This window comes from Pongo abelii, chromosome 13, assembly GCF_028885655.2.
Source record: "Pongo abelii isolate AG06213 chromosome 13, NHGRI_mPonAbe1-v2.0_pri, whole genome shotgun sequence".
In the NCBI taxonomy this organism is placed as follows: Eukaryota; Metazoa; Chordata; class Mammalia; order Primates; family Hominidae; genus Pongo; species Pongo abelii.
Window position 1 is genome coordinate 126,876,990 of NC_071998.2, and position 69,698 is coordinate 126,946,687.

Here is a 69,698-nt window from a genome sequence, read left to right on the forward strand (position 1 = left end):
TGTGTTGTGTTTTCACTGCTGCTGCACTCTGGTTGGTTTCCTCCACTCATTTTATTACTAGCTCCAGGCTGGAAACTGAATCTATCTGTAACACCTCAATTTCTCTTTCTAATTTTTCTGTCTTCATTGATTTTGTTAGTACTGTCTTCCATGACACTAAGTCTCTTTTCTACTATGTCAAGTCTGGAATTTAACCTGTCTATTGAGTTTTTTATTCACTTTATTATTCATCTTCAAGATTTGTAATTATTTCTATTTCATCTCTCCTTGTTTCTTATATTCTGGCCAGTTCTAATTTTATACTTTATATATTTTTAAATCACTAGGCATATTGATCATACTCCTGCAGTTTTAAAGTGTATATCAGACTTTCCTTAGCTGGTGTAAATTCCTGTACCAATTGCTCATTTTTAGCCCGCCTTTCTTGGTGTGGTGTTTCCTTGGGTAATTTGGAACCTGGCCTTGCTCATTTCAAGGTGAGGATATTGTGTCTCTGCATTTCTGCCTTTCTCCTCCATCTTGTTGTCACTGTTCTCTGTCTAGCAGTGTTTCGTAGCCTCTGCCCCGGGTCCCAGGCTTCTGCTCTGCAGTGATGCGGAGGATGTCACAGATAAAGTCATCTTTTCCGAGGACGGCTTGTCTCAGCTTCTGCTCTCGAGGCTGTGTCGATGTCCTCCTGCCTTCCTATGCCCACAGTGCTCCACTAAGTTATACGAAGTTACAGCCCTGGGATGTGTCAGGGAGGGTTTCTCAGCCTCCTTTCTGGAGTCAGGGAAGCCCCTCCCATCACTCCCAGGAGCTGGACACAGGCCCTCTCTGCCTGCCTTGGGACCTGGAGCTGACAGGCCCCTGCCTCTGCCCCATCACCAGCCTGCGGTTCTCGTCCATTCCTGGTTTGATGTGAGTGTGTGTGTGTTTGTGTGTGTGTGTGTTTGTGTGTGTGTGTGTGTGAGTGTGTGTGTGTGTTTGTGTGTGTGTTTGTGTGTGTGTGTTTGTGTGTGTGAGTGTGTGTGTTTGTGCGTGTGTGTGTGCATGTATATACGTACACACATGCATACGCACACACACACCTGTCTTGGTCTTCTGTCTGACCTATTGCTGCTCTGTGTGTGGAGCAGAGAGGGTCCTCATTGCACGCCTTGCTCAGGAGTGTGGACACCCTCTTTAAATGCACATGGTATCGTGTTCACACAGGAGGGTCCCTTTTTTTCCGTGATGAATCTTAGGCCAAGTAACCTGCCCAGAGATGCAGGAAGCTCAGCCAAGCCCCAAGCCCATGGCCCTCGGACTCCAACCCCAAACCCCTTCAGCGGTGTGCACATCAGCCTGTGTGGGATGGCTGGGGGCACCTGTTACTGCTGCACACGTCCCCAGGTGGCCTGCACGCCCTTCACTCCCTTCAGTTTCCTCCCAGGTGAAATCTGCAAATCTGCTACTCTGGACCTGGTCCTGTCCAGGTGATCCTCTGGGATTAACAAGCTGTTATTCACCAGCCTCCAACAACAATGGCACGTTATCTGCTCCGTTGCAGAACTGGCAGTGGTTTACATCCAGGAAGGGATTGGTCAGTCTCCTGTGCCAGGTCCCTGGGGGACCCTGAGCCCAGCAGTATAAAGGGCGGCTGTGGGAGGACTGGTACAGCCTCTCCTAGCCCCAGCAAGCGACCTGTCAAGCAGCCGTGGACTCAGACCCTGGAGATGAAGCCCCTGCTCCTGGCTGTCAGCCTCGGCCTCATTGCTGCCCTGCAGGCCCACCACCTCCTGGCATCAGATGAGGAGATTCAGGATGTGAGGCCCGGATGGGGAGGGTGGGCTGGAGGGAGCAAGGGGCGAGGCTGAGACTGGATGGAGACCCCCATACCTCCCCCATCCAAGGAGACCCTCATTTTTGGGTTGGGCATTAAAATGCTGCCCTGAGGGAATGGTGAGATGGGGCAGCAGGGGTCTGGGCTGGCAGGCTAGGGGGTGCAGAGGCACAGAGTGGGCAGGCCTGGGAGGGTGGGGGTCTGGCTGACTTCGCTTCTCCCCTGGGGGTGAGGGCTCCTGTGGTCCTGGCCGACTTGTGGGGGCTGGAGCTCCCTTCAAGTGGGCCTGGCGAGAGTGCTGGGTGTTTTCTGGGTGGATTAGATTGGGGAATATTCCGTGTTTCCAGCCCTTGGGGTGGCGTAGAGACTAGGGGCTGCAGGCCAGGGAAGGGGGAGGCTCTGGAGCTGTCGGCCTGAGCCTGATAGAGAGGGGCCTTCTCCAGGTGTCAGGGACGTGGTATCTGAAGGCCATGACGGTGGACAGGGAGTTCCCTGAGATGAATCTGGAATCGGTGACACCCATGACCCTCACAACCCTGGAAGGGGGCAAACTGGAAGCCAAAGTCACCATGCTGTGAGTGTCTGCCAGCCGCCGGGCAGCCTGCAACCTGGTCTAGGGCCTTCCCTTTCCCCACCCAGGAAGCCGGCCGGGCAGCCTGCAACCTGGTCTAGGGCCTTCCCTTTCCCCACCCAGGAAGCTGGCCGGGCAGCCTGCAACCTGGTCTAGGGCCTTTCCTTTCCCCACCCAGGAGAGCTCTGGTGCTGGGGAGGTGGGCAGACCTGCTGGGAGGCCCCTCTCAGCCCCTCCTGCAATGCTTGAGGGCAAACTGTGCCAGTGAGGTGCCTCGGCTGGAGGGGGCCTGAGGGGGCAGAGGCCCTGGATCAGACCCTGTGGGCTACCAGTGGCAGCGCTGGGTACCACCCACCTCCTCCTCCGACTAGGGAATGTCTGGTGACGTGCAGGCCCCTTTGGGAAAAGGTATTTACCCCCGACCAGAGTCAGAGCCAGTCCTGGCAGTAAATTTCTGTTTTGGAGAAGTGCAGGGATGGGGCTTGCAGAATGACCAAGAAGGGGCATAGGACACCATGGAGAAGACCCCCTTGAAGTCCCTGTGTAGCGCTCACCTGTGCGGCTCCCACCTGTGTGATTTCACCCGCGTGGCTCACGTCTGTGCCTTCCCACCTGTGTGAGTTCACCCGCGTGGCTCACGTCTGTGACTTCCCACCTGTGTGAGTTCACCCGCGTGGCTCACGTCTGTGCCTTCCCACCTGTGTGAGTTCACCCGCGTGGCTCACGTCTGTGACTTCCCACCTGTGTGAGTTCACCCGCGTGGCTCACGTCTGTGACTTCCCACCTGTGTGAGTTCACCCGCGTGGCTCACGTCTGTGACTTCCCACCTGTGTGAGTTCACCCGCGTGGCTCACGTCTGTGACTTCCCACCTGTGTGAGTTCACCCGCGTGGCTCACGTCTGTGACTTCCCACCTGTGTGATTTCACTCGCGTGGCTCACATCTTTGCCTTCCCACCTGTGTGATTTCACCCGCGTGGCTCCCTCCTGAGTGGCATGCAGTGCCTGTGCTCCGGTCCTGGGGGCTGAATCTTAGGAAGTCACTGACCCTGGCAATGACCCTGATTTTTTTTTTTCCCCCAAAAGCCCCTCACTGAATCTTTCCGTCTCTGGGCCAGATGATGATGGATATGGGGCTTGTGCCTGAATGTCTCTAAAAGGAAGAATGCAGCTGGCGGGATGAGTCTCAGGCCCACGCCACAGACGCTGCCTGCAAACCAGGCAGCCCGGGTGCTTCTGGCAGGAAATGTGTTGGGGGCGGGGTGGGGGTTGGGAAGGCAGCCACCAGGAGGAGTGGTGCAGAGCTCCTGGCCACCTCAGGAGACCCTGGGAACTGCCATGTGTGACCCGGAGGGGCCGCTGGTGCCTGGGTCTGAGATGCAGAGAAGCACCCTCCTCCATGGGCCTGTGGCAGACTCGGGGCCACCTTTGCAGGGCATTGCAGCGTGGTTGCTCCAGGGCCGGGGGAGGCACAGGCCAGGGCCGCTTTGCCAGGGGCTTCTGTTTTCCAGGATAAGTGGCCGGTGCCAGGAGGTGAAGGCCGTCCTGGAGAAAACTGACGAGCCGGGAAAATACACAGCCGGTGAGTCCCGGAGCCTGAGCCAGAGCCTGAGCTTGAACACATGCTGTATGTGGGGGGGCAGTCAGTGCCTTTTTGGAGTGGCCTTTTGGCCTGGGAAGCCTTTTGCTGCCTTCTGACTCCACTAAAAGTGGAGTCTCCTCTCCCACTGGTCAATTTGCATTAGAAATGTGAACACCTGACCCCAAACACCAGGTGTGACGGGTTTGTCCCTGGGCGGACCCTCTGGGCTTTCCCCGTAGCCCTGGCTGTGGCTCTGGCAGGGCCAGGAGCAGAGTCGTATTTGGCTGCGGGGGGCTGCACCCCAACTCCCACCTCCGCAGACCTCATACCCAGAGGAACCCCCCATGACTCACTGGTTTGGGATGTGGCCGCCTCTCGGGTGCATCAGGTTCCTGGGAAGTGGGGGTCCCATGGCCTGGGGCTCAGGCCCGGTGGGGAACCTGGGTCGGGGAGCTCTGGGAGGCTGGGAGGGTGCAGGAGCTGCAGGGCTTGCCGGGCCTGGCAACGCACGCTGTCCTGGGATCCTCTCTGAAGGCCCCGGTGGCTAATTCAGGACTGTGCTGCTGTCTTTCTGCAGACGGGGGCAAGCACGTGGCATACATCATCAGGTCACACGTGAAGGACCACTACATCTTTTACTGTGAGGGCGAGCTGCACGGGAAGCCGGTCCGAGGGGTGAAGCTTGTGGGTGGGTCCCGCACCCCCACTCTGCAACCCATGCCTCCACCCGCCCTCCCTCCTCCCTCGGCCTCTGCACTCTCTTCCCCATGGGAGAAGCCACTGGGACCCAGGAACCCACTGCAGTTTCCTTAGCATGAGTTTTCCTGATAAAGGCCCCAGTTCCCACCCTGGAGTTCAGGATTTGGGATGCCCCGGCCTTGGTCTCTGCAGCAGAGGCAGGAAGGAGCCGCGGCTGTCGGCACAGGGGCTCAAAGGTCACATGTGTCCCAGAGTGGGCCAGGCCCTCCCCCGGGGCCACTCCCTGCAGTGTCATCCTTGAGCGCGTTCCTGTGGGGTGTCCAGCCGGGGAGAGGAATGGGGATGTGAGCAGGAGTCTGCGTGGAAAGAATGTTCCAGCTCCCGGGGTTGAATTCCGGACGCGGTGGCTCCCACAGACAGTGGCGCATCAGTGCCGTCCCGTCGGAGGACGAGGACCGTGAAGGCTCCTGAGTTCTCTGTGGAGCCAGCGGTGTGCGAATGACAGAGGAACGGGACAGGCGGTGCCCAGGTGCCCCCGAGGGGAGAGGCGCTTCCTCCAGGGCGGGCCTGTCCCGCCGTCCATCATCACTCCGGGAGATGCTCGGGGATGGACGGAGAGCCCTTCCCGTTCTCCCAGTTCTGCTGCCGCGGGAGCCTTCTCAGCCGTGCACGGCATCCTGGTCCCACTTTGCCAGCCTGAGGGCCTCTGGGTTCAAGTCCCCCTGTAGTGGGCGAGGTCCCCTTCCCCAGCCCCACTCAGGCCTCCAGACTGGGACGGGGTGCCGTCTGCCCCGTGCTGCCTCGAGCACCCACATCTCGTCCTGGCACCCACAGGCAGAGACCCCGAGAACAACCTGGAAGCCTTGGAGGACTTTGAGAAAGCCGCAGAAGCCCGCGGACTCAGCACGGAGAGCATCCTCATCCCCAGGCAGAGCGGTAGGACGCATGGCCCTGCAGAGCCCCCCATGTCCCCGCGTGGGGACGTCAGCAGAGCCACGTTGCATGGGCACGTAGTTGTGCTGCATCTAATTCTGGCTTTGTCCTTCCTGGGGTGGTGGAGCTGGTGGCTGATGAGGGGCCCTGGTCCTGACTGCATTCCTGGGGTCTCCTAACGCCTGTGCTTCCTTTTCCTGCAGAAACCTGCTCTCCAGGGAGCGATTAGGGTGAGTGAAGAGCTCTAGAGGACATTTGAGAAAATACAGCCCTGGGGCTCAGTGGCGCTTCCAGAGGCCCTGGTGTCTCTCCCACCCACCCCACTCCTACCTGGGTGGGAGACGCCCCACGTAGGCCAAGCAGGTGGGAGCTCTGCTCCTGAGCTGCCCACACTCGGGCATCAGCCTCCGCTCTTGCCCTGGGTGTGACTCCTGGGCAGCTGGGAAGCCCACAGCGCTGAGCCCGCCTTTGCTGGCTGCTGGTGGAGACGGTGTCTAACCCCCCAGTCCCGTGGGCGGGAGCAGGCGGGAGATTCAGGTTCCTCCTCAGCACCCCTCACCCTCAGCCATCCTTGTGACTCCACTTACCCGATAAGTTGCTCAAAGATTCAACAAAGTGGCAGGCGTGCCTGTGCTCGCTGTGTCAGATGGGCCCCTTGCCGGCTGCATGAGGGGACCAGAGTTTGGAGACTCGCCCAAGGTCACCTGCCCAGGTGTGGGCAGAGCCAAAATCCTGGACAGCTTCGCTGTCCTTCCCGCACCATCCCCTTGGCCTGCAGTCACCCTGATGCCACTTCACTCAGCAGGGAGCTCTGTCAGCAGCCTGAGGGGGTGGTCCCTGCTCCATCTGCTCCAATCTGGAGGCTGGAGCCCCCACCTGCAGCCCCCAAGAGCCCGTGTGTGCCCCCCACACCATCGCCCCCGAGAGCCCACATGTGCCCACCACACCATAGCCCCCGAGAGCCCGGTGCACGCCCCCCACGCCATTGCCTCTGAGATCCAGCACGTGCCCCCCAACCATCGCCCCCGAGAGCCCACATGTGCCCCCCACACCATAGCCCCCGAGAGCCCACATGTGCCCCCCACACCATAACCCCCGAGAGCCCACATGTGCCCCCCACACCATAGCCCCCGAGAGCCCGCTGTGCCCCCCACATCATAGCCCCTGAGAGCCTGCATGTGCCCCCCACACCATCGCCCCCGAGAGCCCAGTGCACGCCCCCCACGCCATTGCCTCTGAGATCCAGCACATGCCCCCCCAACCATCGCCCCCGAGAGCCCACATGTGCCCCCCACACCATAGCCCCTGAGAGCCTGCTGTGCCCCCCACACCATGCCCCTGAGAGCTCACATGTGCCCCCCACACCATAGCCCCCGAGAGCCCGCTGTGCTCCCCACACCATAGCCCCCGAGAGCCCGCTGTGCCCCCCACACCATAGCCCCTGAGAGCCCGCTGTGCCCCCCACACCATAGCCCCCGAGAGCCTGCATGTGTCCTCCACATCATAGCCCCCAAGAGTGCAGCGTGTGCCCCCCACACCATGCCCCTGAGAGCTCACATGTGCCCCCACACTGCAGCACCCAAGAGCCCGCATGCGCCCCCACATTGCATCCCCCTCCCACCTTTGCTGTCCTGGCCCCACTCACCCTCCCCCCCTTTCCAGGGCAGGGGACACCTTGGCTCCTCAGCAGCCCAAGGACGGCACCAGCCAGCACCTCCATCATTCACAGGGACATGGAAAAAGCTCCCCACCCCTGCAGAACCCGGCCGGCCGCACCCCTTCCTACCACCCCCCGCCTTCCCCCTGCCCTGGGCCCCCTCTCCTGGTTCTCCATAAAGAGCTTCAGCAGTTCCCGGTGACTCTGCCTGTCTGTGGGGTCCCTCGGGGTGAGGGGTGCTGGCTGGGTGCTCCTTTGGGTTGAGGGAGGGGGTGGGAAGCGGGAGGAAGGACAGGGAACCAGCCTGGACCCAGTTCTCCCTGGTGGGTGCCGCAGGCCAACAGTGGGAGGGGCCTGGCAGGGGGGTGTGTGCTGGAGGCTGGGCCTGAAGGTCCCGGGTGCTTCCTGCAGGTCAGCCGCCCACTGAGCTCAGGCTCTAGGGGTTGTGGGGGTGGGGGCAGGGCTCTACTCCTCGGTCCCACACAAGTAAGACCGGAAGGCCTGGGACCAAGCGCAGCTGCCACCCAGAGTGGATTGGGCAGGGCCACCAGTGCCCTCAGCACTGATGCTGAGTCCGTGAGGCTGGACGTGGGGGAAGGGGACAGCAGCTCAAGGCAGGGTGTAGCTCGGGCTTGAGCTCACCGGGGAAGCCAGTCCTGTCCCCCGGGGAACCACACCAGCATTGCCCCCAGAGCCTGGCTCCACGCTGTCCCTCTCTGTGCCTGGGTAGGTTTGGGACAGCAAGTTCCCAGCTTGGGGACAGCCACCAGAGGTCCCACCTGGCGCAGGCGCCTTTCCTGACACTGGTGGTTTGTAGGATTTAAAGTTTCTTTCGGTGGCGCAACATCGCACAGTGACGCTGGGAGCAAGGAGAGGCAGACTCAGTGACTTGCTGCTCCGCAGGAGAGGGCAATTGCCAGGCAGGGCCACACAGGGTGGCTTGGGCCTGGGACAGGACAATAGCCTGCAGAGCTCAGGGTAGGGAGCAGAAAGTGTAGCGGGTGACCCGGCTGCCTGTGGCCAGCTAACATGAGTCATTTCTCTGCTCCAGGGCATCGGGGCTGTCCCTGATTGTCTGGTACCTGGCCTTGGGGCAATGAGGGCTGGTGGGGAGTGGCCCTCCAGTGGGGCCGTCTGATTAGGGCAGGGCTGCTGTGTGGACCAATCAGCTGCTCAGGAAGAGGCCGGCCCCTAACCAGGCCTCAGCACTCGATTCTGGCCAGGCATGGTGACTCATGCCTGTGTTCCCAGCACTTTGGGAGGCTGAGGTGAGAGAATCACTTGAAACCAGGAGTTGGAGACCAGCCTGGGCAACATAGCGAGACCCCATCTCTAAAAAAAAAAAAAAAAAAAAAAAAAAAATTAGCCAGGCTTGGTGGCGCACACCTGTAGTCCCAGGTACTCGGGAGGCTGAGGTGGGAGGATTGCTTGAGCCCAGGAGGTCGAGGCTCTCCCTCATGTCGTAGACCTTGTGACCGCACGGGTATGTCCTCTCTGCTCTCCCTCATGTCATAGACCTTGTGACGGCACAGGTGCATCCTCCCCACTATGTCTCAGGTCATAGACCTTGTGACAGCACAGGTGCATCCTCCCCACTATGTCTCAGGTCATAGACCTTGTGACCTCACAGATGTGTCCTCCCCACTCTGCCTCATGTCATAGACCTTGTGACTGCACAGGTGCTCTCCCTCATGTCATTGCTGACGTGCATCACATCTACGTATGCTGGAGACGCCATGACGCAGCACTGCAGAGCTTGCTTGAAGCAGTCCTACATGTGATAAAGGAATGGAGAGGGTGTTTTCTCTGTACCCACAGACCTTCCACGCTGAGTGCTCTTTGATCCTGAGTGTCCTGTCTCCATGCTGATCACGTCCCTCCAGCCTGAAGAATGGCTTTTATTAGGTAGGTGCAAAAGTAATTGCAGCTTTGGCCATTAAAAGTAATGACAAAAACCCCAACTACTTTTGCACCAACACAACCTAATAGCATTTTTTATACTGCTAGCTGCTGCCCACAGATAGTTTTCATTTTCTTTTATCTGCATGTGTTTCACTTTGCTTTTACCCTTGAAGGATATTTTCAGCAGACACAGAATTCTTGGCTGGACGTGGTGGCTTACGCCTGTAATCCTAGCACTTTGGGAGGCCAAGCCAAGAGATCACCTGAGATTGGGAATTCAGCTTGGCCAACATGGTGAAACTCTGTCTGTACTAAAAATACAAAAATTAGCCAGGCGTGGTGGCGCATGCTTGTAATCCCAGCTATGTAGGAGGCTGAGGCAGGAGAATCACTTGAACCCGGGAGGTGGAGGTTGCGGTGAGCCAAGATCGCATCACTGCACTCCAGTCTAGGCGGCAGAGTGAGACTGTCTCTCAAAAATAAAATAAAATAAAATAAAAAGAACCCTTGACTGCAGTTCTTTTCCTTCTGCACTTTACAGATGCGGTTTCCCTGTCTCTGGCCTGTGTGGTTTCCGGTGAGATCTCAATGCTTAGTCAGCTCATGCTTCTGCTGTATATAATGTGTCTTTTTTCTCTGGTTGCTTTAAAGTTCTGTCTTTAAATTTGGTTTTTGGCACTTTGACTTTAATGTACCTAATGTGTTTTCTTTCTGTTTATCCTGCATGGGGTTTTCTAAGCCTTCTGTATCTGTAATTTCATAAAACTTTTTTCCTCAAATGATTCTTCTGCCCATGATTGCTTTCCACTCCATCTGGAACTCAATTACATGGGTGTTAGGCCTTTGGATATTGTCTCTCAGCTCTCTGAGGCTCTCTCTCTCTCTCTCTTTAAAGAGACAGGGTCTTGCTCTGTTGCCCAGGCCAGACTGCAGTGGCACAATCACAGCTCACTACAGCCTGGAGCTCCTGGGCTCAAGCTCTTTTTGTTTTCAATATTTGTTCTCTTTATTCATAGAGCTGGATTATTTCTATTAATATATCTTCCTGTTGACAGAGGTGTCTCAAGTTTTCTCTTCACTGTATCTGGTGAATTTTTATTCCATATGTTGTGATCTTTAGTTTTAGAATATCCATTTGGTTGCTGTTTGCAGTTGCTGTTTCTCTGCTGCCTCCATGTTGGCTCAGAGTCAGTCCTCTCTCTTGAGAATGGACCCATTTTCCTTTCTTCATGTGTATAATAATTTTGGATTGTATCCTAAACAGTTTGAATGATGTATAAACTCTGGGTTTTGTTAGGTTCCTGTAAAGAGTGCTGGTTTTTGGTTTTGGTTTTTTTTTAAGACAGAGTTTCGCTCTTGTCGCCCAGGCTGGAGTGCAGTGGCACGATCTCAGCTCACTGCAAGCTCTACCTCCCGGGTTCAAACGATTCTCCTGCCTCAGCCTCCCGAGTAGCTGGGATTACAGGCATCTGCCACCAGGCCTGGCTAAATTTTGTATGTTTAGTAGAGACAGGGTTTTGCCATGTTGGCCAGGCTGGTCTCTGTGGGGGAAAGAAAGAGAGATCAGATTGTTATTGTGTCTATGTATAAAGAAGAAGACATAAGAAACTCCATTTTGTTCTGTACTAAGAAAAATTCTTCTGCCTTGAGATGCTGTTAATCTGTAACCCTAGCCCCAACCCTGTGCTCACAGAAACATGTGCTGCGTTGACTCAAGGTTTAATGGATTTAGGGCTGTGCAGGATGTGCTTTGTTAAAAAAGTGTTTGCAGGCAGTATGCTTGGTAAAAGTCATTACCATTCTCTATTCTCGATTAACCAGGGACACAATGCACTGCTGAAGGCTACAGGAATCTCTGCCCAAGAAAGCCTGGGTATTGTCCAAGGTTTCTCCCCACTGAGACAGCCTGAGATATGGCCTCATGGGAAGGGAAAGACCTGACCGTCCCCCAGCCCAACACCCGTAAAGGGTCTGCGCTGAGGAAGATTAGTAAAAGAGGAAGGCCTCACTGAGATAAGAGGAAGGCATCTGTCTCCTCCTGCTCGTCCCTGGGAATGGAATGTCTCAGTGTAAAACCCGATCGTACGCTCTATTTACTGAGACAGGAGAAACCCACCTTATGGCTGGAGGTGGGACATGCTGGCGGCAATACTGCTCTTTACTGCACTGAGATGTTTGTGTAAAGTCAAACATAAATCTGGCCTACGTGCACATCCAGGCACAGCGCCTTTCCTTAAACCTATTGATGACACAGAGATCTTTGCTCACATGTTTTCCTGCTGACCCTCTCCTCACCATTACCCTATAGTCCTGCCACATCCTCCTCACTGAGATAGTAGAGATAGTGATCAATAAATACTGAGGGAACTCAGAGACCAGTTCCGGCGCGGGTCCTCCATATGCTGAGCGCCGGTCCCCTGGGCCCACTGTTCTTTCTCTATACTTTGTCTCTGTGTCTTGTTTTCTCAGTCTCTCGTCCCACTTGATGAGAAACACTCGCAGGTGTGGAGGGGCTGGCCCCCTTCAGGTCTCAAACTCCTGACCTCAGGTGATCCGCCTGCCTCGGCCTCCCAAAGTGCTGGGCCTCCCAAAGTGAGCCACCGCACCTGGCCTGGTTTTTGTTTTGAAGCAGGAAGTTATTTGACCTCCAGCTGTAAGCTCCGCCTCTTTTGTGGTGCACAGCAATTCAGTTCACATTTCAGTCAGTTCTTCTAGCCTTTGCTGGGCTGCTTCGTGTCTTTCCTGTGTGTTCATTTTTTAGGGGTTAGCCTGAGATTTGGACGGTTTCTGCATAGAACTTGGGGCTCTCTCTTTGGCTCTCTTCTTTCTTGAATTTCTCTCTTCACTTTCCAGCAGCTATCATTGCCTAGGACTCTGTCCTCTGGTTCTTCAAGCCAGCAAAATTGCCAGAGCTTGATCTGCTCCATGTGGTGCAGACAGGGCCTGCCCTTCAGATAAAAGCAGTGAGAATGGGAAACTCATCTAGTGCCATCACCTTCTTCCAGGTGCTGACCGACCTGCAGCGTCTGTTTGCCCTGGGAGAGTGGTTTCTGCATTTTGTCCAGAGTTAATCATTGCTACTTGAGGGAGCCTTGGTCAGATGGGAGCTCCTAGACCACAATGGGAAGTGGAACTCACCATTTAGCAAAATGCACTTCACAATCCCAATAGGAGAGCTTGAGCTAAGAAATGGCCTAAGTCACCGATGTCTCCCACTCTGCAGGTAGAGTCACTTGTTACTACCGATGCAGGAAAATTTTATCCAGCTTATCTTGACTGGAAAAAGATACCATCATGTGTATGGAGTCACTATAAAGAGAACACAGGAGGTAAGGGTCTCAGGTGGGGTCTCCCTCGGCCCTGTGTAGAGCACACTCAGATTGCTCTGCCCTCCAATCTGGCTGTGCTGGGTTGAGGGCCACAACAGGGACATTATCAGCCTGCAATGCAATCTGCCTGGTGTGGGCTGGGCACGCTTCAGCATCCGGAGAAAACCTTCAAGCGAGGAGTCATGGGGCATGAGGCATGCGGCCGGGAGCTGCCTGTGTACACGAGGAGGATGCGTCTGGGAGGACACGGTTGGGGTCTCACATGACTGTCTGTCCTCCACCCCTCAAGCCGCACAGATACACACAGCCCCATGGGATCGTCACTGAAGCTTCATCGGCCATTGCATTTCTGGGCTCCCTTCAACCTCTGGGTTGTTTGCCCGGTGGGAAAGCAAGCTGCACATTCATCTCCAAGGTGTCTGAGTCCTGGGTCAGAGCTCTCATCAGGCTCTGGTCACTGTAGTGGCTTTGTTATGGTCACCACTGGGCAGGGAGGCACCCGTGGGTGCTTCCCTGAATCTCCTGAATTTTAGACTCACTCCTCTCTGCTCATCCTAAGTAGCAGCCACTTCACCAGCTCACAATAATCAGGGTTAACTACCCACCAATATACACAATCAGGGTCAATTACCCACCAACATACATAATTGGGGTTAATAATTACCCACCAATATACACAATCAGGGTCAATTACCCACCAATGCATACATTCAGGGTTAATTACTTACCAATATGAATAATTGGGGTCAATAATTACCACCAATATGCACAATCAGGGTCAATAATTACCCACTAAGATACATAATCAGAGTCAATTACCTACCAAGATACATAGTCAGGGTCAATTACCCACTGACATACATAATCGGGGTCAATTACCCACCAATATACATAATCAGGATAAAATACCCATCAATATACATAGTCAGGGTCAGTAATTACCCACTAAGATGCATAATCAGAGTCAATTACCCACCAAGATACATAGTCAGGGTCAATTACCCACTGACATACATAATCGGGGTCAATTACCCACCAATATACATAATCAGGGTAAAATGCCCATCAATATACATAGTCACGGTCAATAATTACCCACAAAGATCCATAATCAGGGTCAACTATGCACCAATACACATAATCAGGGTCAATTGCCCACCAATATACATAATCAGGGTCAATAATTACCCAGCAATATACATATTCAGGGTCAACTACCCACCAAGATACATATTCAGGGTCAATTACCCACTGATATACATAATCGGGGTCAATTACCCACCAATATACATAATCAGGATAAAATACCCATCAATATACATAGTCAGGGTCAGTAATTACCCACTAAGATACATAATCAGGGTCAATTACCCACCAAGATACATAGTCAGGGTCAATTACCCACTGATATACATAATCGGGGTCAATTACCCACCAATATACATAATCGGGGTAAAATACCCATCAATATACATAGTCAGGGTCAATAATTACCCACAAAGATCCATAATCAGGGTCAACTATGCACCAATACACATAATCAGGGTCAATTGCCCACCAATATACATAATCAGGGTCAATAATTACCCAGCAATATACATATTCAGGGTTAACTACCCACCAAGATACATATTCAGGGTCAATTACCCACTGATATACATAATCAGGGTCAATTACCCACCAATATACATAATCAGGATAAAATACCCATCAATATACATAGTCAGGGTCAGTAATTACCCACTAAGATACATAATCAGGGTCAATTACCCACCAAGATACATAGTCAGGGTCAATTACCCACTGATATACATAATCGGGGTCAATTACCCACCAATATACATAATCGGGGTAAAATACCCATCAATATACATAGTCAGGGTCAATAATTACCCACAAAGATCCATAATCAGAGTCAACTATGCACCAATACACATAATCAGGGTCAATTACCCACCAATATACATAATCAGGGTCAATAATTACCCAGCAATATACATAATCAGGGTCAACTACCCACCAATACACATAATCAGGGTCAATAATTACCCACCAAGATACATAATCAGGGTCAGTAATTACCCACCAATATACAAAATCAGGGTCAATTACTCACCAATATACATGATTAGGATCAATTATCCACCTATATATAATCAGGGTCAATAATTACCCACCAATATACAAAATCAGGGTCAATTACTCACCAATATACATGATTAGGATCAATTATCCACCTATATATAATCAGGGTCAATAATTACCCACCAATATACATAATCAGGGTCAATAATTACCCCCCACTATACATGTGCAGGGTCAATAATTACCCACCAATATACAAAATCAGTCAATTACTCACCAATCTACATAATCAGGGTCAATAATTACCTGCCAATATACATAATTAGTGTCAATAATTACCCACCAATATACATAATCAGGGTCAATTACCCACCAAGATACATAATCAGGGTCAATAACCCACCAAGATACATGATCAGGGTCAACAATTACCCACTAATAAACATAATCAGAGTCAATAATTACCCACCAATATACATAATCAGGGTCAATTACCCACCAAGATACATAATTAGGGCCAATTACCCACCAAGATACATAATCAGGTTCAATAATTACCTGACAATATACATAATTAGGGACAATAATTACCCACCAGTATACATAATCAGGGTCAATTACTCAACAATAAACATACTCGGGGTTAATAACTACTCACCAATATACATAATCAGGGTCAATTACCCATCAAGATACATAATCAGGGTCAATAATTACCCACTAATATATATAATCAGGATCAATTTCCCACCAATATACATGCTCAGGGTCAATCATAATTAGGGTCAATTATCCACCAAGATACATAATCAGGGTCAATAATTACCTGCCAATATACATAATTAGGGAAAATAATTACCCACCAATATACATAATCAGGGTCAATTACCCACCAAGATACACAATCAGGGTCAATAATTACCCAATAATATATATAATCAGGGTCAATTTCCCACCAATATACATGCTCAGGATCAATAATTACCCACCAATATACATAATCAGGGTCAATTTCCCACCAATATACATAATCAGGGTCAATTTCCCACCAATATACATGATCAGGGTCAATTTCCCACCAATATGCATGATCAGGGTCAGCCACTCACCAATATACATAATCAGGGTCGATCATCACCCACCAATATACATAATCAGGGTCAACTACCCACCGATATACATAATCAGTATAAAATACCCACTAGTATACAGTAACTCCGTTCTTTACCTGCTCATCTGCAGGCATGAGGATCCCAGTGTGGCCTGGTGGAGCCAACACAGCAGCTTTTCTGGAGCGCTCACTGTGTTTCCTGGTAGTAGAGCTTTCCCTCATGGTAACTTAAAGCTCTAATCTCACATAAGCTAAGGCTGCAGGGGTGGCAGCTTTATATGGTTATAGCTTTAAATGGTTCCAGTAGGAAAAATAAATGTTTAAGTCAATGGCCCAAGCCTCCACCTTAAGAAGAAATGATCAAATTATGCCTAAAGAAAGTAGAAGAAAGGAAATTATAAAGAGAAGAAATTGACAATGGGGGAAGCAGATGGGGTGGGCGAGTGTGCACCCCCACATTCTGAATCCTTGGCCATTGGGGTTCTATGCCAGCTATGGGTTTGTTGCCCCTCAGTTTCAAATTTGCTCTTAACTGTCCTGTGTGTGACTGGATCTGGACCCTGTTGAAGTTTCTCCTTCGTAGCTGGTGCACTGTTGGGCCCCGTGCACAGAGGGCATGGGGGTCGCTGGAGGAAGGGGCTTCCTTTTGGATTCAGAGGTCTTCTTCATTCTCTGTCCTTAGGGGCTTGGCTGGCAAGAGGGATGCCAGGTGGAGCTCGGCCCCAGTGAAGTCAGCAGTAGCCCCATGGGTGGTTTTCGGTGAGTTCTTGGGTACCCAAAATTAGCGAACTTCTGTGCCATCCCCGGTGCCACAGACACACCCTCTCCAGGGAGGCCTGAGCGCCTTCCAGGTTGTTCCTGCCCCGGTGCGCAGCCTCAGCCCTGGGGTAGAGCTGGCTCCCATGTCTGTTATTTCTGTGGTTTGAGAGTCCTCTTTACCCGTTGGTAGCCCCTCTCCTGTTACCAGTTGGGGATTCTTTACAGTAATTCGCTTTTCAAATGACTGCGCGACCTGTCTCCGACACCCTCTCTGTGGGAACCATGGCCTTTACTTTCTGAATTTGGGCACTTTGGCATCTGGGGCCTTGCTAACCCTGGAGGAAGTGCTTCTCCTGGAGTTGGCTAATTTCTAGAAATAGCAGATGACTTGTCTGTAAGTGTGCCTTCCATATGCAAACCGGTAACCAGTCCAGAGTCCACACCCTCCCCAGGGCAGGTACCATCTGTAAGTGTGCCTTCCATATGCAAACCAACCAGTCCAGAGCCCACACCCTCCCCAGGGCAGGGAGCAGACAGCTAGGGACAGCCAGCCCCCACACCCCAGGGCCCGGGACATTATTGAAACCATCCCGCCCTGAGCCTGTTTACCCTGCTTCCTCCGTTCCTTCCCGTGGGAAACGTGGGAACCGCAGTGCAGGCTCCGCCCGCACTCTCCTCCAGCTCCCGGTGCCTCCAGACAGGCCCTGGTGCTTCTGTGAGGCCCCGCCCCTCCTGCTTCTAGGGGCCTGAGTGTAATACGCCTCCGTCCCACAGTCATTCCTATGGCTGTGTCTCCCCCACCAGCCTGAAGCAAACCCTGGGAACCCTTCAAACACCTGCAGTGCAGAGTCCTTTCTCCATGTTATGTGGGGCCACTCTGGTGTCCCAGCCCCTGTGAATGAGGCCACGACGCCAGCTCAGCCAGACCTAGAAGCCATCGTGAGAGCTGCTCTCCCGCTCAAGCCGATGTGTGAAATACGGCATTTTGGATACATCATCACCAGTGAGCCAAGCTGGACGCTAGTTAAAGCGGTGAGGACAGGTTTTATTCAGCAGCTGCTCAGAGCCCGGGACAGACTGGTTCCATGCCACTTTGTGCAGGGGTGAAAGGGCATTGTGAAGGGAGAGTGGGAGGGGGTGCGGGAGGGAGTGGGGGCTCCAGTGAAGAGTTACAGAGGGCTGGTCAGGGTCAGTGCAGTGGGGCCAGCTGTGTGGCAGTTATGGAAGGAAGACTCTGTGCTCCAACAGAGTCTGGGAGACAAAGGCCCGTTCTTCCCGAAGGTCACATTTCTAAGGAATGGCTCTCAAGTCCTTGAGAAATATTTCTTTTCTTTTTTTTTCTTTTTTCTCTTTTTTTTTTTTTTTTTTTTTTTTGTAGACAGAGTCTTGCTCTGTCACCCAGGCTGGAGTGCAGTGGTGTGATCTCGGCTCACTGCAACCTCATCCACCTCCCAAGTTCAAGCAATTCTCCTGCCCCAGCCTCGCAAGTAGCTGGGATTACAGGCATCTGCCACCACACCTGGCTAATTTTTGTATTTTTAGTAGAGATGGGAGTTTCACCACGTTGGCCAGGCTAGTCTCGAACTCCCGACCTCAAGGGATCCACCCACCTTGGCCTCCCAAAGTGCTGGGATTACGGATGTGAGCCACCGTACCCAGACTGAGAAAGACAGTTCTGCGTTGTAGGAGAAACAGACTTCTCAAAGGGGCAGAGGAAGGAGTCACAGGTGTAAGCCCTTTTTAGCAAAAGCTCTAAGAAGGGGCGGCTGGGCACTGGCCAGGACACACAGGGAATTCTCCTGCAGTGCTGAGCTCTCAGGCAAGCATTTAGGGGGCTGGGGCACCCCAGGGATGTGCCTCCTGCTGCTGGATGCCTTGAGAGCTTGGCAGTCTCCTGTCTCCTGGTGCTGGTGCAGGGGCTTGGGCGGAGCCGATCCATGCCAAGAGCTCTGCCGTACTCAGTACGTACGCACCGACACACTCAGCTTGGGTCCACATTGGAGCACGGCTCTCTTTGTGTAAAGCCCCTAGAATCCGTCCCCACACAAATGCCTTGGGGGAAGATGTCTGAGAAAGGGAAGTCTCATCTCCTCATGCAAAGGAGGAGGGGGTGATTCTGCCCAGGCAGGTTCAGGGGGATTGGGGAGGGGAGGAGGGGGTGATTCTGCCCAGGCAGGTTCAGGGGGATTGGGGAGGGGATCAAGATTCTCACTTCCGTCTGAGATCACATAAATGTCCCAGTTCTGTGTGTCACGGTCCCACTCCTTAAGCAGTGACCCAACTTTCACATAAAACACTTGGCGACTTCTGAATCCAACTCACCATGCAACCCACACTATTGAATATGGAGTCTGTTTTTCAGCCATTTCTGCTCTGTGGCTGCAAGAATGAAATATTATTCTAAGGCCAGGATGGAACGTCTCCAGCTCAAGCTCAGACCTTGGCATTTCCTTTCTGAAAGCCCCAGATCAGTCAGGGCAGCCCCCGCCCCATTCTCCTTGCAGTCATCATTACCACGTTTGTGGCCAAGCACAGCAGCCAGTTGGCTTCCCAAAGCCTTGGTTCCAGTGGGTGCCACTTCCCAGTGAGCAACCACAGCAAACAATTTAGGGAATTGTGGTGTCACTTCATGCCATGCCCATGGGTATCCTATTTTCCATCGAGGAGATGCCCTCCCTGCATCTGCACACACCCAAGCAATCTGCACACGCGCCCGTAGACGTGAGAAGGCCCTGTGGCTGGCAAGGGTGGGAAGAATGACTCCAAAGTTCCATTGAGTGAGGGGGAGAAGTCAAATAATTCCAAGTGCTTTCCCTCCTTGAGCTGCAGGAGAAAGCCATGAGGAAACCCATCCTCTGGTTGTGGGGCTGGGACTGGGAATAGATATTCACACTCCCCTTCAGTCGACGGTGCATGGGGTCTTAGAACACTTTCATTTGTTGGTCAAAAAACCCACAACCACAACCGAGCATGCGGGTTTTGCTGAGACAGCTTCAGATGCTTCATTCCAGCTCTTCTTTTCAGTGTGTTTCACGGGGCTAAAACGAAGGTTGGCCGGGCTGGCTCCTTCTGGAGGCTCTTGGGGAGAAATCTGTCCCTGCCATTTCCAGCTTCCAGAGGCCTCCACATGCCTTGGCTCATGGCCCCTCCTCCACCTTCAAAGCCAGCAGCACAGCCTCTTCTGCATCTGTTCATAAATATTCTCTCTCCCCACCCTCCTCTCTCTCCCTCCCTCGCTCCCCAGCCTCTCTCCTATAAGGGCCCCTGTGATAACAGTGGGCCCACCCAGATAATCCAGGGTAATTGCTCATCTCAGATCCTTCACTGAATTATATCTGCAGAGTCCCTTTTACCATACACACACCCACAGGGCCAGGGATGAGGATGTGGACATCTTTAGGGGACCATTATTCAGTCTACCCATGGGGGAAATTGGCAATCAATAGGATTGCAAGTAAATAAACAGGGTGTCTCCGGAGAGTGATGTGTCCTAAATGGAACACAGCTCAGGGAAGTGACAGAGAGAGGAGGGGCTGCATCTTCCATTGTGTAGCCTGGAGAGGCTTCTCTGGGGAGGTGGTTTTTAAAATTTTTAATTGATATATATTTCACATGCCATCATACTCACTCTTTAAAAGTGCCCAATTCAATGGATTTCAATAAATTCACAAGGCTGTGAAACCATCACCACTATCTAATTCCAGGAGATCTCCATCATCTTACAAAGGTCCCCACGCCAGTCAGCTCTCACCCCCATTCTTCCCTCCCTGCCCCGGAACCTCTCATCTACTTCCCGTCTCCATGAACTTGCCTGCTCTGGACATTTCATAGAAATGGAATCATATATACATGTTTCTCATGACTGGTTTCTTTCCCTTAGCATAATGTCTCAACGTTTGCCCATGTGGTAGCATGTGTCGGTATTTTCTTTTTATGACAGAATAATATTTCATTGTGTGGATAATACCACCTTTTTTATCCATTCATCCATTGGTAGACATCTGAGTTGTTTCTACTTCTTGGGTTTTGTAATGTTGCTAGGGACATTTGTGCATAAATGTTTTCATGGGAACATATGTTTTCCTTTCTCCTGGGTGTAAACCTGGGAGTGGAACTGCTGGGTCATAGGGTATTAAATAATTCTATGTGTAACTGTTGGATAAACTGCCAAACTATGTTTTTCTGAGCAGCTGTGCCATTTTACATGTCCACCAGCAGTGCATGAGGGTTCTAATTGCTCCACATCCTTGCCAACCCTTGTTATTATCTGGCTTTGTGATTCTAGCCATCCTAATGAGTGTGAACTGGTATTTCGCTGTAGTTTTGATTTGAATTTCCCTAATGACTAATGACATTGAGCATATTTTCAGGTGCTTATTGGTCATTTTTATATCTTCTCTGAAGAAAGTCTATTCAGGTCTTTTCCCTTTTTAAAATCGGGCTATTTGTGTTTTTATGTTGAGTTATAGGTGTATTTTATATATTGTTGATACTAGACTTTTATCAGAAATGTGATCTGCAAGTATTTTCTCACGCTCTGTATCTTGTCTCTTCATTTCCTCGATAGTGTCCACTGATGTACACAAGTTTTTAATTTTGATGAAGTCCAATTTGTCTATTATTCCTGTGGCTGCATGCTCTTTGGGTGTGTAGATAAGAATTCATTGTCAGCCAGGTGCAGCATCTCAGTCCTGTAATCCCAGCAGTTTGGGAGGCTGAGGCAGGTGGATCACTTGAGGTCAGGAATTCGAGACCAGCCTGGTCAACATGGTAAGCCACATCTCTACTAAAAATACAAAAATTAGCCGGGTGTGGTGGTGGGTGCCTGTAATCCCAGCTACTCGGGAGGCTGAGGCAGGAGAATCCCATGAACCCAACAGGTGGAGTTTGCAGTGAGCTGAGATTGCACCACTGCACTCCAGCCTGGGCGACATGGTGAGAGTCTGTCTCAAAAAAAAAAAAAAAAAGAGAGAGAATTGATTGTCAAAGCTAAGATCACAGAGATTTACGAATCTTCTTAGACTTGTACAGTTTTAGTTCTTACGTTGAGGTCTTTGATCCATTCTGGGTGAAAGCTTGTGTGTGGCGTGAGGTCCCACCTCAGTCTTTTGCATGTGGACATCCAGTTGTCCCAGAGCCATTTGTTGAGGACAGTTCTTGTCTCGGCGTCTCAACTCATTCTTGCACCTGTGTTTGTGGGGTGTCAATTTTCTTCAGTTCCTTGGAATCCTTCTTTACCCAAACGTCATTTTCTCTGGCCCTGTGGAGTTCCACCCTCTGCCTGCATGGACCAGTATTTAGCTATGGTCTTGAGGACCCCTCTGCACGTTTCTGGAGCTCTTCCTCTGCAGAGCGCTCTCCTGTCTGCTTCCTTGTCTCCCACATTCTAGTCGTCTGCGATGCCCAGAGTCCAATCTGTGTCCCGTCCACGCCGTCTGACTCCTTGCTCTGTTGGGTTCCTCTCTCTGCGGTGGGTTGAAATTCCCTCCAGGCGTAAAGCTGCCATGATCTAGCTGAGCTCGTTAGCTCCCACTCTCAGGGATCACAGCCTGCGCTGTCTGTGTCCAGTGTCTAAACACAGGCATTTTGCACCTGGGGGCCAGTTTCCCTCTGTTTGTTGTGGGACAGTTAGGTTCATCCCCTGTTCTCCTGGATGCCCAGGTAGAAATCAATGCACCATCCTGGGTTATTGCTGCGTCTTTTCTAAATGCTTTCTCTGCTTCTATATTCGGCCCCCAAATCTGTGCTCAATGCAGCAACTGGAGTGACCCCTTAAATACGTAGGTCACAGCTTGCGTTTGTCAGAGCTCTCCAGGGTCTTTCACTCAGAGCAGAAGCTGAAGTCCTCGTGGTGTCCTTAATCCCTACATAGCAGTTCCACCCACTCCCCAGCCTCACGTGTGGCCGGTCTCCCTGGATCATTTGCTGCGGCTGCTCTGCCGTGTGTTCCCGGAAACTGCCAGCATTCTCCCACCTCCAGGCTGGCACTAGATGCTGCTGCCACCTGGACTCCTCTTCCAGCTGACGAGCTCATGGCTTGCTTCCTTCATGTCTTAAATTCGGTGTTTGAATGCCACTGTGGCAAGGCTGTGCCGCATCATTTCATTTAAAGGACAAATAACCCCTTGTCCCGACACCCTGTCCAACTTGTCCACTTTGCTTTTTCCATAGCACTGATCACCATTTAAAATAATATATAATTATATGAACCAGTGACCCATTAGGATCCAGAGACAATAAATTGAATAGGGATTGCTTGCACAATGAACAATCAGTTCTAGAGGTTTAAAGAGAACCACAAAGAATGGCTCAGGATTGCACGAGGGCAGTTAAGGAAGAAATCAATGGGGGTGGGGATCCTTTCCACAAGTCTGGGTTTAGACCTCATGGGAGAAGGTGTGGTTCTCCCAAGGGATGCTGGAGAAGTTTGCTGGGTTGCCCCGGCCAGAGCTGGTCCATGGTCAGGGCAGAGGCCAGCAGGCAGGGAAATGCAGGCTGGGTCTGGCAAGCAGGAAGCCTCTCTTCCCTCCCAAGGCAGGTGGGCTGGGGCTGGGAAGCCTACAAGAGTCACTGGGAACCCACACGTGCAGATGCCACTGAATCTCAATAGGAAGCCATCTGGGGGGGTCCCCTGAATTCAATGTGGTGAGTGCCGCCAGACGTCCCCGACTTATGCCACTGCCATTTGTACAGGAAGACAAAGAAAAAGAAAGAAATGGAAGCATCCTGGAACCAGGCGTCCTGGACTCATGCTGGGAGGCGCTTCCCCCTACGCCTCAACCAACAAAGCTTAGCATTGCGCCAGGTGCACAAGAGAAGCGCCTGCTGGCTCCAGCTCCATTGCCTCAGAACCAGCCACGAAGGGTGCGTGTGGAGCTGGAGGCAAGACATTGATAGCTGGCACTGCAATTCACTTATTTATTTTGTTCATTTTATGTCCCCTGCACCTAGAATATAAGCCCCATGAGCACAGGACATTTGTTTTATTGGTCGATGTATTCCTTGTGCCCCAAAGAATGAGAGGCACCTAGAAAGTCCGCAAAAATCAAACATAAAAATGAACCTTTATTCAGTCATTGTTATTTTGATGGATATTTGAGGCATTTCCAAGATTTGTAAGTAACAATTGAACCCTTCTACTGGTTCGTGTGTGGGAGTGTATCTGTTGAAATGATGCTGCTGAGTGGAGTTGCTGAGTCTTTGGCTCTAGGTTTTTTTTTTTTTTTTTTAAGCATTTAAGCTCATTGCGGTTTTTAAATTAAACATTTAACCCTGAGACATTGTAGATTCCCATGCAGTTGTAAAAAGCCACACAGAGCTATCATGTGTATCTTCACCTGGCTTGCTCCCACCCCAACCCCAGCAATGACAGACCTGTTCTCCACTCCTGCAATCTGCTCATTGCAAGAATGTCATCTATTGCAATCATAAAATTGTGGGACTGGCTTTTTCTTCCCCCCGTGCAGCATCGTTCTCTGGAGATTCATCCCATTGTTGCATTTATCAATAGTTTTCCCATTTTACTTCTGAGTAGTGCTCTATGGTATGGATGTACCACAGTCTGTTTAACCATTCACCTGTTGGAGGAAGTCTGTGTTTATAGATTTGGGCTATGACACATGTACAGGTTTTTGCATGGACATCAGTTTTCATTTCTCTGGGAGAAAGGCCCAGGGGCTCTATTGCTGGGTTCTATGCTTGTTGCAGGGTTCGTTTTTTTGTTTTGTTTTGTTTTTAACCCGTCAAGCCATTTTCCAGATCGTTTCCATGCATCCTCACCAGGCTTCAGTGTGATCACTATGATCTTATCTCAGCCACCTTGATAGGTATGTACTGATATATCATGGCTTTTATTTGCGTTTCACTGATGACTAATGGTGTTGAGCATCTTTTCATGTGTTTATTTGCCATCTGTATATCCTTTCTAGTCAAGTGTCCCTTCATGTCTTTTGTTTACATTCTATTTTTGAAACTGTCGAGTTTTGAAAAATTCTTTATAAAGTCTAGAAACTAATTCTTTGTTGAATATGTAGTTTGTAAATATTTTCTTTCAGTCTTTAGTTTGTCTTTTTATTCTTTTAACAGGGTTTCTTACAGAGCAAAGTTTTTTATTTTGATGAAGTCTATTTTAACAATTTTTCCTTTTATGGATCATATTTTTGGCGACAAATCTAAAACCTCCTGACCCAGCTCCATATCCCAAAGATTTTCTTGTTTTCTAAAAGTTTTATAGTTTTATGTTGAAGTCTATGATCCATTTTGAGTTAATTTTCATATAGGGTGTGAGACCTAGGTTGTGGTTCTTCTTTTTCTTTGGTGGTTTTGTCTGTGGATGTCCAGTTGCTCCAGCCCATTTGCTACAAAAGCTATCTTTCCTCCATTGAATTGCTTTTGCACCTTTGTAAAAATGTAATTGGGTGTATTTGTACAGGTCTGTTTGAGGATTCTTTATTGTCTGTCCCATTGATCTATGCATCTGTCCATGCGCTAGCTATATAATGAGTCTTCAAAGGGTAGCCTGTAGCTGGGCATGGTGGCGAGAGCCTGTAATCCCATCTATTCGGGAGGTGGAGGCAGGAGAATCACTTGAACCCAGGAGGTGGAGGTTGCAGTGAGTCAAGATCGTGCCACTGCACTCCAGCTTGGGTGACAGAGTGAACTCCATCTAAAAAAATAAAAATAAAAATAAAGTAGCAAGATTTCTCCCACCTTATTCTTTTTTAAAAAAAGTTTTAGCTATTCTAGTTCCTTTGCCTTTCCATATAAATTTTAAAATAATCTTGTCTATATCTACCACAATTCTTTCTGGAATTTTGATAGAAATTGTGTTACATCTTTATATTATTTGAGAGAAATGATATTTTTACTATGTTGAGTCTTCTAATCCATGGATATAACACGTCTCTCCATTTGTTTAGATCTTCTTTGATTTATTTTATAATCATTGCATTGTTTTCAGCATACAAATCCAGCATATAGGTTGTTAGACTTATGCCTAGGCATCTCATTTTTTTAGCCATTATAAATAGTACTGTGTTTTTAAGTTTAGGGTCGGTCCATTACTAGTATGTAGACACACAATTGATCTTTGTATATTTATCTTGTGTCCTGCAACCTTGCTGAACTCGCTTACTAGTTCTAGGAGGTGTATTGTTTCCTTTTGTTTTGTTTTTCAATTTCTTGGGATTTTCTACAGAGATAATAATGTCATCTGCAGATGCAGACAGTTTTCTTTCTTCCTTTCCAATTCATATGTCTTTAATTTCTTTTTTAAAAAACCTATATTGCTCTGACTAGAACTTTCTGTACTACGTTAAATACAAGTGGTAGAGTGGACATCCTTGCCTTGTCCCTGATGTTAAAGAGAAAGCATTTGTAACTGAGTATCCCAGCCTCAAAATGTGCTTAAAAACTTTTTTCCTTTCTTGCTTTCAGCCTTGAAACATACTTTGAAACTCTTTATTTCTCCCTTTCCCACCAGGCACTTCCGTGAGCAGTGCTCACTTATCTAATTATGTGCTTACTTAGAAATTTCAGGGGCCAATTTTGAAACAAACCAGGCAGAGAGACCCAGCTGCAGAATCCTCCCTCTTAGGGGGAGTTACAGGTAGCCTACCACTTCCCGGCTGAAATCAGGATGACGCAAACCAGATCTCCGGACAGGTGACTGCTGACTCACGATAACCATCAGAACAAGATGCAGACCAACATCCTCCTGCACCATTCCCACATATTTCCCACACCTTTTCCTCCTTAAACCCCTTCACTCAGTCCAGAAAGTTTGAATGGTCTTTTAAAGGCATGGGCCTGGCTATTCCTCAACTGCTAGCATTTGAATAAAGCTGCTTTCCTTTAACCACACTTCACTTCTCATGCCTTGACTTCTGAGCAGCGAGCAGCTGGACATGAGCCAGTTACACATCAGTCTTTCATCATTAGAAATAATGTTAGCCATAGGTTTTTTTTTTTTTGTAGATGTTCTTTGTCAAGTTAAAAAAGTTCTCTTCTATTCCTATTTTTCTGAGAGTTGTTATCCTGAATGGGTGTTGAATTTTGTAAATACTTTTAACAGCCCAACAGGAACCACCATCAGAAGCCACCCAGAGCAACGCACCAGGCCACAAAGCACTGGGGACCAGGGATCTCGCCCCTGCTGTCTGCCATGGGTTGACCCCCAACCTCCAGCCCTACCATCCCCTGACGGTGTCTGCAGCAGTTGAACTCAACCAGTATCTAAAAGGACACAGTTGGCGAACGAGACTGGGACACAGGGCAAGATGGGTGGACGATGGGAGGCTCCTGGAGAGCACCCATACCAGTGAGCATAGAATTCATGGGGGAGACCTGTTCCCTGAAGCATCTGCGCATGTTGTTCCAGCATTTTCTTCAAGGATTGAGCCAGCAGCACCAGTGTTGTATGGTGCTTAAATCAATGATTCACAAACAACCAATGAAATACAAGGTGCCTGGGGTACAGTCAACAAAAACAGGGAACAGAGAAATCTTTCCATTGAGGTAGAGACTTCAGCCTGTTTGCTCATCTCTGGTCCTGAAGAGCCCAGGCCCCACCCTTTCCTGCCTGGGGGGATGAGGGTGAGGGTTTCTGTTCAGCAGCACTTGCTGTGCCAGGGGTGAGAGACTGGGTCATGCCAGCCCCTTCGTTACAGCCCCCAGGGTTTATTAGAGTGTGCATTAGTATTATTGAGTAAGTACTTGAGGGTGTCTGATCTTGGGCCAGAGAGGCACAAAGATTGTGCGGGCCCAGCACCTGCCTGCAGAGCGTGGGTCAGCCGTGGGTCCCAGGGAAGATGACCCACACCCGGGAACTACAGGGTCCAAGAGGGAGAAGGCAAAGTTCTGGCTCAGGTTGGCTGGGGCTGAGGCCAGCGGAGCCAGGTGCCCAAGGGAGCTCAGCCACAAACTCTGAGCACAGGCTGGCAGGTGGCTCTTGGTGCCTCATGCCAGCCATTTATCTAAAGGAATGAGATTCAAGGCCTGTCCTGGAGGCTGGGGGCCGTCAAAGCTGACGAGAGAGGGGAATGTATATTCTAACAGGGAGATGGTCGATGAACACGTGCAGGAAGAAATGGACAGGACAATCCAGAGAGATCGTGTGTTCTGAGGACAGCACAGCCAGGCTCGTGTACGGAGTGAAGCGGGGTGGGGGAGGCGGCCTGGTCCCTCATATGGCCGGAGGAGGCCGTATATATACTGACCCTGAGCCACACAATAGTGCCCTCCTCTGCTCCTAGGAAGCTCGGGTGCAGGGTCCAGGCGGGGAAGATCAATGCAGAGTGGGTCTCAGAGTGGGCGGAAGCTTGGGCTCTAGGGCGTGTGGGACTCAGCTGGCAGCAGCCCCACGTCTCTGTGATTCTAAAGCCCAATCCCTTTCTTCTCAACAGGGAGATGGCCAGTTCCCCAGAGAACTTTCCCAGGATCCCAGCCGTGGCCCTGGGAGGGCTCAGGGGTTGGGGAGAGAGTATCCCAAGGCCGTGGGCCCTCCCTCTGTGGCTCGGGGTGCAGACGTGCACCACCCTGCCCTGTCCTCTCGAGTCCTCCAGGCTCGTCCGAGTGTGTGCGTTTGGGTGGTGCAAACCCTGGATGGCATGGTGTGTCTTTTCTTCTCTGGCTGGCACTGAATTGCTGTTCACCAGATGCCAGCAATGAGGACACTCTCCCTCCCAGATGCAGGACTGGTTGCCACCGCTGGGAGGGGGGCACCGTGCCACGTGCTCCCAGGACACTGGCCAGGGGGCTATAAAGAACATCTCGAGAGGAGGCAGCACAGCCTTGTTCAGACACCCAGTGACCTGCCAAAGTCGGGCAGCACAGAGCTCTGGAGATGAAGACCCTGTTCCTGGGTGTCACGCTCGGCCTGGCCGCTGCCCTGTCCTTCGCCCTGGAGGAGGAAGATGTGAGCTGGGCTGGCGTGGGTGGATGGAGGAGCCAGGCGGATTCCTGGGCGGGGGGCAGTGCCAGGGGCCCTGTTTTAGGAGGTGTCACTTAAGGCTGGGTTCTGACCCCGTGCTCCCAGCCTGGGGTGGTGGTGGGGGGTTCCTATTGTTCCTCCAGCAGACACAGCCCTGCCTGGGGTCCAGGGCTGGAGCAGGCTCAGCTCAGGGGTTTCTGCTGCACTGACGCCTGAAGCCCGAAGGTCTCGCAGGGTTGGGCCCTGTGGAGTGAGGGCTCACCTGGTGCTAGGGCCTGGGGGTCCATGGGGTGCAGACACGCTCTCCTTCCACTGGGGGCTGGGAGCCCTGAGCAGGGGGCTGGCTCTAACTCACTCCAGCTGAGCTCTAACGAAGGTGCAGGAACCCAGCCTGCCTTTAGGGTTAGCAGCCGGGCAGCATGGGTGTCTGGTTATAGCTACAGGCCTGAGTACCAGGGTCAGAGTAGAATCTGGCCCAGCCCATGGTGGGCTCACGGCCTCGGCCTGCTCCAGATCACAGGGACCTGGTACGTGAAGGCCATGGTGGTCGATAAGGACTTTCCGGAGGACAGGAGGCCCAGGAAGGTGTCCCCAGTGAAGGTGACAGCCCTGGGCGGTGGGGACTTGGAAGCCACGTTCACCTTCATGTGAGTGTCGCCCACTGCGAGGCCCCTCAGGCCACTTTCGCTCTCCTCCCCAGACCCACCTGGTGCCCATTGCCCCACCCACGTTTCGGGTATTGGTAAGAATCACCCCCTGCCTTGGAGGGAAACAGCCTGGGCATCCTAAAGCTCGGTGGGGTTGGGGGGCAGTGGAATTTTCAGGTTGCCGGGTCAGGGCCATGCACCGGGTGAGCTGGGGATGGGCCAGGTGTGTCCCGGGAGCTGCTGCCCGCGTGTCTCCTGTTTTCCAGGAGAGAGGATCGGTGCATCCAGAAGAAAATCCTGATGCGGAAAACGGAGGAGCCTGGCAAATTCAGCGCCTGTGAGCCCCTCCCCCACCCCCCACTCCCCCTGCCCAACCCCAGATGCACCAGCCCCACTGCAGGTAGAGAGTGCCCAGGCCACCCTTCTGCCAGGGTCCCAGCCCTGCCCACCTCCAAGGAGGGGCTGGCCTCTCCTTCCTGGGGGGCTGGTGGCCCTGACATCAGACACCAGGTGTGACAGGCTTCTCCACAGTAGAGATGGACCAGATCAAGCCTGCACTTTGGGAGGCCCTAGCCATGGACACATTGAGGAAGCCGAGGGTTAGGGACAGGGAAGCCAAGGCTGAGGGTTTGGGATCAGGAATCCGAGGATTAGGGACAGGGAAGTAGGGGCAAGAGCAGCTGCTGGAGCTGGGGAGGCCGGGCTCTAGTCCTGGAGCTGGGGAGGCCGGGCTCTAGTCCTGGAGCTGGGGAGGCCGGGCTCTAGTCCTGGAGCTGGGGAGGCCGGGCTCTAGTCCTGGCCGTGCTCTGGCCTTGTGGCTCCATTGCTTGGGTTGGGACCTTCCCAGGAGGAGGCTCCTGCCTCAGTGTCCAGGTCCACACTGCAGAGCAGCCAGGCCCGGCTCAGGCTGTCCAGGGCACCTGGGTGACCACTGAAACATTCCTGAGTGTTTCTTCGTGTGGTCCTGAGTGCTTTCTCTGGGAATGACCCATCTTCTCTGTCATCTACAGATGGGGGCAGGAAGCTTATATACCTGCAGGAGCTGCCCAGGAGGGACCACTATGTTTTTTACTGCAAAGATCAGCGCCGTGGGGGCCTGCTCCACATGGGAAAGCTTGTGGGTGAGGGGCCCACTGGGGCCTGCGTGTCCTGCCCCATGGTCTCTGCCTCCAGAAGCCAGTGGAACCACCATCATCACGCCCTGGCATGGGGGGAAGGGGAAGCCCCCTGAGCCGGCCTTCGTGTGCTGGGCACCGAGTGCTGCTCTGGATGGCTGGTCCAAGTTCCTGAAGTGGGAGTGGGGTGGGCCAGGCAGGGACAGACACGGCCCTTGGTGACATGAACCTGCCAAGGGCCGCTTCTGGGGTCTCAGGTGTAGGGGGCTCACCTTAAGGGGGAGGTAGCATCCTAACAGAGCTCTTCATGGGGCAGGGACTCTCCAGGGCGGCAGGGCAGCCAGTGCCTCTGGGACACAAGGTCCCTCCAGGTGAGGGCTGTGACCCTGCAGAGTGGCTTTGGGAGCTGCCCAGGTCCCCTGGGGTTGCTGAGTGGCTTGGAGAGTCCCTGCCACTGTCCCCCTTCCTGAGGACCTCTCACCTGGGCGGTGGCCGTCTCCTCTGTCCCGAGTCCCACCCCTGAGCTCTTGTCCAGTCTCAGGCCTCCTCTCCCCCTTGCCCGGTGCTGGACAGTTGCCATCTCTTCTGTCCCCAGCCCCACCCCCGAGCTCTCATCCACTCTTGGGCCTCTCCCCCTGTCCTGGTGCTGGGCCATGGTTGTCTCCTTTCGGCATCTGCTCCCTGCAGGGCCGTGCCGCTGTCCCCACCTGGGCTCACCTGGCCACCTCGCCTGCAGGTAGGAATCCTGATACCAACCTGGAGGCCCTGGAAAAATTTAAGAAATTGGTGCAGCGCAAGGGACTCTCAGAGGAAGACATTTCACGCCCCTGCAGACGGGTGAGGACGGCTGTGCCCAGTACCCCGTGTTCCCCCCGTGTCTGTCTGCGATCTCCAGTGTCCCATGACCCCCGTGTCCTCCCATGTCCCCCGCATTCCCCGTGTGCCCAGAGTCCCCTCGCAGGGGCTCCCGGGCCCTGCTTAGCATCCTTGTCATTGGAGGGTCTGCGCTCTGGGCTGTGATGGGGTCTGGGCCCTGGTCTAGGGCGTCTTCTCATCACTGGGTTTTTCTTGGTCTCTGCAGGAAGCTGTGCTCCAGAACGCTAGGGTGAGTGAGCCTTTGGGAGGACACTAGATAAGCCCAGAGTCCTGGGTTCCCGGGGTTTGAGGGTCCATCTGCTCTGGCCCCTGCCATCCCACACAGCCAGGGAGACCCCCTGCCCGGGTTCCGGCAGGAGATCAGCACCTCAGAGTCTGCCCACCCACAATTCCTGGGACATTCGGGAAGTCCTTTCTTTCACCTACTCCCACGCCCTGCCAGCCCGAGTGAGGGTCCTCAGCCCTTCCACAGCGAGGCCTCCCTCAGGCTCCCTCAGGTATCAGCTCGGCCCATCGTCCCCTGCACCTGTCCCCACTCGGTCCACTCCCCCCCATCCACTCACCGAGGATGCTCAGAGGCCTGCCCAGTCGTTGGAGGAGCTGAGGTTGCTCTGGAGCCCTGAGGCCGCCCAGCAGTGGCTGATGTGGGGGCTGCAGAGCCTGGGGAGGGAGCTCTGGGCCTGGCCTCTGCCCTACCCTGCAGCCTCCCTGACGTCTGCCCCTCTTCCCAGCACAGCAGCCCCCGGGTCTGCACCTCCAGAGCCCACCCTACTGCCAGACACGGAGCCCGGACCACCTGGACCTACCGTCCAGCCATGACCCCTCCCTGCTCCCGTCCACCTGACTCCAAATCAAGAGCTTCTCCCCCAGCTCTGGGCAGGCCGATCTGTGGGGACGGAGGGGCTTGCACCGGCTCCCTGGGAGGCCTGCTGGGAGGGGGAGCCACAAGGGAAGCTGGGGAGATGCTGGACCCAGCAAGGGCCAAACCACAAGAGGCATGATGTCCAACAGGCCTGCGGGGCTGCGTGATGTCCTGGAGGGGCCTCCGGAAGAGCCGCCCTCGGATCTCAGGCTCAGCTTGGGATGGGCAGGGCTCTGGGCAGGAGCGTTTGGGAAGCCACTGGGAGGGCGCGAGTGGGGACATAGCGTCAGAGCTGCAGCAGCGGGTCCACCACAGGGCTCCCGCCCCGGGGGTCGCAGTGGGATCCTCCGAGCGGCCCCACTTTAGCAGCCTGGGCTCAGTGGCAGTGCACAAGAGAGGGGCACTGGCACCTCCGTCATCACTCCCGGAGCAAGGCAGAGCTGGCCCTGGTCTCCGAGATCCTCGGCCCACCCTGGGCTTCTTATGGTTTGTCCAGAGCCAGGATCTGCCCAGACACCGGGGCTGTAGGGATGCGGGGATTTGGGGAGGCCGGCCGCAGGGAGGGAGAAGAAGAGGCCACCTTACCAGGGTGATAAACACACCCCAGGAGCCACAAACCCAGGTGGGACAGGCCTCCTGGGGGATGAGCCTGCAAAGTGACCGCCTGTCCTCAGGGCCGCTGCCTGTGCACCAAGTGACCACTGCCTGCCTGCCACCTGGACTAGCATCCTCGCCTCTCCATCTCCTGCCTGGACGTGATTCTGGGCAGAGGCCACAGGATGGCCCGGAAATGGGCCAAGACAGCAGGGCCAAGGCGAGCTGAGGCGGAGCCAGCCTGGTTGTCCACCGGCCACACGTGGAGGGCAGGGCAGACCCCATCCTACAAAGACGGGTGAGTGGTGAGGTATCTCCCTCTCCCCATGCTACCATGCAGATTCCAGAAGGGTTAGGAGGTCTGTGTAAAAATATAAGAAACAGGTAACAATCTTTGCCTGATGGAAGAGGAATTGTGATGCATGTAAGCAGTGGGGAGACTCACTGGGAAAGACGGAGATTGGACTGCAGAGCGGCGAGTGTGGGTGCAGGGGTGATGCTGGCGGGAACAGGAGTCAGCACGTGAGAAGCTGGGAAGTGGTTCCTACCTAGGTGGAGAAGCTGGGAAGTCGGTTCCTGCCCACGCGGAGGGCCTGGCGCTGCGGGGGGGTCGGTTCCTGCCCACACAGAGGGCCTGGCGCTGTGGCTGGGATCGGTTCCTGCCTGGCGCTGTGGCTGTGGGTTTCCTGCATCCCTGCCCCAGCTGTTCGTCTGATCATCTGCCAGCCGGCTGACACTGCCTCCCTCCCTGCATTCTGCCAGCCCAGGAGGAAGTGAGGCCTATGGGCCCTGGTGGCTCCTGAATGAAACTGAAGGCCTGTGTTCATTTTGCTCCCACATTAGTGACTGGATCTCTCCCACCACGTGCAATCGTGCAAGTCCCTCTGCTGCAGGGACAATGGAGGTGGGACTTTCCTGGGGCAGCTCAGGATGGGGGATAAATGGGTGTTGGAGAGGCCGGAGGAGCAGAGCAGAAGTGGGGTCCCCGGCCATGTGGCCACCCCTGCTGACCGGAGGGCTGAGCCTGATCCTGGTGCTGCAAGCCAGAGGCCCGGCTGGTTCCCACCACCCCCACGAGGCGAGGGCCTTGGGCAGGGCAGAGAGGAATGCACGTTTCCGAGGTTGGGTGCCTGGACAGACTTAGAGTCTCAGTGCTGTTGGGAGCCCCAGGGGGACCTCGGCCAGAGCCCACCTCTTGTGTCTTTGCTGACTTCTGCCCGACAGAGGAGGGGGTGCCACTCCCCATGGAGGGTGCCTGCGCAGCTTAGGGAGGTGGGTGGAGTATCTCTGGGATGAGGTCTTGCCCAACCCACCCTGCCCGAGACACCTTTCCTCACCTGCCGGGCTGTGGGTTTTGAAGAAGCTGATCTCCTTCAAGCTTCTCCCATGTGTCAGAATTCCACTCGGAATTTTTCACTTTGCGATGAAAGGCTACATTAAAACCACGTGTTTGCCAGTAATGTCAGACTTTCAAGAGCTCATGGTTTGCTTTTTGACGAAATGTAAAGCCCTGGAAAGGGTCGGGCCCGGGCCCCAGCACCGACAGTAAAAGGGCCCGGCTGAGGCTTCCCTTAGCTTTGTGTCCTCATCCCGGACGTGAAAATGACCTGGCCCCAAATGTGTGCCCAGGGTCGAGACCGGTGGTCCAGGCACCCCCGGCTCCCTGTAGTGATACGTCCAGCTCCCGAGCCACTCCATCCTACCCCAGGGCACCTGTCCCTCCCCACCCAGTGTGACCCCACGTCCTTCCCTGTCAGGGCTGGTCATGCTCTGGTCCACCTAGGCCTGAAGACAGAGCTCCCCTCTGCCCTTTCTTCACCAACCCCTGGTCAGTATCCTCCCCCTTCTCCCACACAAAGGCTCTGGGGCCTGCCAGTCCCAGGTGGCACCCACAGCCCTGAGGCCCTGGGCTCCCCCACCCAGACCCTGGACACAGGAGATGAATGAGGTCAAGTGGTGTGGATCCTCCAGGGGGCCAGGAACGAGGTGGGAGCTGGCCCAGAGGCTGGAGCTGGGCTGTTTGTGTTCAGGACCTCCTGATCGTCTTGGGAAGGGGCAGTGCTGGTCACCTTCGGGCTGGTCACCCCCCAGCAGCCAGGACTGAGGTCATCAGCGAGGAAGAACTCGGGCAAGGGCATGTCGCCCACCCTTGATGGGTCAGCGCCTAAGCTCTGTCCACTCCTGCCCCGCCATCCTCCTATGTCAACCCCCCAACATAAAGGCTTGACCTGGTCCTTCGGGCCTCACAGGGCGGGCACCCCCGGCGGCCCCTGGCCAGGCTCCTCTTCTGCTGATGGACCCAGGGCCATCTTGGGACAGGTTCTCCTGCCTGTCCCTGGAGCATCTCTGGCCCCTCAGGCTGACACTAAGGAGACCAAACCAGACACTGTCATCCCGCCCACCCCACGCCTCTGCCTCCCACTCTGCCTCGTGGCCCCGCCCCACGCCTCTGCCTCCCACTCCGCCTCCTGGCCCCGCCCCACGCCTCTGCCTCCCACTCCGCCTCCTGGCCCCACCCCCCGACGCCTCTGCCTCCCCAGCAGCCTCCTGGCCCCGCCCCCCGACGCCTCTGCCTCCGACTCTGCCTCCTGGCCCCGCCCCCCGACGCCTCTGCCTCCCACTCCGCCTCCTGGCCCCGCCCCCCGACGCCTCTGCCTCCCTACAGCCTCCTGACCCCGCCCCCCTTTTCCTGGCCCACCCCCGAGCCCCTCAGCCCTGCTCCTGGATGGCTGCAACGCGGCAGCTTCCTGGCCTCTCCCAGGCAACCTCACTCCCGAGGGTCCTGGTCCCAACAGGGATATCCAGGTGAGTCCAAGCGTACAAGCTGCTCCCATCGGCTGAGCTCTGCATTAGGCACTGTGACACCAGCTTCTCATGCCTATATCGCTTACTCCTGGAAGAACCCAGTGGCGTGGGCACGGTTCTCATTTCTCTGCAGAAACAGAGCCTTGGGATTAAGGATTTTGCTCGCGGTTGCACAGTCACGAAGTGGACCAGGCTGGGGCAAGGGCAGATCCAGGCAGGAGGAGCTTCAGCAGTGGAAGAATTTGCAGACCTGGGACACCACCTTGCCAGGGCGCTTCGGGGGAACAGGGGACCTCAAGCTTAAGCTCACAGCTGGGTGGGAAATCTGGCGAAGGAAGGGCACCAGGCCAGCCTGAGAGTGGAGAGAGGGGCCATCGGAGAAAAAGAGAGCCCTTTCTCTCTTCCCCACTGGGATTCTGTGTAGGTCAGACCCTTTCAGGTTGTCTCATGGGTTCCTGACCCCTGTCCCTTTCGGCCCTTTTCTTGTAGCTTCCTTGTGGGTGGCTCTGCTACTGGGCCCCAAGCCCGCCCTGCTTCCCTTGGTCCATCTGCTGTGAACCCACCGGTGTACTCATCACGTCAAATTCCATGCTTTCCATTTCGAGGATTTCCATCTGGTTCTTTATTCCCCTTTAATTTCTTAAAACTTCACTGAGGTGAAATTCACAGAGTGTCAAATAACCATTTTGAAGTGTACAATTGTGTAGCAATGAGGCCACACACCCTGGTGCGTATCCATGACCACTGCCTGGTTCCAAAACATTCCCGTCGCCCCCAAAGGAAGCTCCGTCTCCAGCAGCATTCACCCCCCACTTTCTGTCTCTAAGGATTTACCTATTCTGGACCTTTCCTATCAATGGAATCGTACAACATGTGACGTTTTGTGACTGGCTCCTTTCACTTAGCATGTTTTCAAGGTTCTTCTGTGTTGTAACATGGACCAGTACCCTGTTCCTTTTTATAGCTGAATAATATTCTACTGTATGAATAGACCTTATGCTTTTTTTGTTTTTCTTTTGAGATGAAGTCTTGCTCTGCCACCCAGGCTGGAGTGCAGTGGCAAAATCTTGGCTCACAGCAACCTCCACCTCCCAGGCTCAAGCAATTCTCCTGCCTCAGCCTCCCTAGTAGCTGGGATTACAGGTGCACACCAACATGATGCCAGGCTAATTTTGTATTTTTAGTAGAGATGGGGTTTCACTATGTTGGCCAGGCTGGTCTCAAACTCCTGACCTCAGGTGATCCACCCACTTCGGCCTCCCAAAGTGCTGGGATTACAGGCATGAGCCACCTCGCCCAGTCGACCCCATGCTTTTTGCCCACTCATTGTTTGATAGACACTTGAGCTGTTTACGTCTTTTGGTTCTTCTGAACAGTGCAGCCACAAATATGCACACACACAAATATTTGTTTGAATTCCTGTTTTCAATTCAAGCAAAGTTTCTGGATCATGGGATAGTGATGTGTTTAACTTTCTAAGAAGCTGCCAATTGTTTTCCACAGTGGAAGCACCGTTTTCCTTCCTGGGTCTTTTCCATGCCTTCCACTTTGTTTCTCATCAGGCTCTTGCCTTTCGGTACCCTCTTGAGCATGTAGAGATATTTATAATGGGTCTTTAACATCCTAATCTGCTAAGTCCACCATCACTGTCATTTCTGGATCTGTTTCTGTCACTTGATTTTTCTCCTGGTTATGTCTCATATTTTCTTGCTTCATTGCCTGCTTGGTAATTGTTAACTGGATGTCATATTTACTTTGTGGATTTCATGTTGTCGGTTTCTTGACGTGGCAGCTGGCCTCCAGGATGGCTTCCCTTGTGTGATGCCTTCTATTGAGTGTGGGCTGGACCTGGTGACCCACTTCTGATAGATATGACAAGGAGGAAGGGATGGCTCATGAATCAGATACAGAGTGTGACATCAGCCCCACTTGTCCTCATACCGCTTGCAGTGGGGAACCGTGTCACAAGCGGCCCCAGGAAGAGGCTCATGTGGCAGGACCCTGAAGTTCCCACCAGCCATTGTGGTCCACCAGTTCCAAGACATTCTCCAGAGCCCAAAGTCCCGGCCCAGAACATGACCACAGCCTCATTGCAGACCCTGAGCCAGAACCACCCAGCTGGGCCACTCCCCTACTCCTGACCCTCACAAATCATTGTTTGAAGCTGCTGTGTTTGGAGACAATTTCTTATGCAGCAAGAAATAACACACTCAATTTTGTTTTTCATTAAATAATGTTAGACTCTGTGTGGCCGCAGTTAAATTATTTTTAACGTGTTGGATCTTCCCAATACTTGCTTTTAATTGTATTCTAATGGGTTCAGAACAGCCGTTGCTAACCCCGCTACCAGTTCAGTCTCTTTTTGAGAATTCTGCCTGCTGCCCCGTGTATTCTGAAGGTTTTCTTCTCGGCTGTGTGAGTTCTAAGAGTCACTCAGCTGACCATTTCCAAGGTTTCCTCCCTGCCCCTTTGTGTGTCTCCTGAGCTCTCCGTGTAGCCCCTCCTGTCCGAAGCTTTGCCCAGCAGTCGAGTCCCTCCGCCTCCCCACACTCTAATACTCTTCTCCTCAGTGTGTGTGGGGTGGGGCCCTGGGATCTGTTTGGGTTTGTTTGCCCTGAGCCAGGCCTTGCTGGGGTCACAGAGCTCAGCACTCGTGTTGTGTGTCTCAGGAATCATGATCCTTCACTGCCTGTTGTCAAATATCCAGAAAGCACTGCTTCTGAAATCTCCCGGATTTCTAGTTGTTTAAGGTGAGCAAATACGATACTTGCTATTGTATGTTAGCCAGGAGGGGAAGTTAGAGTTGTGTTGTTATTTTTTAGCTTTCGTTTTGAAATAACTATGGATTCATGGGAAGCTGCAAAAATAGTACAGAGGGGTCCTGCGTTCCCTTTGCCTGCTGTGCATAGCTACAGTCAGACCTCACACAACTACTGTGTGAAAATTTATATAACCATACATTGTGCGGAACCAGGTCTTATTGATATTTCACCAGTTTTCTATTCGCTTGTGTGTGTGTATGTGTGTGTGGTTCTATGCAATTTTTTACGTGTGTAGATATGTGTAACCACTGCAGCAATCAACATATAGAATGGTACATCCCCACAGAGATCTCTTGTTCTACCCCTTTAGAGACACACCCATTCCCCAGGCCCAGCCCTTGGCTACCACGAATCAGCTTTCAATTTCTTTTTTCTTTTTCTTTCTTTCTTTCTTTTTTTTTTTTTTTTGAGACTGAGTCTTGCTCTGTCTCCCGGGCTGGAATGCAGTGGCGTGATCTCAGCTCACTGCAAGCTCCGCCTTCCGGGGTCACTCCATTCTCCTGCCTCAGCCACCTGAGTAGCTGGGACTACAGGCGCCTGCCACCATGCCCGGCTAATTTTTTCTACTTTTTAGTAGAGACGGGGTTTCACCGTGTTAGCCAGGATGGTCTCAATCTCCTGACCTCGTGATCCACCCGCCTCGGCCTCCGAAAGTGCTGGGATTACAGGCGTGAGCCACCGCGCCCGGCCTCAGCTTTCAATTTCTATAATGTCATTTCGAGAATATTGTATAAACAAAGTCATAGAGTATGCGACCTTTTGGGATTGGCCTTTTTCACTCAGCGTAGTTCCCTTAAACGCCCTCCTGCTGCTGTGGGTATCAGCAGTTCACCCCGTTTTATGGCTGAGTCTCCCATAAGGCTGATGTACTCGTCTGTCTAACAATTCATTCACGGATGGTGGTTTCCAGTTATTAGTTATTACAGGCAAAGCTGCTGTGGACAATTGTGTACATGGTTTTCTGTGTCCATTTATCCCATTTCTCTGGGAGAAATGCCCAGGAATAAAACTGCCAGGCTGTATAGTAAGCATATGCTTATTATTTTTGTGTTGTTGTTCTTGTTTTTTGACACGGAGTCTTGCTCTGTCACCCAGGCTGGAGTGCAGTGGCGAAATCTCAGCTCACTACAACCTCCATCTCCCAGGTTCAAGTGATTCTCCTGCCTCAGCCTCCTGAGTAGCTGGGACTACAGGTGCACGCCACCACGCCCAGCTAATTTTTTGTATTTTTAGTACAGACAGGGTTTTACCATGTTGGCCAGACTGGTCTCGAACTCCTGACCTCAGGTGATCTGCCCCTCCTTGGCCTCCCAAAGTTGGGATTACCGGCGTGAGCCACCACGCCCGGCCCAGCGTATGCTTAGTTTTAAAAGAAACTTCCAGCTGGGCATGGTGGCTCACACCTGTAATCTCAGCACTTCAGGAGGCCAAGGTGGGAGCATCTCTTGAGCCCAGGAGTTCAAGACCAGTCTGGCCAACATAGTGAGACCCAGTCTCTATTATTTAAGCTTAAAAATTTTTAAATAAAAAACAAAAGCAACTTACAATTTCCAGCATGGCTGAACCATTTTAGAGCCACTCAAAGTATGCATTTCTCAACATTTTGAGAGATCCAGTTTCTCTCCATCCCCACTAATATTTGGTTTGGTCCCACTTTTCATTGTAGCTGTCCTAATAGCTGGGCTGTGATATCTCACTGTGGCCTTAATTGGTGCTCCTTGATAGTCAATGACATTGAGCATCTTTTTAGGTGCTTATTTGCCACCCGTAGATCTTCTCTGGGGAGATGTTCCTTCATGGTTTTTGCCCATTTTCTAGGTAGATTTTACTTTTGCTGTTGAATTTTCAAAGTTCTCTATATCTTCCAGACACCAGTCCTTTGTTGGATATGAAACTTTCAGATGTTTTCTCCCAGTTTGTAGCTTGTCTCTTCATCCTCTTTTTTTTTTTTTTTTTCTCTCTCTCTCTCTCTCTTTTTGTTTTTTGAGACGGAGTCTCACTCTGTCACCCAGGCTGGAGTGCAGTGGTGTGATCTTGTCTCACTGCAACCTCCGCCTCCTGGGTTCAAGTGACTCTCCTGCCTCAGCCTCCTGAGTAGCTGGGATTACAGGCATGTGCCACCAGGCCTGGCTAATTTTGTATTTTTAGTAGAGATGGTGTTTCACCATGTTGGCCATAGGTGGTCTCGAACTCCTGACCTCAGGTGATCCGCCCACCTCGGGCTCCCAGAGTGCTGGGATTACAGATGTGATCCATCCCACTCGGCCCTCTTCAACCTCTTAACAAGGTCTTTCTGGAGCAAGGGTTTCAGATTTTGATGCAGTATGACTTATCAGTTTTTTTCTTTTGTGGATCTTGCATTTGGTGTCAAGTCTAAGAATTCTTTACCTAGCCCTAAGTCCTGAAAATGTTCTCTTACACTTTCTTCTAAAAGTTGTATAGTTTTATGTTTTACTTTTAAACGATGAGTTAATGCATATGTCAGGTGTGAGTTTTAGATGGAGGTCCTTCGTTTGCACATGATGGGATCAATTGCACGTGATAAATTGCTCCAGCACCATTTGTTGCAAAGACTGTCCTTCTCTTAGAGCGACTCCCGCTTGCCAGGCCTCTGGTTTAATAAAACATGACCAGAGTGACTCCATCTTAACATGAATAACTAGACACTCACAAGGCACCTATAAGGTTATATAACGAGGCTATGCTGCTCGATACTGACTACGACAATTTCCTGTTTCTCTGCCTAAAGGACACCACCACCCCCATCCAGAACATGATGTGCCAGTACCTGGATGGGTCTCACAGCACATGAGCTCGACATGGGTGAAACGTAGCAGCTACGTCCATGTCTGGGAACCTGGGGAGCTGACAACTGGCTTCCTGTCCACCCCAGTGCCTGTGGGCTGGTTTTTTCTTTCTTGTTTTTTTTTCATTTGTTTGTTTGTTTGCTTTGATTTTTTGAGACAGAGTCTCGTTCTGTCACTCAGGCTGGAGTGCAGTGGCGCGATCTCGGCTCACTGCAACCTCCGCCTCCCAGATTCAAGCGATTCTCGTACCTCAGCCTCCCGAGTAGCTGGGATTACAGGCGCGTGCTTATGGTCTGAAAATACCCACATACTAAGCTGACCACCAATTATAACTGCAGAACATTTATGGCCATATGGGGCATCTCCCACCTAGCCTGGAGAATGTCCCAGTGACCTGGGAGTGCAGGGGGTTATCTTCGCTCACATATAACGTCAACGAGCAGGCTGAGGCTGGAGGGCGAATGGTCATTGATCACACTAGGAGCCCCTATCTTTAGCAAGTGCATCTGCACGATCCAGGTTTCACTGTAGCTCCTTACAGCTTCTTACAAGCAGAGGCACTCACAGAGGACAGGCGTTCCTCCTGCTCGCTGAGGTTGCCCGGCTCTGGCATGGAGTCGTTGCCCATAAACTTGCTTTCACTCTGGTCTGTGAGTCACCTTGAATTCTTTCCTGTGTGAGATCTAAGAACCCATTCTTGGGGTCTGGACCGGGACCCTCTTTTCCGATAACACTTCCCCCGCGCACTGTTCTTGCAGCTTTGTTAAAGGTCTGTTGTTGTGTGTGAGTCCATGTTTGGACTCTCTATTTCCCATTGATCTATGTGTCCATTTCTCTGCCAATACCACACTCTCTTGGTGACTATCGATAATAGTGTTTGTAAACTTGGGTAGACTAATTCTTTATACTTTATTCTTCTTCACAATGGCTTTAGCAATTGTAGCTCCTTTGCCTTGACATATAAATTTTAGAAAAAAAAATTTCTCTATCTACATATGGTTGGGTGTGGTGGCTCACACCTATAATTCCAGCACTTTGGGAGGCCGAGGTGAGCAGATCACTTGAGGTCAGCAGTTCGAGCCCAGCCTGGCCAACATAGTGAAAACCCCTCTCTACTAAAAATACAAACATTAGCCAGGTGTGGTGGTGGGCGCCTATAATCCCAGCTACTCTGGAGGCTGAGGCAGCAGAATCACTTGAACCTGGGATGCAGAGGTTGCAGTGAGTCAAGATCGTGCCACTGCACTCCACCCTGGGCAACAGAGCAAGACTCTGCCTCAAAAAAAATATATATATATGTATATATATGTGTGTGTGTGTGTGTGTGTGTGTGTGTATACACACACACACACACATCTATATCTGCCTGCAAAATATCTTGCTGAGAATTTTATAGGAATTGCATTAAATCTCTAAGTTGAGGTGGGGAGAGCTAACATCTTTGCTGTGTTGAAGCTTCCAGCCCATGAACACATTGTGCCTGTCCTTTTCCTTAGGTCTTTGATTTCCCTTCATTGGATTCAGAGTTTAAGTCCTGTCCATATTTGGTGAGATTTTTGCCTACATGCTCTGTGTGTGATGACAAATCCTGAATTTCCAGGTTTGGGTTCTGTGTACTCCTTGACACTGTGTGGGAACACGGTGGATTTTTGTGCGATTGACCTCGCTGACCTCACTCGGTTCTAGGAGGGGTTTTGTAGAGTTCTTGCAATTTTGTACCTGGGCAATGATGTTATATGTGAATAGGGACAGGTATACCTCCCCCTTCCCAATCTGCGTGCCTTTAGTTACCATTTCACGCCTAGCTGCCCTGGCCGGAATGACCTGCTCTGACGGATGGGAGAGTGGGAGTGGACACCCGTGTCTTGCCTCAGGACTCAGGTGCTCTCCAGGGAGTGAGAGGCGGCCTCGATTGTAAGTTATAAAGTGATGCTTCCCTGTGGGAAAAAGTGCATCCAATATAGACTGTAGGACAAAGTCTGAAAGTCCAGTACCTCCCATTTCCACCCCGTCTTGCCTGTGAGTCAGAGAGAAACAGCGCCAACAGGCAGTGTGCACCTGTCCAGAGGCTGGCTGTTTGAGGGATACAGGTGTGCACACCTGGGGATGGCTGAGTGGAAGGTACAGGTCAGGATTATGACCGTGCAGACAGTCACCCACTGGCATGATGTCTGTGGCATCCTGGGGCGGCCATGGGGCTCTCAGGCCCTCTGCCTGCCCCACAGGCCATACCCCTGCCCTGGGCACAGCTGTCCTCAGTGCTGGCCTCTGACCCGACGTTGTCCAGGAGCCCCGACCCAGAAGGTGCTCCCACCGCTGCCAGCCTGGACCCGACCCAGGCCCCTCCCACCTGAGGCCCTGCCAAGAACTGCCCAGCCCGGACACAGAGGAGGTTCCTGGGTGGACGCAGGGAAGAGCCTCCCATTGTCCCAGTGGAGGAAGCTGCCCACGGGCCGAGGATGAGTCACAGGTTCGAGGAATCGCATGGCAAGGCTGTGGGCGGGGATCTTGTCTGCCCTCCTCCTACATAAGGTCCTCTGAGCCCACACTGCCTCAGCATCCCTCTCACTCCAGAGCTCAGAGCCACCCACAGCCGCAGCCATGCAGTGCCTCCTGCTCACCCTGGGCGTGGCCCTGGTCTGTGGTGTCCCGGCCATGGACATCCCCCAGACCAAGCAGGACCTGGAGCTCCCAAAGGTTTGAGGCTAGGGGAGCGGGTGCTTTACCGTGGGAGGCCTGGGGTGGGTGGGGGCTGCGGGCAGGTGGGAAGCCCAGGATCTCACAAGCTGCAGGAAGCACAGAATGGACGCCATGCTTTCAGGAAGCCCTCAGCCCTGCTCTCTATCTTTAGGGTGGCCTCTCTGGTTTCCCAGCATCCTAGGTGACTCATTATTTGGACTTTGGAACACTCCTGAGTTAGCACACACTGGTCATTTTAAGTACAGGAAATTTCATAGCCCAGCGTCTGGTAGACAGCAGACAACCAACCCATGCTCACTGTACCCATCCCAGTTAGACTCAGCCCCGCCTGCACCGGGTGCAACGAGAGCCATGGTGGGGTGGGACCGCTGTGCAGCCCAAGACCCCCTCAGTTGGCAGGGACCTGGCACTCCATGGCCATGGCAACCAACAACATCTCCCTCATGGCGACGCTGAAGGCCCCTCTGAGGGTCCACGTCACGTCACTGCGGCCCACCCCCGAGGACAACCTGGAGATCCTTCTGCACAGATGGTGGGTTCCTCATCATTGAGACGGACTGGGCGGGGGCTCAGTCTCCCCCCACAGGGGTCCAGGACTGGGTGGGTTGGGTGGAGCTGGACTCAGCCCCAGGCATTTTCTGACAGCCAGGGGCTTCACTGTGGCCCTTCCATGAGGGTCGGGTGGAAAACCAGGGCTCCAGACATTCCCTGTCCCCTTGGATCCCCTGCCCCAGGCTCTGGGCCAACAGCCAACCACACAGTGCAGCCCCAGGTCAGACTGACGAGAAGATCTGGGCGGCTGCAGGCTGCGGTGCTCCTTGGACCCGGGGAAGTTCCCGTGGTGACTTGATTTTAGGAGTGACAGTGAAGGCAACTCCAATTCAAGTGGCCACTCATTCTATTGTCACCACCTTTCAGGGAGAACAACAGCTGTGTTGAGAAGAAGGTCCTTGGAGAGAAGACTGAGAATCCAAAGAAGTTCAAGATCAACTGTGAGCATCCCCAGGCCCCAAGGGCTGGCTCAGTGCTGGCATGCTAGCCGCGCTCTCTCAGAGGCGGCTCTGCCGGGGCATGAGGGAGTGAGGCCTGGCCTGTCCCCACTCTCTCTGCTTCAGGGAGTCAAAGTGTTTACTCCGGTCAACCTGATGCTGACCCCAGGGGCATATTTTACCTGGAGGGCAGGGGAAGCACTAATTCTTGGCATGACAGTGACTGGATGTGGGACTGCACTGTGCCCAGGCACGGGGGACAGGTGCTTTGTGTGCACTGTTCACTCTGGCCTCACAAAAGGCCAGGGAGGCTGCAGGCGAGCAGGTGGGCAGGTGGGCAGGTGGGTAAGTGGGCAGGTGTGTAGGTAAACAGGTGGGCAGGTGAACAGGTGGGTAGGTGAGCAGGTGGTTAGGTGAACAGGCGGGTAGGTGGATAGGTGAGTAGGTGGGTAGGTGGGTAGGTGAACAGGTGGGTAGGTGAACAGGTGGATAGGTGAACAGGTGGATAGGTGAGCAGGTGGGTAGGTGGGTAGGTGAACAGGTGGATAGGTGAACAGGTGGGTAGGTGGGTAGGTGAACAGGTGGGTAGGTGGGTAGGTGAACAGGTGGGTAGGTGAACAGGTGAACAGGTGAACAGGTGGGTAGGTGAACAGGTGATTAGGTGAACAGGTGGGTAGGTGAACAGGTGGATAGGTGAACAGGTGGGTAGGTGGGTAGGTGAACAGGTGGGTAGGTGAACAGGTGGATAGGTGAACAGGTGGGTAGGTGGGTAGGTGAACAGGTGGGTAGGTGAACAGGTGGGTAGGTGAACAGGTGGATAGGTGAGCAGGTGGGTAGGTGAACAGGTGGATAGGTGAGCAGGTGGATAGGTGGGTAGGTGAACAGGTGGGTAGGTGAACAGGTGGGTAGGTGAACAGGTGGATAGGTGAGCAGGTGGGTAGGTGGGTAGGTGGGTAGGTGGGTAGGTGAACAGGTGGGTAGGTGGGTAGGTGAACAGGTGGGTAGGTGAACAGGTGAACAGGTGAACAGGTGGGTAGGTGAACAGGTGATTAGGTGAACAGGTGGGTAGGTGAACAGGTGGATAGGTGAACAGGTGGCCAGGTGGGTAGGTGAACAGGTGGGTAGGTGAACAGCTGGGCAGGTGGGTAGGTGAACAGGTGGGTAGGTGAACAGGTGGGTAGGTGGGTAGGTGGCTGCTGTTCCCGTGGGCCTGGCTGCCTCCTGCTCACTCTGGGGCTGCAGCTCTGGTCTTAGGCTGAGCTCCCAGGCCTCTTTGGGGGAAGAGAGAGGGGCTTACAGCATGTCCTTGCTCCACTGAATTCTTCCTAACAATTTGCAACATTTTGTTCTGTTTTGTTAATTATTATTTTTTTAAAAAGACAGAGGTGGTCAGGGTCTGGGGTCTCTTATCCCCTCATGGGCACATTTTCCCAGCAAATACAGTTTGCTTCTCATGCTTGGGACTTGCCTCAGGCCTTTCTGACCCTGCTTGCCCTCCCCAGAATCGAGCCACTCTCCAAGGTCCATTTCTTCTCCCTCTTCCCACCCCCCTGCCCTGTTCCTGTGCCGTCTCCCGCTGTCCTCACCCGTACGTGACTTCTCAGTTGGAGTCTCTCGAGGTCAGAGCCTCCCCGCCTGCCGTGTCTGCCTCTCCACTGCACACCTGGCCTATCCCCCTCAGCCGGGGCTCCATGGCCCTCACGTTGCCTCTTCTCTCCTTTTCTCCCTGGCTTCCCTGGCCATGGCCCACACCAGGGGCCACGTCCCACAGTGGCGGTGGACGAGGAAGCCACTTAGTGTGGTGGGATGTCCACACGCCTGGGCAAGACTGCTGAGACAGAGGCTTCATCTTCCTTTTGGTTCTTCTCTTCTTTCCCCAGATACGGTGGCGAACGAGGCTATGCTGCTCGATACTGACTACGACAATTTCCTGTTTCTCTGCCTAAAGGACACCACCGCCCCTATCCAGAGCATGATGTGCCAGTACCTGGGTGGGTCTCACAGCACATGAGCTCAACATGGGTGAGAGGTAGCAACTACGTCCTTGGCTGGGAACCCTGGGGAGCTGACAACTGGCTTCCTGTCCACCTCGGTGCCTGTGGGCTGATTTTTTCTTTCTTGGTTTTTTTATTTGTTTGTTGTTTGCTTTGATTTTTTGAGACAGGGTCTCATTCTGTCACTCAGGCTGGAGTATAGTGGCGTGATCTCAGCTCACTGCAACCTCCACCTCCCAGATTCAAGCGATTCTCATGCCTCAGCCTCTGGAGTAGCTGGGATTACAGGCGTGCGCCACTATGCCCAGCTAATTTTTGTATTTTTTGGTAGAGACGGGGTTTCACCATGTTGGCCAGGCTGGTCTCCAACTCCTGGGTCAAGTGATCCACCCGCCTTGGCCTCCCAAAGGGCTGGGATTACAGGCATGAGCCACCATGCCCAGCTAGGCTGTTTTTCTCCAGCGGTTCATCGAGTCCTCTGACAAAGCAAGGAGCTGATATGGGGCCAGTGGGACGGTCGCCAGTCAAGGGGCTGGGCTTGGTGGAAAGATTAATACTCACTGGACGTCCAGTCAAAACACCCTGAAACCTATGATACTCTCAACCAAACAAAGGCCAGGAATACCAAAATAGCCACATAGCCACAGCCCTTCCCCATGTTTCTGAGTGCAGCGTTTCCTCTGAGGTCACACAGGGGTCTTCTTGATCAGCCTCAACCATGCTTACTGAGAGCCGGGCACTGGGGGAGGCAGGCACTGTGCTCTCTTCCTGTGACGCTGTAGACACCATCCTAATCTGTGCAGGCCCCAGCACTGCCCAGAGCGGAGCAGAGGGGGCCAGGCCGAGGAGTGGGAGCTAGGGACAGGGAACCTGGAGGCAAGGTGGACAGAGCCCCGGAGACCGCCCTAGGGACCTACTCCAGACCAAACTCTGCCAGACCTCGGAGCACTGGGGCCTCCTTCTCTGCCCTTCCTCCTTGGGCAAGGCCTCTGGAGCTCCCCGGCTCTCATGGAAGCCCCAGGGGCCCAGGACTGACCCAGCCTCTTCCACAGCCAGAGTCCTGGTGGAGGACGACGAGATCATGCAGGGATTCATCAGGGCTTTCAGGCCCCTGCCCAGGCACCTATGGTACTTGCTGGACTTGAAACAGATGGAAGGTGAGCTCCGCCTAGGACACGCCCAGCCTCAGCTGGAGGAGAAGCTGCCTCTTTCTCAGCCCGAGCCCCCTGCTGGCTCTGTAGGACTCAGGTCACTCCTTTTTGGCTCCTCCCCTGTTCTCCCCCGGCCTCCTGGGGTGCAGAGCCACCCTGCGATGGGGTCCTGCCCTGTCCCGCCATCCTTTCACCCCCTCTCCAGCCCTGGGGCTGCTGTGTCCCCAGCTGTCTCTTCTCTCGCTGACGCCTCCACTGTCCCATCTCTTCCCACAGAGCCGTGCCGTTTCTAGGTGAGCTCCTGCCTGGTCCTGCCTCCTGGGTAATGAATGTATCAGCCTCGCCCACTGTCTGGGGCTGCCTCTCTGGGCCCCTGGGACAGACCCCACTGTGTCCAGTTCAGGGCTGACCCTGCAGGAATGAACTGGGGTCTGGTCTTGTGATTCCAGAAAGCCAGGCTGCTGACGTCCCCGTCCACGAGCCCAGCCTGTGTCTTGCAGCCATTGTATTAGTCACGGGCTCGTGCCCTATAGTCGGACCTCATGCTTTCTTTTGGGGTTCAGGGTGTTGGTTGGAAATGTTGGGGGCTATAGAAGGAGGAAGGAGGATGGTTACATGGAAAGGCATGAGAAGCTGGGACCTGCAGGTCTCGGTCTCACATTCTTTTTTTTTTTTTTTTTTAAGATGGAGTCTCGCTCTGTCACCAGGCTGGAGTGCAGTGGCACAATCTCAGCTCGCTGCAACCTCGACCTCCTGGGTTCAAGCGATTCTCCTGCCTCAGCCCCCTGAGTTGCTGGAACCACAGGCGTGCGCCACCATGCCCAGCTAATTTTTGTATTTTTAATAGAAACAGGGTTTCACCATGTTGGCCACGATGGTCTCAATCTCTTGACCTCATGATCTGCCCCACTCAGCCTCCCAAAGTGCTGGGATTTCAGTGCCACATTCTTAAGGGGGTGTCCTCAAGCCCACCACGTCCTTCCAGGGCTCCCCCCACAACACCCTGCTCTTCCTCCGTCTACTTAAGTGACCTGTAAACCCAACAGCTCACCTCCGCCTCCAGGAAGACCAGACTCCCACCCTTCCACACCTCCAGAGCAGTGGGACTTCCTCCTGCCCTTTCAAAGAATATCCACAGCTCAGAAGACGATGACGTGGTCATCTGTGTCCCCATCCCCTTCCTGCTGCACACCTGCACCACGGCCATGGGGAGGCTGCTCCCTGGGGGCAGTCTCTGGCAGAGATTATTAATAAACCCATGGAGCATGTTCTGTCTGGATGTGCAGTCACTGCTGGGTGTGAGATTCAGGGACAAGGATCTGGGGTCAGGGCAGGCCCAGGCCACCGTCTGGCAGAACCAGAGCTGCTACAGACCCGTGGGCAGCTTCTGGGGGAGAAAATACCTCAAGTTTCTTATCTACAAAATAAAAGGGTCCACTTTCACAAATTTGTGAAATGTCTAGAAAAATAAACCCAGGACACTCATATCAGAATTGATGAGCCCAGAGGAAAACTCATAGTCTGTAATACTGAAATGGGTTAGCAAGAAAGAATTAAAATCTAACCCATAAAATGAATCTGTAATGAGCTCTTGTTGGAAAAAAAGCGTTAGAATAAGGAAAGTAAGAAAATAGAATGAAGGAAGATAAAAGCAAAAATGACAAAATCAGAGAAACGTATCAAATTCATGCACCTGTGCCCCAAGGTGGGGAGGGGTGGGCACGGTGGGATTTAGCTCACCTGTCAGAAACACCTGGGAAAAAAAATTCCAGCAAGTATCAATGACCACAGATTAAGAGAAAATAGATTAAAAGAGTCAAAAGGGATTATGCTATTTGACTCCAGAATATATTTTTTACAATCCAAAAGAGATGATTTCAAGGCAAATATAAGCATCCAAAACAGATCAGAGAAGACTGGAGACAAAGTAGAGTAGGTAAGGACCCTTCCCAAGGCAGACAGACAGACACGGTCAGGGGTCTGTGTCCCAGCCCAGCCCCCAGCATCGAGAGCAGCCGGGCAAGCGGCCAGGGATCTCCTGCTCCTTTCGGGAACAGGTGAAACCAGGCAATGTGAAGAGTCCCAGGCATGGGGAGGGGCAAATCTTCCACACTCGTTTCTAATGCTGGGAAAATATCTCCATCAAAACTCCACAAAACCAGGCCCTACCAGGAGTAACTAGCGCTTGTGCGGCAGTAAGGAACGTCCACACTGTCTATATAACAAACATGCCATTTTAACCCAGGCATGGGGGCTCACACCTGTAATCCCAGAACTTTGGGAGGCCGAGGCAGGCAGATCACCTGAGGTCAGGGGTTCGGGACCAGGCTGGCCAACATGGTGAAACCCCATCTGTACTGAAAATAAAAAAAATCAGCTGGGTGTGGTGGCGGACGACCTATAATCCCAGCTACTCTGGAGGCTGAAGCAGGAGAATTGCTTGAGCCCAGGAGGCAGAGGTTGCAATGAGCCGAGATCGCACCATTGCACTCCAGCCTGGGTGACAGAGCGAGACTCCATCTCAAAAAAAAAAAAAACCCAGACAACAACAACAACAAAACTCAAATAGGCCATTTCATCCTCATGACTGTCCACGGGGCAGAAGCCCTTACTGTCTCATTGCCCAGTTGGTGGGTGGCACATGGACTGGCAGAGAGTCTAATACCCACACATGCAACCATTGCACCTGCTGGCTCCATCACCACACCACCCTGTGTGTTGATGCAAACACCCTGAACAGTATCGGTGCCCCTGGAACCCAGTCACACAGTGAGAGAATCACAGAGGCGTCTACCTGAGCTTCACCCCCAGAAGACATCTCTGGACATAATTGTGTAATTAAAGGATCAAGAATACCATGATTTCTCTGCAGATGCTGGAGTCTGTTAAAAACATTAAAACCCCTTCCCTTTAAGTTCTCTACAAATGGACATAGAGTAAATCTCCAGTACATGTCATTAAGTGAGAAAAATGAGGCGAAGAGGCAGGTACATGGCCTTTGCTGACTTTCATACAAGAAAGAATGGAATTAAGACTGTCCAAACCTATTTGGAGAAAGACACAGGAGGAATGAATGGAAATTAATGAGTATGGTCATCTCTGAGGATAAAAATGCATGCAGAGTGTAGGAATTTAAGTCAGCTTTTGTAAGTGTAACTTTCATGCAGTTTTAACTTTTGAACCAGTTAACATTTTATATATTTAAAATATAAAATTAAAATAAAAAGTAAAAGGCAACAAGCCATAAAATGAAAACAGAAACAAATGAAACTAAACCCTAAAATTGACAATTTCAGAGGAAAGAAACGGCTTCAGGTAATTGTCTTTTCTAGTGAAGTGTTTTCCTTGGCTGGCTGCAAAGCAATCCTGTGTGAGGCTTGATCACTTCCAGTATTAGTGGCTATAAACAGGGATGGAACACACATCCTCATTACAAAATCTGTGACTGGACTTCACACACACTGTGTTGTTAAGAGGATGTTAATTGTGCTACATGACAACTACCTAGCTGCCTGCTGCCAGGGCCTGCAGAGAGACCCTGGCATCTCATTCTCTCTGATGGTATCCAGTTTATTCACACTTTGGTCTCTTTTGGAGTATATTCTAGAGCAAGAGGCATTGCCAAGAAATCCTTACTTCAACCCAGTAGTCACATCCATATTAGTAATGATATTAGTGTTCTATCAGTCGGAGCCCAGTATGAAACAGAGAGCACACAGGAAGTAGATAGTTGAGGGAGGACTCACATACGGAGGTGTGTCCTTAGGGAAACAGGAAAGGATAATGCCGTAACTTGGGGCTTAGAAGTAGCCAAGCCCTTGCCATTTATAGTCACTAGAGGATAAGGGGGATACAGGGTTTTCATGGTGACTGGAATAAACAAAACAAAAAGACAGGAGGAACAAAATAGTGTCTAGAAGACATCATAGTCATTGTAGAAATTTAATAGTTGATAAGCGAATTATTTCAATTCAGTAGCAAAGTGTGTCTTATGTAGGAAATAGTATGTAACTAGTTGGTATCAGTGTAACGCTTGCCTCATAAGATGAGTTAGGGAATGTCCCTCTGTTTGCAATTTATGGAAGAGTTTTTGAAAGGTGTTGTTGCTTTCTCAAATGGTAGGATTTACCAGTGAAGCCAACTGGGGTTTGAGATCTTGTTGTGGGGACGGTGGTACAAGGGGAGGATGGTTAGGAAAATTTGTATCTTCAAATTCCATTTCTGTAAGGTCAATTCTGGTGATCCGTTGCTTCTTCAATAAGCTTGACCCTTTGCATATTTCCAGGAATTTATCCATTTTGTCCAAGTTTTCAAAATTACTTTCATCAAGTTATTCAAAGTATTTTCTTTTTATCCTTGTAATGTCCATAGGGTCTGTAGTGGTGTCCCCTTTCCTTATTCCTGAGGGTAATCATTGGTGTCAGCTGTCTGCTTTTTCCTGATTAGTTGGGCTTGAGATTTATCCATTTCATCTTTTTGAAGATCAAACCAGCTTTCAGTTTCATTGATTTCTCTATTGTTTTTCTGTTTTCTATTTCACTGATTTCAGCTATTATATTGAGTGTTTATTTCCTCCTGCCTGCTTTGTTTTAGACAATTCTTTTTCTAGTTACTCAGATGCTAGCTCAGATTGCTGAATGGAGGATGTTTATGTTGTTGAATATAAACATTTAATGCTATAAATTTTCTCCAAAGTACTGCTTTAGTTCATCCCGCATATTTTAATATATTTTCTTTTATAACATTTTTTAAAATTTATTTTCTTAGAGATGGGGTCTTGCCATGTTGCCCAATTGATCTCAAACCCCTGGGCTAAGATAATCCTCCCACCTCAGCCTCCCAAAGAGCTGGGATTCCAGGCAGGAGCCACCACACCTGGCCATATTTTGTTTTCATTTTTTCTCAACTCAAAATATTTTCTGATTTTCCTTGTGAAATTCATCCTTTGGCTACTTAAATATCATTTGTTTTATGAAAGGAAATTAAATTTGGGACCCCAAACTCATTTAGCCAAAGGGAAAAGTCACACTGAGAACTGGGTCACATAAAGCTGCCTCCCCACTTCGGTTACTAAAGAAGATGGCTATAAGATGAAAGGCTACCTACTTCCCTCTATTTTGCCCACAAGGAAATTCCTGGTGAGCTGTTAGAACTTCGCCACCACGATGCAAACTGACAGCTTATCTTTGCAGGTGCAGTCACCCCAGCCAGCCAGACACAAATGCATATCTGATTGTTTCCGCTGCCCCATTGTGTCTGTGTTATCTTATGTAAAATGCAGATTCCCCACATTTTTCCTCTGCCCTTCCCCTTCCGTTTATATGAACACTGTGTGCTTCTCAATATCCCACCCTTTCCCCTTTACATTTGGAGCCCTCAAAATCATCTTCAGAGAAAGGCATAGACCTGTCTCCTGGGTGCATCCTTAATTTTGGCAAATACATTTCCTAAAATGATTGAGACTTGTCTCGTCATTTTCTTTGATGGACAGCTTCATCACCAAACATCTGCAGATTTTCCCTATATCTTTTTGCTATTGATTTCTATTTGACAAAAATACAATTCGTATGATTTCAAATTTCTTAAATTTGGGGGAACTCATTTTATGGTCCAGGATACAATCTCCCTTGCCGAATGATCTGTGTGCTCTTGGAAAGAATGTGTAACCAATGTTAGATGGTTGATAGTTAATTGGTTGAGACAATGACCAAGGCTTCTATATCTTTATGTTCCGTCAACTTTTTCTTTGTTACTGAACGGGGAGAGTTGCAGTCTCTAGCTACAACTGTGGAGTTATACGATTCTCCTTTCAGTTATATCAGCGTCTGCTCCACACATTATAAAACTCTGTGATGCATTGCATTCACAGATTCTCTTGATAAATTTATCCTTGTAAAAGAATGCGTATTTTGCTGTTACTGCATGGAATATTCTCTTATTTTTACATGTTTGAGAGGCATTTGCATTTTTTCCTTGAAGAATTAAATCATATCCTTTGTCTATTGAGTTCTTGGAGTTTTTCTATTGACTTGTAGGAGCTCTTTATATATTAAGGAAATTAGATATTATTTGTGCTATTCAGTTGTTATAAATAAAGTTTTGGTGCCTCAAAAGAAATAACACTCGAATATAAAATTTTCTTTTTAATTCTCAGCAAGGCAAGTTACTTCTATAGAAGAGTGCGCCCTTATAGATGGAGCAATGGTGAGCACACACCTGGACAAGGGAGGGGAATGCATTCTTATCCCTGACGCATGTGGCCCCTGCTGCTGTGTCGTTCTGCTATTGGATAGGGTTAGACCACACAGGCTAAACTAATTCCAATTGGCTAATATAAAGAGAGTGACGGGGTGAGTGGTTTGGTGTGAAAAATGGTTATGACAGAGCAGGTAATCAGAATATAGTCAGGGTGGAGCAGGCAATTGGAAAAATCAGGTACTTGGCACAATGCCATCTCATTCTTGCCACCTCCACTGAGGCAATGTGGAAATAGCAGTGACTACGAAAACAGGTCACATGGCACCAAAAATGGTGTTTGAGAGAAGGAATGATGGAAGGATGGATGGATGGATGGATGGTTGGATGGATGGATGGAAGGAAGGGTGGATGGATGGGTGGATGGATGGATGGATGGATGGATGGATGGATGGATGGAAGGATGGATGGATGGATGGATGGATGGATGGATGGATGGATGGATGGATGGATGGTTGGATGGATGGATGGAAGGAAGGGTGGATGGATGGGTGGATGGATGGATGGGTGGATGGATGGGTGGATGGATGGAAGGATGGATGGATGGATGGATGGATGGATGGATGGATGGGTGGGTGGATGGATGGAAGGATGGATGGATGGATGGATGGATGGATGGATGGATGGATGGATGGAAGGAAGGGTTGTGGATGGATGGTACGTGGGTGAATGAATGGATGATTGGAAGGAATGGAAGCCATAGGAGGAGTCAAAAGTGATACTGAACATGAAAGCACCTTGGCAAGCTGGAGAAGTCATGAAAGTGAGAAGATAAATGACCTATTCAATATGAGTAAATGAAGCCATCTACCATTCATCCATCCCTCCACCCATCCATTTATCCATACATCCATATATAATATCCATATCCACCCATCCATCTACCCTTCCATCTATCCATTCACCACCTCTCTACCCCCATCCACCATCCATCCATCTGCCAATCCATCTCTCCATCTAATCATCCATCCATCTACCCATTCCTCCATCCATCCATCCATCCATCCATCCATTCATCTATCCATCCATTCCATCCAATCATCCATTCATCCATCCATTCCTTCTGTTACCAGATGGTGCTGTGCAGTTCCAGGCTCTTGGTGTCCTGAACAAAGAATTTGACGTGGCACACACAAATAGCAAAGCAAACAGCAAAAGTTTATTAAGCACAGTAGCACTCTGAGAGAGGGGAGAGTGGGCTGACCTCTGCAAGATGAGATCAGCATTAGTTTGGTATACTTTGGGTCTTTTTATGTGTGTTTTTTTTCTTTTATTCCCAAGGCTGCCTAATCTTTAGCCAACATCTGCCTTTTGATTAATAGGTTGGTTGCTTAGTAACTTTGGCCCTTGTGCACTTGCTTGTTGCCTCTATCCCATAATTTTAAGTACATAAATGATATGCAGTCCATATGCATGAGCTTTAATGAGCTGATTATCATATGGGGTCATGATAAGGATACTTTTTCTCTCTACTGTGCATGCCTATCTTTGAGGAGCTGCCCCTTACTGGTTTGGTCCAGATCTTGCTGGCCATGGAGTTTCTTTACTTGCTTTTTTATCTTACTTTTGTTTGGCTGCTCAGTTTCTGTCTCCTATCTTGCCTCTTGCTCACCCATCCCTTTGCCTTGCTTCTGCTTTCTGCTTTTACTCATTCTGCCTTTTATCCAACTTCCAATTCCTTTTATTATTTTCCTGCTTCAATTCCACACAGTCATCTGTCCATCGACCCATCCATCCATCCATCCACTCATTCATTCATTCCATCTAATCATCTGGCTACCCATCCATTCATCTACCCATCCATCCATCCACCCATCCATCCATCCACCCATCCATCCACCCATCCATCCATCCATCCATTCACCCATCCATCCATCCATCCACCCATCCATCCACCCATGCATCCATCCATCCATTCACCCATCCATTCATTTACCCATCCATCCATCCATCCATCCATCCATCCACCCATCCATCCACCCATCCATCCATCCATCCATTCACCCATCCATCCATCCATCCATCCATCCATCCATCCATCCATCCATCCATTTATTTTATCTGATCATCCATACATCTACCCATCCATCCATTCATCCATTTATTCATTCCATCCAATCATCCATGCATCTACCCATTCATCCCTCCCATCCAATTATTCATTCATTTACCAATTTATCCATCCATCCATCCACTGCATATCCAGAATCAGTAAAACAGTTCAACCAATGGGACTGAAGGGGAGCACACTAGGAGGTGCATCAAGCAATGTACTTTTTTTTTCTTTTTTTTTTTTTTGAGATGGAGTCTCGCTCTGTCGTCCAGGCTGGAGTGCAGTGGTGCCATCTCGGCTCACTGCAAGCTCCACCTCCCGGCCTCACGCCATTCTCCTGCCACAGCCTCCCAAGTACCTGGGACTACAGGCACCCACCACCACCCATGGGTACTTTAGTACAGATGGGGTTTCACCATGTTAGCCAGGATGGTCTCAATCTCCTGACCTCGTGATCCACCCACCTTGGCCTCCCAGAGTGCTGGCATTACAGGCATGAGCCACCACTCCTGGCCACAGTGTACCCATTTTTAAAACACTAATGAAGTTGGGGAATAGAGAAATGGCAGGGAGATTGGACAGGAGGAGATAGGTCTGAAAGATGAGTCATAACTTACAGGCAAAATGGAAAGGCCAACTGGAGGAAGATGGAAATATCGTTGGCAACACCCAGGGGTATTTGTAGAGGTGTGGGCTTGTTCAGAGGTGTCCTGAAGGTCAGAGCTGTGGGGCATCAGGAGGGAGGTGTCCATTTGGCAGCTACATACAAGAACCTAGAATTCAGGAGATGCACATCCAGAATGAAGCTTTGGAAGTCAAGAAAGGGTGCCCAAGACACCAGGAGAGGCTGAGATCCCCCAGAAGAGGAACAAAAACAGGAGCCATTTTGGCATGGAGAGAGATGGAGGGTTGGAAAGGGAGATAGTGAGAATCGGGGGAGGAAGGCGAGAGAGGAAAGCGGAGTCCAAGAAAAGCCTTCCCTGGGAAGCACAGACGGGGCCTCGGGGCCTGGGGCTGAGAAGCCGGTCAGGAAAGGGCAGCCGGACATTGCCTCTGCTGGTTGTGGGTTCAGGGCTGACGTGGCTCTGACACACTCTGCTCAGGGTTCAGTGGGGCCTGGGTGCAATGGTGGAGCTGTCACTGCTCACATCCTCATGGAGCCACGTGCCAGTGATGGGGATAGATTTGCAGCCAGCAGCACAGCCAGACACGAGGGACTGAGGAGGAGCCAGCAGACCATGTATTTGTTGTTGTTCCAAGAAATCTTTTCACTCCTCCTGCTTTGGTGACATTCTCCCTTGAGGTGAAGCTTTAGGAAAACAGGGTCCAAGATGGATAAACAGGATGCTTTACAGAACGGTCAGTGTTTTTCCAGCATGGCCCCACCTCTGCTGGGATGGTCTGTGGCCATTGTGAAAAACAAGTGAGTTGGAAACTCACCCAGTTCCCAGTCAGCCCAGTCAGGGAATAAATGGACAACCAGAGAGAGCCAGAGTTGCCATAGCCGGCCTGGCAGCACAAGCCCGGAGCCGACACGGGGCCACAGCCACGATGCAGCCACTCCCACTGACCCTGGGGCTGAACCTGCTTTCCACGCTGTGATCCCAGGGGACCCAGGTGGTTCCCGCCCCTGCTGAGAAGGTGAGAGCTTCGGGAGGGTGAGGTGGGCACACACGAGAGCCACTTCCTGGGCCACGGTCTCCAGACCCTGGACCGGATGCCCAGCCTCGCACCCATCGCACAGCAGCGACCCAAGCCCTGGGGGACGTCATCGGCTGAAGGGTCCCCCTTGTGCCTTTGGTGGCGTCCTATGGGTAGAGAAGGGGGTGCCAAACAGTGTCCGGGCAAACTCACTCCTGTAGGCAGAGCTGGTGTCTCCACTGCAGGGTGACTGCTCAGAGGCCAACGGGCATCTTGGTGAGGTGAAGATCCCATCCCAGCTCACCAAGCCTCTCCTAGGGGCAGGGTTTGGGGAGGGTTTTGTTGAGTACCTTCATCTCCCAGAAACAGCTAAGCTGTGGGGAATCCCCCTTTTCTGAGTTTTCATTTTGCAAGGGCAACGCATCAGGGGTCGTATAAAACCCATTCTTGGCCAGGCACAGTGGCTCACGCCTGTAATCCTAGCACTTTGGGAGGCCAAGGCAGGCGGATCATCTGAGGTCAGCAGTTCGAGACCGGCCTGGCCAACATGGTAAAACCCTGTCCCTACTAAAAATACAAAAATTAGCTGGGTGTGGTGGCACATGCCTGTAATCCCAGCTACCCGGGAGGCTGAGGCAGGAGAATCACTGGAACCTGGGAGGCAGAGGCCTCCAGTCTAGTCAAAAAAGCAAGACTCAGTCTCAAAAACAACCAACCAACCAACCAAACAAACAAAACCCCACAAGTTCTTGTCAAGATTAAATGACTTTTACAAGTTCATGGCATTATTACAGAAAAGACTTAAGGGCGGCAAGTGCCCCGACTCTGGTCCTAACTTCCCCAGGGGTCGCCATGGCCTTGACTTCTTGAGACTCTTGGGCCTCTGCTTGGGCTGACGTGGCCTGGACACAGGAGCTCCTGATGCTCAGGCTGGTGGACCAGGCCCCCCAGCACCTTGGCCCCCACAGCTGTGTCCAGGATTCCTGCTCCACACAGCCTCCCTCCCTTCTCTGAGAGCCACTCGGCCTCTGGCCACACTATCCTCCCCCCGGGCCTAAGGACCTCTCCCCACTGCCTCACCTGCATTCCCACCTCCTCCACAGCCTCGGTCCCCTCCCCAGGTCTCAGGGACTCGCTCTTTCAATCCAATACTCATCTGTGGTTTTTGGGCCTGGGAAGTCCCCACCTGTGCACCAGAGACACCACAGTCCAGCAGCGTGGGACCCCAGGGAGGCGGGAGCCTACACTGCAAGAACAGACACGAGTGGCCAGGCCCAAGGCCTGTGTGCCCAGGGCGGGACTGACTGCTGCTTGCTTTGGGGAGAATACTGTCGAGTCTCATGCTCAGAGGCACCAGGGATAAGCAGGGGAAGGAGGCAGCACTGGTCACCTGTGGGCTGTTCACACCCAGCAGCCATGGCTGTGGTCATCAGATGAGCTGGGCTCATCCAGCGCCATGGCACTTGCTGACTCTTGACCGGTCGACACCTGAGTCTGGCCCCTTTGGCCCCTGGCTGTCTTCCTGTCTCATCCCCTAACATTAAGGCTTGCCCTGGTCCTTCAGGCCTCACAAGAGGGCCCCTGTCCCAGCCCCTGGCCTGGCTCCCCTTCTGCTGACAGATGTGGGGCTATCAGGGACCAGAACTCCTGACTGCCCCTTGAATATCTCTATCTAGTTTGCTTTGCAACAAAACCCCACACCCTCTTCCACTGCCATTTCTCTCTCTCTCTCTCTCTCTCTCTCTCTCTCTGTCTCTCTCCCTCTCCCTCTCTGTCTCTCTTTGAGATGGGGTCTTACTCTGTCACCCAGGCTGAAGTGTCACCCATGGCTCAAACATGGCTCATTGCAGCCTCAATCTCCTGGGCTCCAGCAGCCCTCCTGCCTTAGTCTCCCATGTAGCTGGGACTACAGACACATCCCGCCATGCCCAGCTCATTTTTGTATTTTTTGTAGAGATGGGAGTCTCACTTTGTTGCCCAGGATGGTCTTGAATTCCTGGGCTCAAGCAATCCTCCCACCTCAGCCTCCCAAAATGCTGGGATTCTAGGTGTGAGCCACAGCGCCCGGCCTCTTTCCCTCTTATTCCTTCTTCCACCCTCAGCCATTTCACAGTTAATTCCCACATCCTCAGAAATTTGTGTCATGCAGCAATGGTGTCTGCTGAAATGTTGGGGGAATTGGGAAAGGCTTGGCCTCCCTCCCCACGCTCCAGGGACTATGGCATCTCCCTGCAGGTGGAAGGACTGTGGCACGCCCTGCGCTGGGAGCAGGACAGGGAGCTACTTAAAGAGGAGACAGCTCACCCTCTGCCACCATTCTGGATCCAGCGCTTCCAGGGTAACTTATGTTACAAATGACGGTAAGGTAAGCGCCTGGTGGGGACACGTGGGGTGAGCGAGGGGGTTTCTCAGGCTTTCGCTGCCATCCAGGCCCCGGGCTGATGGAAAGGAGGTCGCTGGCCACTCTTCTTCACCAGGCTGCAGCCACTTTGGAGTCAACCTTTCCAGCTTCTAACAGTTTCAGTCAGCAGGTCCCTTTTTAATTGGACCATGTGCTAAAGAACGCCACACACAGAGGGCTTGCTCAGGCTCCAGGCTCAGCCCAGGACCTTCCTGCCCCAAGCGCCTCACCACAATCTCTCACAGGCACTTCTGTAAGGTAAGAAGTCCAGCAGCCATGGGTTTATTGTTTTTCCTGTAAAACAATAAAATCTGGTAGGGGATTAGGCATGCATGCTGTCAAAGACCTCTTTGCCTAACATAAGGATGGTAACTTTAGTGCCTTTGGTGTTACAAACCATTATTCCCTGTGGCAGCTAATTATTAGGAGATGTTCTAAGAGTCAAAGTTTCATTCTGTGGGCTTTTCATCCACCACCCACCCACCCATCCACTCACCCATCCACCCTCCCTTCCATCTATTCATTCATCTATCCATCCACCATCCATCCACCCACCCATTCACCTGTCCATCCATCCACTCAATCACCCACTCATTCACACCTGCATCCACCCATTCATCCATCCATCCATTCATTCCATTTAATCATTCATCCACCCATCCATCCATTCCTCCACCCATCTATCTATCCAAACACACACCCATTTATCCGCCCAACCATCCATCCATCCATCCATTCACCCATATAATCATTCACTCATCCTTCCACCTATTCATCCATCAATCTATCCACTATTCATTCACCTGCCACCCACTCACCCACCCATCCATTCATACATTCACCCCTTCCATCTCTTCATTCATCTATCCATCCACCATCCATCCACCCACCCATTCACCTGTCCATCCATCCACTCAATCACCCACTCATTCACCCCTGCATCCATCCATTCATCCATCCAGCCATTCATTCCATTTAATCATTCATCCACCCATCCATCCATTCCTCCACCCATCTACCCATCTATCAATCCATACACACACCCATTTATCCACCCAACCAACCATCCATCCATCCATTCACCCATCCAATCATTCATCCATCCGCCCACCTATTCATCCATCAATCTATCCACTATTCATTCACCCACCACCCACTCATCCATCCATTCATCCATTTATTCCATTATTTATTCATTCATCCATTTATTGATCTATACATGCATTTTTATCATCTATCCTCCATTCATTCATCTACCATTCATTCATCCATCCACCCATTCATTCCCCTTTCACCACCATCAATTCATCCACCATCCATCCACTCCCAATTAACCATCCACCATTTATCTTCCACCCATCCATCTAGCCATTTGGCCACCTGTCCATCTATTCACACCCCCATTCACCCACGATTTATTCATCCACTCCATCATCCATCTTTCACCCATTCCCCAACCAGTATTCACTCATCTACCATCCAGGCACACATCCACCCATCCACCATCTATCCACCCATTCATCCATTAATTTATCTATCAACCCACACATGCATCCATCATTCATCCTTCCATCCAACCATACACCATCCATTTATTCACCATAATCCAACCATAATCAGTCCATTCATCTATCCAGCCATACATACCCCTCTTACCATCATGAGTCCACTCGTCATCCATTCACACCCAATTCACCACCCACCGTCTATCTTCCACCCATCCATCCATCTATCCACACCTTCATCCATCTATCATTCATCGACTTACATCCCCCATCTTCCGTCCATCCATTCTTCCACCCATTATTTACCTATTCATCCAGCCATTCATCCACCTCTCTGCTCCCCCATTCATCTATCCACAATCCATCCACCATTCATTCATTCATCCACAAATCTGTCCACCATCCACTATTTATCCATCCTTCTATTCATCTATCCACCCACAATCATCCACCCACTATCCATCTACCCTCATCCCCAATCTCCCACCCATCCACCCCTCCATTATCCCCCATTCACTGTCTATCCATCCACCATCCACCCTTCCATTATCCCCCATTCACTATCTATCCATCCACCCATCCACCCTTCCATTATCCCCCATTCACTGTCTATCCATCCACCATCCACCCTTCCATTATCCCCCATTTACTATCTATCCATCCACCATCTACCTTTCATGTGTCCATCCATTTATTCACCAATAGATATTCACGGCATGATGATCAGGTAGTGCACCATTCTAGACTCTGTGGATGCAGCAGCAAAATGCACACATACGGCAGTCCCTACCTTCCTGTAGGTCACTGTGCCCCAGAAGCAAACCACTGAAGCCCAGCTGTGTCTGGTTACAGGTGCAACTATTCACATGAGCTTCTCCAGCTGGACCCACTGGTAGTGTTTTATTCTTGTGAATGGTTTTAGCCTTTAGCTAATAGTTTCCTGCAAATAGCCTCTCAGAACGAAGTTCCCTCCTGCACCTGTGAAAGGTCCCCAGCTAGCATTGCTAATGAGACAGCTGTAAGTTTCAAGACCATGTGCAGAATTTCACTGTGTGAGAACCAAACCAGAAAATAACAGGCCCAAAGAACACCAGAGACTTAATTAAAACATAGAGGAAGCATTTGCCTGCAACCCTCGCCTTCATAAACCCTCTCATGAGAGCAATATTTTTGTCCTGAAAGTGAGAATACAGAGGTTCAGGAAGGTGGTGTTCTGTGTTCAAGGTCACACAGCAAGCAGCCAGTGTGACCACGATCAGACACAGGTGTGCTCACTTTACCTTGAGACTGCGCTCCCTGCAGACAAGGGAGAGGTGGTGGACACCTGTGAAGCGGGGAGACGGAGGAACAGCGTTTTCGTGGAAGAGTGAGTGTCACAGCCAGAGGGCTCACACTGGGTGTCAGGTGACTTTTTCCCTCCCTCGCTTTACACCAAGGCCCCAGCCCAAATCCTAGAAGCACAAGATTCTCAACAGCCTTGTCTGCACCCAGGTATTAAATGTATGTTTCTTAGAGATGCCCAGAGACCAGTGTCCCCAAGCATCCAACTGAGCTGGCCAGCCCTTGCACCCCAGCCTTTGGCCTTGAGGAGGTCCACGCAGCTCAGCACTGTCAGCCATGGGGCACTGCTCTGATGCACTAGGGCTAGAGGCAGAGATGACACACCCAGGGCCGCCTTCTGAGTCCGGGGAGTCCAGGGAGAAACAAGAATGCTGCAGTGGATTTTGCAACTTTGCCGGCAACTCATTCGCTTTCATCCACAAACACCTTGGAGCCTCCCCTGTGGCCAGCAGTGGGCTAGAGACTGGAAGGCTGGCAAAAGCTGCCCTGCCATTTCCACCATGCCTCAGGACAGGGGCAGATGGATGCCTCCGGGAGCCTGAGTGCTGATGCAGGTGCACCCCAAAGGGACCTGGCCCTGCCTGGTCCGGGGAAGACTCCTTGAAGGAGGCATGCTTGGAGCCGCGTGCTGAGTGAGGAGTAGGAGTGTGGAGAAGTAGCCAGGCCCCTTTGCCTGACCAGGGATCCAGGTGTCCTTCCAAGACACAGAGGCTGCCCCAGGTGTGGGTTAGAGTTAGGGGTGGATGCCTAAAAAGCACAAGAAGAAAGAGGAACAAGTCCAGGATGTTTGAGCCACCCATCAGATATCTTACTGTGTGTGGCACCGTGTGTGGCACCGTGTGTGGCGCCGTGTGTGGCACCTTGGGCCCGTGGCTGTCACCAGGCCACGGGGGAAAGTTGGAGGCACAGAGAAGGAACAAGAAGCAGAAACACGAATGCTCTGGCGGGTGATTCTCACCAGAGCGGGGACGCTGCTGTGACCTGCGCATGTGAGAGATCTGGGTTGCAAGCTCCTAATGAGAATCTAAAGCCGGATGATCTGTCACTGTCTCCCATCCCCCCGAGATGGGACAGTCCAGTTGCAGGAAAACGAGCTCAGGGCTCCCACAGATTCTCCACTATGGTGAGTTGTAGAATTCTTCCATTATATATGACAATGGAATCATAGTAGAAATAAAGTGCACAATCCATGGAATGCGGGTAAATCATCCTGAAACCACCCCTCTCTACCCTGCTCCGTGGAAAAATTGTCTTCCATGAAACCAGTCCCTGGTGCCAAAAAGGTTAAAATATGAAGACATTGGAGACAGCGGTTCCTCCAACCCAGCATGCTCCTGGCTGCAGAAAGCGCTGTGGAAATAGGTGAAGCACAGTGGAGATAGGTGAAGCGCGGTGGAGATGGGTGAAGCGTGGTGGAGATGGGTGAGGGTGATCTTGTAGATTGGCCAATGGTTTCTGCTCAGCCTCAGGGGAATCAGTGTTTTCTCTAGGTCAAGTTCAGCAGCCTTGGAGTTTCCACGTGCTGATCATCAGGAATCCTGGTGAACATGTAGGTTGAGATGGCACTGCGCCTGTGGGTGAATGTCAGGTGCTGCCTTCTTCACTGGCCAGGGTCCTCGGTGCCTGTAGTGGGGTCAGCAGAGGCTGGCAGTGGTCGGGGCAGGTAGGCCATGAGCACCTCCCTGTGCTGATCAGCGGCAGGAGTCCATCAAGATGAATGGAGCAGAGGGGGTTCGTCCTCCTCGGCAGAGACATCGCAGTGCATTTCTTGGGAGCAGTGGCTCCAACCTTTTTGGCACCAGGAATCAGTTTCATGGAAGACAATTTTCCCATGGACCGGGGGATAAAGGATGGTTTCAGGATAATTCAAGCATGTTTCATTTACTGTGCACTTTATTTCTATTATTATTACATTGTAATGTATCATGAAATATTATGCAGTGCACTATCATGTAGAATCAGTGGGAGCCAGGAGCTTGTTTTCCTGCAAGTGGATGGTCCCATCTGGGGGTGATGGGAGACAATGACAGATCATCAGGCATTCAATTCCTATAAGGAGCACGCAACCTGGATCCCTCCCCCATGCAGTTCACAGTAGGGTTTGCACTCCTATGAGAATCTAATGGCCCCGCTGATCCGACAGGAGGCTCAGGCGGTCATACGGGCAATGGGGACTCGCTGTAAACAGAAGAAGCTTCGCTGGCTCGCCTGCCGCTCACCTCCTGCTGTGCAGCCTGGTTCCTAACAGGCCATGGACAGGTGCCGTGGGGGTTGGGACCCCTGCTTGGAAGAACCCAGCCAAGAAGAGTCAGAAATGGGTCTGGGGGCAGCAATGACTTTCTCCGATTTTTCCTTCCAGGGACCCCAGTGGGAACTGCACAGTATTTAAGACACTGCTGGTGAAAACAGACAACTCTACCACGTACAGAATCTGTGAGTAGCTGCCAGGCAGCAGAGCCACAGTCCCAGCAGCTCCCACACTCCAGCATCTGGCACCAGCCCTGGGGGCATGCGGACACCCATCCAGCAGCTCCTGGCAGGCTGTGCTGACTCACCCCCGCCAGCCTCCAGGGTAGGCACTCAGCCCTCCTGGGGTCCTGTGCCCTCTGCCTGATCCCCACTTATTACGCAGTGAAAGAAGGACTCAGCCCATCCCTGGGTCCCATGGACAGCATTTTCTGGGCCCGTGGCCCCTCCCTGGCATTTGGGAGTCATTTACAAGGCACGTTGTCCTCGCCGGGCCCTGGCAGAGAGTCCAGTGGTCCCTGTGGCATCCCAGAAGCTGTGTTTACATCAGCCCTGCAGAGAAGCTGTCCAACGCCAGCATCTGACCCCTCTGACCTCCGTCAGCCAGAGCGGAGGGAGCAGCATCTGGGGGGGACTCTCACCGGCCTGGAGATGCACTTGGGGCTCACCTGCTCCCTGCCACCATCCTGCCTCCCGAGTGCTCTCAGCTTCTGACTGGGGGCCCCTCCCGTTTCCTATAGAGGGACAGAAATTATTAGCATTTCAGACTCAGACTCAACTTAAAAAAGGCACAACCGCTCAGTTCACAAGAGCGCAACCTCCTCCCCTCACAGCAGGGGAGCAGGAGGTCTGCATCTGTCCATGGAGATGGACCACTACTACATCGTGAACACCCGGGATGAGAGGAGAGACCGGGCCGTGTGCACAGTGAACCTGACAGGTGGTGTCATCCACGCTGCTGTCACAGGGCCTGGGAGATGGGGGCGCTGCCCTTGCGGGGCTGCCCCTTGGAGTCCTCCCAAAGTCAGCCACCCTCAAGTCTCTGTGGCAATGTGGGTGCAGCCCCCACGGTTCCCTCTGGCTTTTGCTAGGCCACACCCAGTGGGTGGCGCCCAAGGAGACAGGCAAGGACTCGGTGAGGTGGGACCCTGGGCTGCTGACTTGGGAAGCAGCATCTCTACCAGGAGAGTCTGGGCCAGGGAGTCCTGGGGAAGTGAGGGGCACACGGAGGACCCCCTTCTCCAGGATGACCGTCCGCATGGTTGGGGGAACAGGCTGGGAGACAGGGTCCCTCTCAGGAGGGGCTGGGGGCTGATTCTGGGGAAGGATCATTGACAGCAGGACCTCTGATTCCCCACTTTACCCCACCAACCCCACCACCCCTGCAATCAAATGTCGCTCAAGGAGGAGGTGTGGCAGTGGGGCAGGGTGTCCCCAAGCCCAGGAGAGCCCTTCTCTGCTCTGTAGAGGGGCCTGGTAGGACCCCTTCCTATGCAGACTTCGGGGAAGGAGAAGAGAACCACCCGGGGTGCTGTCAGCCACACAGGAGGCCCCTCTGCTCAGGTCCCAGATATACTTAGGCCACTTTTCCAGCCTGGAGCTGGGCTGGCAAGGGTTTCTTCGGAGGCCTCTTCTTAGCCAGAGCCAGCTCGGGTCTCACCCAGAGTCCTGGGCTCACCCTTAGGGCCTTGGCTCTCCTGCTCCATGGTTTGGCCTGGGTTGGGGCTGCTGCGTACGTAGACAGGTCCCTGGGACAGCAGTGCAAGTCGTCTCTGAGCCCAGAGGCCCCAGGAGAGCTGCCAGTGTCCAGTCTGGAAAGTGGGGCCCTGCCTCTCCTGACCCCCCCACCCCATCTTGCCTGCAGGCCGCACCCTGCATGAAAACCCAGAAGCCCTGATGATCTTCGAGGCGCTTACAGAAAGCCAAAACATAAGTAAAGGCAAGATCTTCACCCCAACTCGAGTTGATAATAAGCACATTTTCCTGCTTTTCTCTGGGCGTTCATTTCCCTTGGGGATGAAGGGCTGTAGCTGACACTGAGCCGGGGCACTCCGTGTAGACTGGGGAAGCCTCAGCATCCTGGGGAGGAAGTGACCCCCTGCCTGTCTTTCTCTCTAGATTGCCTGTCTTTCTCTCTAGATTCCTGCGTAGTCAGCTGTAACTTTGGTGAGTGCCGCAAGGCCTCCGCGTGTGTTCAGAGTGTCCACACCAGACTCTGGCCGGACTCCGTGGGCCCTGGGACTCTGCAGCCCTCGACCTTGGCAGCCTCCTTGCCTTCGGGTGCTTGAATGCCATGCAGCATCCGATGCAACCCACGACCTTGAGTCTATTATGAGTCAAGTGTGGTCGCTGTAGATAAGGATGAAAAAAGATCATGAAAAAGAACAACAACAGCAAAATCACTCATGGCCTGGCGTGGTGGCTCACGCCTGTAATCCCAGCACTTTGGGAGGCCAAGGCGGGCAGATCACGAAGTCAAGAGATCGAGACCATCCTGGCTAACACGGTGAAACCCCGTCTCTACTAAAAATACAAAATATTAGTCAGGTGTGGTGGCGGGCGCCTGTAGTCCCAGCTACTCGGGAGGCTGAGGCAGGAAAATGGCGTGAACCCGGGAGGTGGAGCTTGCAGTGAGCCGAGATCACACCACTGCACTCCGTCTCAAAAAAAAAAAAAAAATCACTCCTAAGCTCACTACCCAGGCCAATGTACTCCAGAAAAAGGGAGATGGCTTCACCCCTCCCTGTGTGATTTCATGTCCCAAGCTCTGTGTCTCAGGGTGTAGGAAGCCCTCTGTTGAATAGGTACACCCTCCCTGGCCACAGCCTTAGTCCTACTTGCTGTTTGGGAACAGGAGATGCCTGGCTGGTGCCTACAGAGGAGTGGGAAGAGGCTGAAACCCTCCTCCATCTTCCCTCCCAGGCCCCAGGAGCTGAAGGTTCCTCTTCTCACGACGTGAAGCTCCCCTCCCCTCCTCCAGTCCTCAACTTCCTTTTCTAAGAGAGAAGAGACTGGGGCCTGGGCAGTGAGTGGACAGGACTGTCCCCCCGTCCTCTTCGCACGCCCCTACAGGTGACACCTCTGGGTCCTCCACACCCTCAGTAGGAGCTCCAGGGCATGGCTGGTCTCCCAGCCACACGGGAAGCCACAGGATCCCCGTGGGACACCCCCAGCCACGTGCCACACTCAGTAACCACCCGTGGGCTTGGGTGCAAATTCCCGAAGTCTGGCAGTGATGGCTCACATGTCGTCTCTGCCACCTCCTCTGCCACCGTGGAGGTTGGCCATGGGGGAAAGGCGACGGGGGCAGAAGGGTGAGGGCTCCAAGTGGCTCGAGGAAGGGGACGTGGTGTGAGCAGGGGCACGGGCGGGCAGTCAGGGAGCTGGGAAGGGCCAGCCAGTCCTGCCCTGGAGCCTCCGGGAGGAGCCAGCACTGCGGACACCTTGGCTGTAGCCAGGGAGGCTCACTTTGGACTTCCAGCCTCCACACCTGTCGAAGGCCAACAAGTGTTTAGCTACTAAATAAACCTCCAGGGGCTGCGGTGACAAATGACCACAGACTCAGGAGCTGAACACAACACACATGCATCGTCTCACAATGCTGGAGTCAAATGTCTAGAAACAGTCGGTGGGGCTGTTTCCTTCTGGAGACTTCTGGGAAGGGGAGCAGCTGCTTCCATGGCTTTCCCAGCTTCCGGAGTGGCTGCATCCTGCGCTCTCGGCCCCGTCCACGCCACCCAGGCCTCCGTTTCTGTAGCCTCTGCTGCTCTCTGGCATCTGCACGGTTGCCCCGAAGCCGCTCCGTGCCAGCCCTCCCTGAGTGCGTAGCGCTGGGGGGAGGAGGTGTGACCACAGTGGGCTGCATTCAGGATCTTGAAAGCCACCGAAGCCACGGCTGGCTCTCAGCCCTCAGGGAGCCTCTTCCCCTGCTGGGCACCAGGCTCCCAGCATCTGGGTGGCAGCCTCTTCGTCTGGCTGCTGGTGGAGACCTGAGCCCAGCTCCAGGGTCCTCAGTCCTGCCCCTTGTCCTCCGCAAGCTCTCACTACATCCTACCTGTGTCCAGGGACCTCGGCCCATGCATCCACTCAGATCCCAGCCTACCCGGGAGCATGCATCCCCGCCTGGACCAGCACCCAATACCCCCGAGGGCTCCCCTGACCCACATAAACCTTGTCAATATTGCCTCTGTGGTCCCTGCCTGTTGCCTCGGGGTGGAGGTGGGGGGGATCTGCTCAGACTGGCTCCAGCACGTCCTAAAGCCAGGCCCGTCCCAAAGGAGAGTGAAGCCAGGCCCCGTGAGTCCCAGCCGGACAGGAAGGTACAGGCAATGGGGCTGAATCCCAGCCTGTGCACCATCCTTGGCTCCCATCCTGGGCACTTGCTATGGGAGCGACACACGGAGATGGGGGTGCCCCCAGGAGTGACACGCAGGGACGGGGGTGCCCCCGGGAGTGACACGCGGGGACGGGGGTGCCCCTGGGAGTGACACGCGGGGACGGGGGTGCCCTTGGGAGTGACATGCGGGGACAGCAG

General features: G+C 52.3%; 3 protein-coding genes and 1 long non-coding RNA gene across 13 annotated transcripts; all 4 read left to right on the forward strand.

The window, feature by feature from the left end:
* Positions 1-1,403: 1,403 nt before the first annotated feature.
* LCN1 (lipocalin 1) lies at positions 1,404-7,438 on the forward strand. 2 transcript variants are annotated; one of them, XM_024252159.3, is made up of 7 exons: positions 1,404-1,787; positions 2,248-2,378; positions 3,885-3,955; positions 4,533-4,643; positions 5,489-5,590; positions 5,791-5,817; positions 7,250-7,438. In XM_024252159.3, the coding sequence occupies exons 1-6, from the start codon at positions 1,506-1,508 to the stop codon at positions 5,814-5,816; spliced, it is 723 nt and encodes a 240-aa protein (XP_024107927.3). In that variant the 5' UTR covers positions 1,404-1,505; the 3' UTR covers position 5,817; positions 7,250-7,438. The 2 variants fall into 2 exon arrangements, with proteins under 2 accessions (XP_024107927.3, XP_054376859.2); XM_054520884.2 differs by having other exon boundaries at positions 5,493-5,590; positions 7,250-7,430.
* Positions 7,439-28,272: 20,834 nt separating this feature from the next.
* OBP2A (odorant binding protein 2A) lies at positions 28,273-31,816 on the forward strand. The gene is given in 7 exon segments (XM_054519614.2): positions 28,273-28,344; positions 28,873-29,006; positions 29,273-29,343; positions 30,017-30,125; positions 30,791-30,939; positions 30,942-30,986; positions 31,734-31,816. Coding segments are annotated over 7 exon segments (663 nt in total).
* Positions 31,817-35,162: 3,346 nt separating this feature from the next.
* Positions 35,163-49,411, forward strand: PAEP (progestagen associated endometrial protein). 9 transcript variants are annotated; one of them, XM_063714524.1, is made up of 10 exons: positions 35,163-35,258; positions 35,392-38,008; positions 42,384-43,357; positions 43,462-43,584; positions 43,980-44,119; positions 44,506-44,579; positions 46,457-46,567; positions 47,623-47,727; positions 47,998-48,014; positions 48,768-49,411. In XM_063714524.1, exons 4-9 carry the CDS (start codon positions 43,489-43,491, stop codon positions 48,012-48,014), a joined length of 543 nt encoding a protein of 180 aa, XP_063570594.1. In that variant the 5' UTR covers positions 35,163-35,258; positions 35,392-38,008; positions 42,384-43,357; positions 43,462-43,488; the 3' UTR covers positions 48,768-49,411. The 9 variants fall into 9 exon arrangements, with proteins under 9 accessions (XP_063570594.1, XP_054376863.1, XP_054376862.2 ...); XM_054520888.2 differs by having other exon boundaries at positions 42,384-43,584; XM_054520887.2 differs by lacking the exon at positions 47,998-48,014.
* An 8,089-nt stretch (positions 49,412-57,500) lies between these two features.
* On the forward strand, positions 57,501-69,347 carry LOC112134935 (uncharacterized). The gene is made up of 6 exons (XR_010136479.1): positions 57,501-57,670; positions 59,906-60,035; positions 60,189-60,329; positions 63,983-64,040; positions 65,277-65,350; positions 67,304-69,347. It is a non-coding gene; the product is annotated as an uncharacterized LOC112134935 (long non-coding RNA).
* The last annotated feature ends 351 nt before the right edge of the window (positions 69,348-69,698 follow it).

What these genes read in the sequence shown, in the direction of transcription:
- LCN1 (XM_054520884.2), top strand. Translation starts at nt 1,506, where the DNA reads ATGGCACGTTATCTGCTCCGTTGCAGAACTGGCAGTGGTTTACATCCA. An exon ending in CAGATGAGGAGATTCAGGAT is followed by an intron (nt 1,788 to 2,247) that starts GTGAGGCCCGGA and finishes GGCCTTCTCCAG; the next exon opens with GTGTCAGGGACGTGGTATCT. An exon ending in GAAGCCAAAGTCACCATGCT is followed by an intron (nt 2,379 to 3,884) that starts GTGAGTGTCTGC and finishes TCTGTTTTCCAG; the next exon opens with GATAAGTGGCCGGTGCCAGG.
- PAEP (XM_054520885.2), top strand. Translation starts at nt 43,878, where the DNA reads ATGCTCACTGTACCCATCCCAGTTAGACTCAGCCCCGCCTGCACCGGG. An exon ending in AAAGAAGTTCAAGATCAACT is followed by an intron (nt 44,580 to 46,456) that starts GTGAGCATCCCC and finishes TTCTTTCCCCAG; the next exon opens with ATACGGTGGCGAACGAGGCT. An exon ending in CATGATGTGCCAGTACCTGG is followed by an intron (nt 46,568 to 47,622) that starts GTGGGTCTCACA and finishes CCTCTTCCACAG; the next exon opens with CCAGAGTCCTGGTGGAGGAC.